General features: G+C 42.5%; 3 protein-coding genes across 5 annotated transcripts; 1 reads left to right on the top strand and 2 right to left on the bottom strand.

The window, feature by feature from the left end:
- Positions 1 to 10,543: 10,543 nt before the first annotated feature.
- LOC121531694 (troponin I, fast skeletal muscle-like) lies at positions 10,544 to 22,674 on the bottom strand. 2 transcript variants are annotated; one of them, XM_041837068.2, is made up of 7 exons: positions 22,571 to 22,674; positions 14,222 to 14,254; positions 14,044 to 14,080; positions 12,615 to 12,743; positions 11,805 to 11,894; positions 11,509 to 11,685; positions 10,544 to 10,819 (listed from the first exon to the last, which is right to left on the bottom strand). In XM_041837068.2, the coding sequence occupies exons 2-7, from the start codon at positions 14,227 to 14,229 to the stop codon at positions 10,724 to 10,726; spliced, it is 537 nt and encodes a 178-aa protein (XP_041693002.1). In that variant the 5' UTR covers positions 14,230 to 14,254; positions 22,571 to 22,674; the 3' UTR covers positions 10,544 to 10,723. The 2 variants fall into 2 exon arrangements, with proteins under 2 accessions (XP_041693002.1, XP_041693003.1); XM_041837069.2 differs by having other exon boundaries at positions 22,537 to 22,611.
- Positions 22,675 to 38,430: 15,756 nt separating this feature from the next.
- syt8 (synaptotagmin VIII) lies at positions 38,431 to 45,833 on the bottom strand. Of its 2 annotated transcripts, XM_041836537.1 has the most exons (8): positions 45,687 to 45,833; positions 44,946 to 45,115; positions 44,626 to 44,712; positions 43,390 to 43,557; positions 43,089 to 43,256; positions 42,750 to 42,867; positions 42,312 to 42,445; positions 38,431 to 39,124 (listed from the first exon to the last, which is right to left on the bottom strand). In XM_041836537.1, the coding sequence occupies exons 1-8, from the start codon at positions 45,808 to 45,810 to the stop codon at positions 38,885 to 38,887; spliced, it is 1,209 nt and encodes a 402-aa protein (XP_041692471.1). In that variant the 5' UTR covers positions 45,811 to 45,833; the 3' UTR covers positions 38,431 to 38,884. The 2 variants fall into 2 exon arrangements, with proteins under 2 accessions (XP_041692471.1, XP_041692472.1); XM_041836538.1 differs by lacking the exon at positions 44,626 to 44,712.
- A 3,347-nt stretch (positions 45,834 to 49,180) lies between these two features.
- On the top strand, positions 49,181 to 51,312 carry LOC121531298 (cytosolic 5'-nucleotidase 1A). Its single transcript, XM_041836536.1, has 6 exons — positions 49,181 to 49,476; positions 49,599 to 49,721; positions 49,886 to 50,015; positions 50,126 to 50,248; positions 50,429 to 50,598; positions 50,841 to 51,312. Exons 1-6 carry the CDS (start codon positions 49,441 to 49,443, stop codon positions 51,111 to 51,113), a joined length of 855 nt encoding a protein of 284 aa, XP_041692470.1. The 5' UTR covers positions 49,181 to 49,440; the 3' UTR covers positions 51,114 to 51,312.
- Positions 51,313 to 72,089: the final 20,777 nt, after the last annotated feature.

The raw sequence follows: 72,089 nt of genomic DNA, 5'->3' as shown, positions 1-72,089 counted from the left end.
GCCTGCCTGAACAAGGAGAGGAGGCAGCTTCAGAGGAAGTCATGACAAATGGAAAGTACCAAAAACAAATGATCTAATGATTCTGTCTCTTCGCAGCAAAATCAATGCACGGGCACAGACCGCCGTCTTTCTTCTTCACAAAAAACAAACTTGAGGAGGCGGGCAAATCGAGTTATTCGGGGGGAATGCGCATGGTGGAGGTACTGTCTGGACTTTCCACCGTGGTTGCACCAACGGAAACACCGAGACATCTACCGTGACACTCTCGCGACCACCCCGTGAGAACCCTCTGCGGCCATGAGAAGGTGGGGATGTGGAGTGCTAACCAAGGAATAACTAATACAACAGGGATAGCAGGAGACTCAATAATGAAAAAAAGTGACTTGCTCGCGATGAGTCTCTTGGGTAACTATAGTGACTGGTGCTGTAACTTCCCTAACAAACCCGGACCCTAATGGTCGACTGTCAAGTGCTCTGATGGGGAGTGGAATGGATAGGGGAACCAATTAAATGCCTAGACTGTGTGAGAATGACCTGTCCATAAAGTTCCCAGCTGCGCCTGAATCGACGAAGCTTAGCTACAGGACTGTTTTGCTAGCAGAGACTGGAATATGTTCCGGGATTCTTCAGATAGCATTGAGGAGTACACCACATCAGTCACTGGCTTCATCAATAAGTGCATCGATGACGTCGCCCCCACATTGACCGTACATACAGTGGGGAGAACAAGTATTTGATACACTGCTGATTTTGCAGGTTTTCCTACTTACAAACCATGTAGAGGTCTGTACTTTTTATTATAGGTACACTTCAACTGTGAGAGACGGAATCTAAAACAAAAATCCAGAAAATCACATTGTATGATTTTTAAGTAATTAATTTGCATTTTATTGCATGACAAAATTATTTGATACATCAGAAAAGCAGAACTTAATATTTGGTACAGAAACCTTTGTTTGCATTTACAGAGATCATACGTTTCCTGTAGGTCTTGACCTGGTTTGCACACACTGCAGCAGGGATTTTGGCCCACTCCTCCATACAGACCTTCTCCAGATCCTTCAGGTTTCGGGGCTGTCGCTGGGCAATACGGACTTTCAGCTCCCTCCAAAGATGTTCTATTGGGTTCAGGTCTGGAGACTGGCTAGGCCACTACAGGACCTTGAGATGCTTCTTACGGAGCCACTCCTTAGTTGCCCTGGCTGTGTGTTTCGGGTCGTTGTCATGCTGGAAGACCCAGCCACGACCCATCTTCAATGCTCTTACTGAGGGAAGGAGGTTGTTGGCCAAGATCTCGATACATGGCCCCATCCATCCTCCCCTCAATACGGTGCAGTCGTCCTGTCCCCTTTGCAGAAAAGCATCCCCAACGAATGATGTTTCCACCTCCATGCTTCACGGTTGCGATGGTGTTCTTGGGGTTGTACTCATCCTTCTTCTTCCTCCAAACACGGCGAGTGGAGCTTTAGACCAAAAAGCTATATTTTTGTCTCATCAGACCACATGACATTCTCCCATTCTTCCTCTGGATCATCCAGATGGTCATTGGCAAACTTCAGACGGGCCTGGACATGCGCTGGCTTGAACAGGGGGACCTTGCGTGCGCTGCAGGATTTTAATCCATGACGGCGTAGTGTGTTACTAATGGTTTTCTTTGAGACTGTGGTCCCAGCTCTCTTCAGGTCATTTACCAGGTCCTGCCGTGTAGTTATGGGCTGATCCCTCACCTTCCTCATGATCATTTATGCCCCACGAGGTGAGATCTTGCATGGAGCCCCAGACCAATGGTGATTGACCGTCATCTTGAACTTCTTCCATTTTCTAATAATTGCGCCAACAGTTGTTGCCTTCTCACCAAGCTGCTTGCCTATTGTCCTGTAGCCCATCCCAGCCTTGTGCAGGTCTACAATTTTATCCCTTATGGCCTTACACAGCTCTCTGGTCTTGGCCATTGTTGAGAGGTTGGAGTCTGTTTGATTGAGTGTGTGGACAGGTGTCTATTATACAGGTAACAAGTTCAAACAGGTGCAGTTAATACAGGTAATGAGTGGAGAAAATGAGGACTTCTTGAAGAAAAACTAACAGGTCTGTGAGAGCCGGAATTCTTACTGGTTGGTAGGTGATCAAATACTTATGTCATGCAATAAAATGCAAATTAATTACTTAAAAATCATACGATGTGATTTTCTGGATTTTTGTTTTAGATTCCGTCTCTCACAGTTGAAGTGTACCTATGATAAAAATAGGTACAGACCTCTACATGCTTTGTAAGTAGGAAAACCTGCAAAATCGGCAGTGTATCAAATACTTGTTCTCCCCACTGTACATACCACAACCAGAAGCCATGGATTACAGGAAACATCCGCACTGAGCTAAAGGGTAGAGCTGCCGCTTTCAAGGAGTGGGACTCTAACCTAGACGCTTATAAGAAATCCCGCTATGCCCTCCGACGAACCATCAAATAGGCAAAGAGTCAATACCGGACTATGATTGAATCGTACTACACCGGCTCTGACGCTCGTCGGATGTGGCAGGGCTTGAAAACTATTACAGACTACAAAGGGAAGCAGAGCCACGAGCTGCCCAATGACACAAGCCTACCAGACGAGCTAAATCACTTCTATGCTCACTTCGAGGCAAGCAACACTGAATCATGCATGAGAGCACCAGCTGTTCCGGATGACTATGTGATCACGCTCTCCGTAGCCAATGTGAGTAAGACTTTTAAGCAGGTCAACATTCAAAAAGCCGCAGGGCCAGACGGATTACCAGGACGTGTACTCCGAGCATGTGCTGACCAACTGGCAAGTGTCTTCACTGACATTTTCAACATGTCCCGACTGAGTCTGTAATATCAACATGTTTCAAGCAGACCACCATAGTCCCTGTGCCCAAGGACACTAAGATAACCTGTCTAAATGACTACCAACCCGTAGCACTCACATCTGTAGCCATGAAGTGCTTTGAAAGGCTGAGCATGGCTCACATCAACACCATTATCCCAGAAACCCTAGACCCACTCCAATTCGCATACCGTCCCAAAAGATCCACAGATGATGCAATCTCTATTGCACCCTTTCCCACCTGGACAAGAGGAACACCTACGTGAGAATGCTATTAATTGACTACAGCTCAGCGTTCAACACCATAATGCCCTCAAAGCTCATCACTAAGCTAAGGATCCTGGGACTAAACACATCCCTCTGCAACTGGATCCTGGACTTCCTGACAGCCCCCCCCAGGTGGTAAGGGTAGGTAACAACACATCTGCCACGCTGATCCTCAACACGGGGGCCCCTCAGGGGTGCGTGCTCAGTCCCCTCCTGTACTCCCTGTTCGCCCATGACTTCATGGCCAGACACGACTCCAACACCATCATTAAGTTTGCTGACGACACAACTGTGGTAGGCCTGATCACCGACAATGATGAGACAGCCTGTAGGGAGGAGGTCAGAGACCTGGCCGTGTGGTGCCAGGATAACAACCTCTCCCTCAACGTGATCAAGACAAAGGAGATGATTGTGGACTACAGGGAAAAAAAGAGGACTGAGCACGCCCTCATTCTCATCGACGTGCTAGAGTGGAACAGGTTGAGAGCTTCAAGTTCCTTGGTGTCCACATCACCAACAAACTATCATGGTCCAAACACACCAAGACAGTCGTGAAGAGGGCACGACAAAGCCTATTCCCCCTCAGGAGACTGAAAAGATTTGGCATGGGTCCTCAGATCCTCAAAAAGTTCTACAGCTGCACCATCGAGAGCATCCTGACTGGTTGCATCACCGCCTGGTATGGCAACTGCTCGGCCTCCGATCGCAAGGCACTACAGAGGGTAGTGCGTACGGCCCAGTACATCACTGGGGCCAAGCTTCCTGCCATCCAGGACCTCTATACCAGGCGGTGTCAGAGGAAGGCCCTCAAAATTGTCAAAGACTCCAGCCACCCTAGTTATAGACTGTTCTCTCTAATACCGCACGGCAAGCGGTACCGGAGCGCCAAGTCTAGGTCCAAAAGGCTTCTCAACAGCTTCTACCCCCAAGCCATAAGACTCTTGAACAGCTAATCATGGCTACCTGGACTATTTGCACTGCCCCCCCACCCCCACCCAATACCCCTCTTTTACGCTGCTGCTACTCTTACTCTTATGCTACTATTATTTATGCATAGACACTTTAACTCTACCCACATGTACATATTACCTCAATTATCTCGACTAGCCGGTGCCCCCGCACATTGACTCTGCACCGGTACCCCCCTGTATATAGCCTCCCTACTGTTATTTTACTGCTGCTCTTTAGTTATTTGCTTTTATTCTTAAAAAAATAAAAAAATGCATTGTTGGTTAAGGGCTTGTAAGTAAGCATTTCACTGTAATGTCTACACCTGTTGTATTCGGCGCATGTGGCAAATGCAATTTGATTTGATTTGATTTGATTTGACTAGCGCCTTACACTGGGGAACTACAATGTAATCAGGAAAGTGGATGGATAGGGGACAGTGCGCAGCAGAGGGCTTTGAACGAGTGTGGGTGTTCAATACCTGGGGTGACGCAATAGTGCCCTGCCTGCCGCCTCCAGACCCAAAAGAACACTGACGACATCGTGCGGTGATATGTCCTCTCGTGCCACCAGAGTGACACTGGCGCTGTCGTCCTCCGTTCTCTCTGATCACCGCTCCACGCAGCTCCATCAGCTCATGATCCGAGTCGGGCGGGGTTGGAACCGGCAGACCCCCTCCAGGACGTCCTCTGGCCGCCAGCAGGTTGTCCAAGCGGATGGCCATGTCCACCAGTTGAGTAACGGACAACATGGTGTCCCGGCAGGCTAGCTCCCTTTGGACGTCCTCCTGCAGATGGCACCGGAAGTGGTCGATAAGGGCCCGCTCGTTCCACCCGGATCCAGCTGCTAGAGTCCGGAACTCCAGGGCGAAGTCCTGTGCAGTCCTCGTCCCCTGCCTCAGGTGGACCAGCCGCTCGCCCGCCTCTCGACCCTCGGCCGGGTGATAATAGACAGCCCGAAAGAGGTGAGCGAACTCCCCATAGTTGTCCAACGCGGCTCCTCCTTCACTCCAGACCGCATTGGCCCACTCCAGGGCTTTCCCCGAGAGGCAGGAGACAATGGCAGACACCTTCTCCCGCTCCGATGGGGCCGGGCTGATGCTGCAACAATAGACCTCCAGTTGGAGGAGGAATCCCTGGCAGAGAGCAGCTGTCCCGTCGAAATCCCTTGGTCGGGATATATGGATCCCTCTGGGTGCTGGGGTGTGGGTGGCTGGATCCGGTCGCCCAGCTGATCTCAATAGATCAGCTCCTCTACTCTCCAGGCGTTGGACGACCTGGAGAACCCCATCCATCGCTTCTCCCAAGCTGGCTAGCATCGTCGAATGCTCCTGGACCCATGCCACGACTCCAGGCATGCGCTCCTCTCCCGCTGACTCCATAGCGGGTGGGTGATTCTGTGATGGGTGATTTGAAGGAGTCAGGCACAGGACGGTAAATCACAGAATACAGAGTTACGCAGGATAGTGTCAAACAGTCCAGCGCGCAAAACAGGCGCACTGGAACAAAACAGGCACAAGGGGAAAACATACCCCGGAAATACAAAATACACCCAGTAGATCAGACGGTCTCCTAACATTAAACAATCACCCACAAGGACAAGGGGGCAGAGGGAACACTTATACACGTACTAATGAGGGGGTATGAACCAGGTGTGTGTAATATGATCCTCAAAAGTCCTCAGATCCTCAAAAAATTCTACAGCTGCACCATCGAGAGCATCCTGACTGGTTGCATCACCGCCTGGTATGGCAACTGCTTGGCCTCCGACCGCAAGGCACTACAGAGGGTAGTGCGTACGGCCCAGTACATCACTGGGGCAAAGCTTCCTGCCATCCAGGACCTCTATACCAGGCGGTGTCAGAGGAAGGCCCTCAAAATTGTCAAAGACTCCAGCCACCCTAGTCATAGACTGTTCTCTCTGCTACCGCACGGCAAGCGGTACCGGAGTGCCAAGTCTAGGTCCAAAAGACTTCTCAACAGCTTCTACCCCCAAGCCATAAGACTCCTGAACAGCTAATCATGGCTACCCGGACTATTTGCACTGCCCCCCACCCCATCCTTTTTACGCTGCTGCTACTCTGTTAAGTATTTATGCATAGTCACTTTAACTCTACCCACATGTACATATTACCTCAACTACCTCAACTAGCTGGTGCCCCCGCACATTGACTCTGCAACGGTACCCCCCTGTATATATAGCCTCCCTACTGTCACTTTATTTTACTTCTGCTCTTTTTTTCTCAACACTTTTTTTGTTGTTGTTTTATTCTTACTTTTTTTGTTTAAAATAAATGCACTGTTGGTTAAGGGCTGTAAATAAGCATTTCACTGTAATGTCTGCACCTGTTGTATTCGGCGCATGTGACCAATAAAATGTGATTTGATTTGATTTGATTTGACAAAACAAATGGAATGATGAGATGTAATGCGGCAGTGGCTAGAAGGCCGTTGACGATGAACACCGAAGCCTGCTCGAAAAACGAGGGAAGACAGCTTCGGAGAAAGTCGTGACAAATGGACAGTACCAAAACAAATGATCTAATGATTCTGTCTCTTCGCAGCAAAATCTGCAGTGCTGGGAAGATTGTATCCCCCATATAAATAACATTCTATTGGTAGCAAGAATTTTGTATATTAATTTAAATAGAAAAATTATACGTTTTGAATCCAGCGTCGTTTTGCATATCAGTTCATAAACACTATGCCATGGAATCGGTACGTCAAAAATGTCTTCCCATCTATTTTGCAATCTATTTTATACATTCGTCCTTAAATGAAACTGGTATACTTTATTATTTATCACAATTTTCTTTAACCAATTATGTTCTTTAATGCAGAGCCGACAGACAAGTTCCTTACTTTTTCCCCCTTCCACTTTCCTCTTCCATGTTTGTGGTAATGCTGCAATTATTTGGTTGTAATTTTGGGTAGCGCAGACATTTCCATATTTTTTTGTTAGCTGACATAACTCCACCAGTCCTACCTATGATATCATTTACGAAGATTATACCTTTTCTTTTTTTTTCTTTTTTTTCTTAATGTTTTTTTAAATCAAATAGTATACTTGAGTTTAAACACAATATTTGTTGCATTATTTGTTCAGTCGTTTCTGGAGGATGAAATTGAAATTGCAACCAACTTTCTATGGCTTGTTTTAGAAATAGTGATATTTGGGTGATTATTTCCTTTTCAAATAACGGAAAGTGAGAGGTTGTAATCTGAATAAAGGGGAAAAGGCCATTCTTCAACAAGGGGTGAGACAATCTTACTAGTTTGCTAGAGAACCAGTATGGATATATGTATAACTTTGTATGACTGAAGCTTTTAGTGATACAGTTGAAGTCGGAAGTTTACATACACTTAGGTTGGAGTCATTAAAACTTGTTTTTCAACCACTCCACACATTTCTTGTTAACAAACTTTAGTTTTGGCAAGTCGGTTAGGACATCTACTTTGTGCATGACACAAGTAATTTTTCCAACAATTGTTTACAGACAGATTATTTAACTTGTAATTCACTGTATCGCAATTCCAGTGGGTCAGAAGTTTACATACACTAAGTTGACTGTGTCTTTAAACAGCTTGGAAAATGCCAGAAAATGATGTAAAGGCTTTAGAAGCTTCTGATAGGCTAATTGACATCATTTGAGTCAATTGGAGGTGTACCTGTGGATGTATTTCAAGGCCTACCTTCAAACTCAGTGCCTCTTCGCTTGACTTCATGGGAAAATCTAAAGAAATCAGCCTAGACCTCAGAAAAACAATTGTAGACCTCCACAAATCTGGTTCATCCTTGGGAGCAATTTCTAAACGCCCGAATGTACTACGTTCATCTGTACAAACAATAGTACGCAAGTATAAACACCATGGGACCACGCAGCCATCATACCGTCAGGAAGGAGACGCGTTCTGTCTCCTAGAGATGAATGTACTTTGGTGCGAAAAGTGCAAATCAATCACAGAACAACAGCAAAGGACCTTGTGAAGATGCTGGAGGAAACAGGTACAAAAGTATCTATATCCACAGTAAACGAGTCCTATATCGACACAACCTGAAAGGCCGCTCAGCAAGGAAGAAGCCACTGCTCCAAAACTGCCATAAAAAAAGCAGACTACGGTTTGCAACTGCACATGGGGACAAAGATCGTACTTTTTGGAGAAATGTCCTCTGGTCTGATAAAACAAAAATATAACTGTTTGGCCATAATGACCATCGTTATGTTTGGAGGAAAAAGGGGGACCTTGGAAGCTGAAGAACACCATCTCAACCGTGAAGCACGGGGGTGGCAGCATCATGCTGTGGGGGTGCTTTGCTGCAGGAGGGACTGGTGCACTTCACAAAATAAATGGCATCATGAGGAAGGAAAATGATGTGGATATATTGAAGCAACATCTCAAGACATCAGTCAGGAAGTTAAAGCTTGGTCACAAATGGGTCTTCCAAATGGACAATGACCCCAAGCATACTTCCAAAGTGTGGCAAAATGGCTTAAGGACAACAAAGTCAAGGTATTGGAGTGGCCATCACAAAGCCCTGACCTCAATCCTATAGAAAATGTGTGGGCAGAACTGAAAAAGCGTGTGCGAGCAAGGAGGCCTACAAACCTGACTCAGTTACACCAGCTCTGTCAGGAGGAATGGGCCAAAATTCACCCAACTTATTGTGGGAAGCTTGTGGAAGGCTTCCCGAAACGTTTGACCCAAGTTAAACAATTTAAAGGCAATGCTACCAAATACTAACTGAGTGTATGTAAACTTCTGACCCACTGGGAATGTGATTAAATAAATAAAAATTGAAATAAATCATTCTCTCTACTATTATTCTGACCTTTCACATTCTTAAAATAAAGTGGTGATCCTAACTGACGTAAAATAGGGAATTTTTACTAGGATTAAATTTCAGGAATTGTGAAAAACTGAGTTTAAATGTATTTGGCTAAGGTGTATGTAAACTTCTGACTTCAACTGTAGGTCTAATGCTTTAATATTTAATAATTTCTGTCCTCCGAATTCATATTCATTATATAAATAGGCCCGTTTAATTTTGTCTGGCTTTCCGTTCACAATAAAATTGAATATGTTTTTCTCATATAATTTAAAAAACTGTTCGCTAGGCGTAGGCAAGAACACAAGCTCCTGAATGGCGCAGTGGTCTAAGGCACTGCATCGCAGTGCTAACTGTGCCACTAGAGATCCTGGTTCGAATCCAGGCTCTGTCGCAGCCGGCCGCGACCGGGAGACTCATGGATGGTGCACAATTGGCACAGCGTCGTCCAGGGTAGGGGAGGGAATGGCCGGCAGAGATGTAGCTCAGTTGATAGAGCATGGTGTTTGCAACGCCAGGGTTGTGGGTTTGATTCCCATGGGGGGCCAGTATAAAAAAATAAAATAAAAAAAACCCTAACTGTAAGTCGCTCTGAATAAGAGCGTCTGCTAAAATGCTAATAGGTAAACTGGGATAATACTAAAGTGTTAATCAGGGTGATTTTTCCACAAATAGACAGGTATTTACCTTTCCCTGGTAGCTAGATCTTATCTATTTTTGCTAATTTTCTATTACATTTTTTTGGAGTGAGATCTTTTATTTCATTTGGGATATGTATTCCGGGTATATCCACATTACCATCAGACCATTGTATTGATCAACTACATGGTAATGTAAACATTTTTAGTGATCCAATTCGTAATATAGTACATTTACCATAATTTGGTTGTAATCCAGAGAGGTTAGAAAATGTATCTAGATCCTCTATGAGGCTGTGGAGGGATTCAAGTTGTGGATTAAAAAGAAAACATGAATCATCAGCATACAATGACACCTTTGTTTTTAAGCCCTGGATTTATAATCCCTCCACTGTACAGTGTTGATTGTAAGTCCAAAAATAATTAGAGAAGGTTATATTGAAATGCCCCTTGTCTCAAGTATCTTGTTTTGTTCTTTTAGTACTTCAAACCAAGTTGGAAAGTTTTGAATGTTCAAATGCAAAAAGGTGGTATACCTTATTATAAACTATTTTAATATTACAGAAGAATGTGTCAAATGCACACAAAAAAAATTAAAAATGTTAGGTGCAGTATGTAAACTTAACATGATGAACAAGAATTGCATTTACTCTCACGGGTGGCCAATAAGATCTGAAAGCCATGCCACTAATAAGCCACGCCTCCTGAAAATAACCTAAGGATTAATATGAAAAAGTCCCAGTTGCTAGGTCAACCCAGCATGGAAGTAAATAATACCCAACTAATGGTTAAATTAACCCATGTTAGGGAAATCCTAGCAACCCAACATGTTGGGTTATTCACGCAACCCAACTGGCTGGATCAAAATAACCCAGCATGTGTTCTGTTCTATATTTACCCAGCGCTGGGTTACCAAATAATCCAAATTGTGTTGTTTTTAACCCAGCATTTTGTGGAGTGTAGACAAGACATAGACAAGTCATTAACAAAACATAGACCTGATCACACAGGGACAAGAAATTGTGGCAATCTGAAAAGCATTTATTCATTAGTTTCTGTTCCACAAAAAAAAAAAAGTAATTATCCTTTTGTTTTACAGAAACATACACTGGTTCAAATGATACCATGGTGATACATTTGACAAACTCTAAGCTCTGTGTTGCTTATCGGGATCTATACAGGGAAATGGCATGGACTAATTTAACCCTCGGACTCAAACATCTTCTTCCTGCCATCCATGCCAGACTTGTCTTCAATGTTCTGACGCCAGTCTCCAACGTTACGCAGTTCCTTTTCCTGCAATAGCAACACAGTCAAAGGTTCAGAGTTTAGAATGTACTAAATGGTGTCCAAGAAACCTTGAGATAATAGAGTGCTGAATGCAAATAACATGGCAGCTTGTTTGTCATATTACATGATCGTTCCAGCAGAACAGTTGTTTGGCAGCAGTTCTATGGCCAATTTTAAGGCTTGCAGTAGAAGTTGGCCCTAACCACAGATCGACTGTAGATTACTCTTGACCTTCTCCCAATCCTACTTAGGAGCATGAAAATATATCTGACCATGTATCAGTGATTTGGGGCAACTCTACATAAAATAAATCGGCCTTATACATTAAGTACCCTCTGCTGAGCTTATCTATGAACTAATTTCAGTATGACCAACCTCTTACAATATAACAAAATAACAAGGCCTCAGGTTTGGCAATAACAAACTCTCCCAATGGGTCATCTCGGACACCCAGAACTACAATCTTGTGTAATTGCGTCAGATGCTCGATTGAGTTCTGGGGGAGATGTGTTAGATATTGTGAAGTCTCCACCCCTCTAAACGGAAACTCTCAGACAGTTTTGGGCAAGTCTATGGGCCAAATGTCCCCCCTTCCGAAATTCGAAAGATGCGAGCGCTTCCGAAATTGTGATTTGTCCAAATGATCAGTGACTAAGAATAAGCGCAACGGAACAAAGTTAGTCGTTGGGACACACCTCTTCTTTCACCTCCTTCTTTACTTGTTTCAGGTTGGCTCTCAGATCCATGGACACCTTATGCTTGGAGCCCAGCAGAGCCTGGAGCATAGCATCAGCAGACATACGCACTTTCCTCAAAGTTGGCTTCTTGAACTTGCCCTTCAAGTCAATAACTTTAATGTTCAAATCTTCAATCTGGTCAATGGAAGAAGAGAACAACAACACTGATCCAACTGTCCAACTGGCACCACATAGTTACTCATGGAATGGATTCCAAGTTTTAGGAGGTGTGAGGAAAAGTGAATTCAATATACCTCCTTAGCGGATTTGTTCACTTTGCTCTCCAGGTCATATCTCTCCTCATCTATCACGTCAATCTTATGGTGCAACTCTTTCAAGAACTCCTGATATAAACAAATATCAGACATTAATAATAGTAATCAGCATCATCACCATAATGATTATACTAATACAACTACTAATATTATTCTTATTATTAATAACAGTAATAATAATGGTGAAAACGTTATTCAACACGTTTGAATAGAGCAACAAATGTTGTAATCATCTTTATACAAAGGCACATCTCCCCCCACCCCCCAAAAAAAACAAAAAAACAACAACAACCCAAAAGCAATTGATTCAGGGTTAGACCAAACTTTGATTGTGGAGTGAAATAACACATTAAAGACACACTCCAGCTATTTTTGAACTTTTCCTGTTGAAAAACAATATCCCAAGTATAATTTTTTACACAACTGCAAACTTCAATGAGTAGGGCATTCAAGGAGTTTGTCTGATGTGATGGCATCGGCCACCCCCCTTGCTTGAGGAACATTAAAAAAACAAAAAAACAACAACAACCCAAAAGCAATTGATTCAGGGTTAGACCAAACTTTGATTGTGGAGTGAAATAACACATTAAAGACACACTCCAGCTATTTTTGAACTTTTCCTGTTGAAAAACAATATCCCAAGTATAATTTTTTACACAACTGCAAACTTCAATGAGTAGGGCATTCAAGGAGTTTGTCTGATGTGATGGCATCGGCCACCCCCCTTGCTTGAGGAACATTAAAGCCCCCCCCAACCCCCCTCCCAAAGTAATACTTTGATTGGTATACCATTAACTGTTGAGTACCCCCTGGTAGGGACAGGGGAGGGCAGTTCTCCTCCATCCATCTTATTCTCTCCTGCTCATTCTCCTTTGCCTCTTCTTCCAGTAAGCCTTTAGCAATGGAGAGCATCAAGCTCTGGGAGACAATGAAAAGTATGCAGGTTACAATTATAAAATGCCCATCCCTACCAGAATCAAGTAGGCTTTTTTGTAAACAGGCTTTCATGTAAAACTTAAGATTTATATACTTACATTTTTAGTCATTTAGCAGACGCTCTTATCTAGAGCGACTTACAGTTAGTGAGTGCATACATTTTTCACAATGGCCCCCTGTGGGAATCGAACCCACAACCCTGGCATTGCAAGCGCCATGCTCTACCAACTAAGCTGTGTTCTCCTGTAGCCCCTTGTATTTATGGTTGCTGACATAGCCGAAGGAAGTAGGGGTGCTGGAGGTGCTGCAGCACCCCCTGATTAAATGAAATAATTTGGGCAAAATTATATAAACAATTTTTTTTAAACATTTAGAATACTCCTGTCTGAACAGACATTAATAAAATAATTAAAAATACTACACCAGTGAGCATAATTTAGCCACAGAGGATCAAAAGCTTCTAAAAATAGCTGTGGATTAAGTTTTATCACAAGCATTTACAGTCGGGAAGGCCGCAATTTAGGCAGCATGCGCCTAATATAGAACAGCTTGTTGCGTTGTGGCCATAGACAAATAATCCGTAGAAGGGTTTTGGAACCTCTAACCCTGGCAATTTGACAGTTAAACTCATAGGTATGCTAGCAATGGTTGCCAGTTCTGACTTGAATGGTAACTGCCATCTATGGATTATATTTCTATGGTTGGTTGCCCCTGTCAGTTTGCCTTTTGCAAATGTCAAACTACAATTGCGAGAAAAACATACAGTTTGGAAAGCAAATGCCTACTGCTGAAAAGAGAAGACTAATCTTACTGTAGAAGAAAAAACAAATCTAAACTACTTTTGAGTGATTCTGAGCTAACTGTTTTTCAAAGTAGCTTATCTTGACATAGACTATTCTCATGAGCACATCAACCATCACCGGTGAGTAGCCTAGGCTTCACCAGTGCCACTGGAAAGTTTATTTAGTAGCCTAGTGTTTCTTCATTGGCCTGGGCTATTGTTTTAATTCAAGACCAGGTCGTTTTTATTGGTCTCAGTTTGTCACGGTCAGAGTAGCCACTCATTTCGGTCATTTGTGTGGTATTAAAAAATATTCTGCTAATGTCTTCTATCATGTAAATGACGTAGAATTGCATGAAATGTGTGGAAATCCGAAAAACGCCTCTGCTCAACTGTATGCCACTATACGTAAATGCACCCCCAACTCAAAGAAGATCTTGCCATGGTTGCTAGTAAAATAAATAAGAAAAAAAGATATTTCAGATATTTGAAAATGTTTACCTTCAGGTAATGCCTCCGACTCGAAGACATCTTTTTCCTGTGGAGATATAATGTATTGTTAGATTTTTTTTTAAGTTAAAGGAAAACCGATTTAATTTTGACTTGGACTAGGTCATTCTTATTTATTACGTCATAATAAATGTTTGATCATAATCAATGTTTGTTCTAAGTTACTCACTCAGACATCTTGGCGTTTCTTTAATTTCGCAACCTGTGAAAAAAGAGAGGTCAATTACTTTTAGTGATGGGCACCGATATGGAAAATCTATATTGATATAAGTTGCAGTTTTGGAAACGATATCATATCAGTTATATAAATAACATTACTTCAGTGACATGCAGTCAGGGTAGGCAGGGCGTACCCTGTGATAATCTAATATCTAAAAAGCTGTTATGAAAAGCCCAAATATATTTTTAAAACTACAATTATATTAAATTATATTACAAATTGTCATTCTTTTTTGCTATCTAATGTTTTTTCTCAATTATTCTGGTGATTTTATGCTCGAAATCTCAAAATTGTCGAAAACTGCATCAAAACCTCAGGAAAGGCACTAGGGAATTTATGAAATTCTATCCATCCATTCAAAGCCATTACAATCCTTGACGCGAGTGACCTTATCTGACTCCAGTCACTGTTAATAGACAGGGTCAGAATAGGCGTCACTGCTTTGCCTAGCTTGAAGTAGCTTCATTCGAGCCGATTTCATATTTTGTGCATGCATCTTGCCTAAACATGTTGTGTGGGTATTGCCCTAAGCTGTCCAGAGGCAACCATTATGACACCATCTCCCTCACTGCTAGCTGTTGGCAGGCGAACAGAGTGAGTACTGGACTGTCCACTTGTCTGAAATGTCATTACCAATTAATACTTGTTACCCAGATTTTTACACATCTTGGACATTTACTTTTACTTTGTGGAAGTAAGGAATGGGAATGACTTTGTGTCAGTGTCGAGAGTGAATCTCATATTTGCATTCACAAAGTGGAGAGAGCATGCTAGCTAGCTAGCTAAGGGATTCAAAACTGACCTGCTGAAAAGGTATCTTGCTAATTAAAGTGATATGTCGTGTTTGCTATTTAGTTGTAAATATGTATGCGAGTGTTATAGCTACTATGGATTACTTGTTTTGATTGTTGTTTTCAAGCTACGTTAGCAGCCAGCTAGCTAGTGTAGCTAGCTTGTTAGCTAGCTGGCTGTGCCATGCATTGGTTTGTTTCATTTGAATATAAACATTTTTGCTTCACTACTTAGTTGAAACTTGCTATAACTACAGTGCATTCAGAAAGTATTCATACCCCTTGACTAATTACAATCTGAATTCAAAATGGATTATATTTTTTACATATGGGTGGTCCTCTGTAGCTCAATTGGTAGAGCTTGGCGCTTGTAACGCCAGGGTAGTGGGTTCAATCCCCGGGACCACCCATATGTAAAAATTTATGCGCACATGACTGTAAGTCACTTTGGATAAAAGCGTCTGCTAAATGGCATTTTATTATATTATATTTTTTTAATTCTCACCCATCTACACACAATACCCCATAATGACAAAGTGATAACATGCTTTTAGAAATGTTTGAAAATGTATTGAAAAGGAAAATGAAATACTTATTGACTCAAGACACTTCAGCTTTTAATTAATTTGTAAAATGTCAAAAAACATAATTCCAGTTTGACATTATGGGGTATTGTGTGTAGGCCAAAACATTTTAAATTCAGGCTGTAACACAACAAAATGTGGAAAAAGTGAAGGGGTCTGAATATTTTCTGAAGGCACTGTATATGTATCCTTGATGTTGTGTTATATTTCTAATGTATGTGATCTTAAAGCCATTTATCTGATTAGCTAGCCAGCTACTCTACTTCACACTAGTGACATGGATAGTCTAATAGTTTTTGGGAGGATCCTGCTTGATTCTGTAAGTAGAATTGTTTTAACTTGTAAACTGTGTTGGTTCTGTCTGTCTGTCTGTCATAGTTAGTAAGCTACCCAGTCTGCTTAAGAAGTGATTGCTACCCATTCACACTGGACACAGGTCCAGCCACTTCTTTTGTTCTCTGCAGATTACAACTCAATGAGAGGGGGAGTGGCTACACTTGTGCTAGGCAATTAGTTTAGTGTTATTAGCACAACCTCTTTGTTCAGTGGCAGCTGTCTGCGGCAGCTGTCCCCAAAACGAAGACTGTCCCTGAAACAAAAACAGTTCTGCCAAGTTGTTCTGCGGGAGTTAGTCGAGGGAGGCCCCGCTCTCTCGCTTCCCCAGTTGTTTAGTTAATTTCATTCCGATCTCTTTTGCATTATTGTAGCCTTTTCTGTAGCCTGTCAACTATGTGTCTGTCTATCCCTGTTCTCTCCTCTCTGCACAGGCCATTCAAATGCTTCACACCGCGTGGCTGCTACCACTCTAATCTGGTGGTCCCTGCGCGCACGACCTACGTGGAGTTCCAGGTCTCCGGCAGCCTCTGGAACTGCCGTTCTGCGGCCAACAAGGCAGAGTTAATCTCAGCCTATGCTACCCTCCAGTCTCTCGACTTCTTGGCGCTGACGGAAACATGGATTGCCACAGAAAACACTGCTACTCCTACTGCTCTTTCCTCGTCTGATCATGTGTTCTCGCATACCCCGAGAGTATCTGGTCAGTGTGGCGGTGGCACAAGAATCCTCATCTCTCCCAAGTGGACATTCTCTCTTTTCCCCCTGACCCATCTGTCTATCTCCTCATCTGAATTCCATGCTGTCACAGTCACTAGCCCATTCAAGCTTAACGTCCTTGTCATTTATCGCCCTCCAGGTTCCCTTGGAGAGTTCATCAATGAGCTTGACGCCTTGATAAGTTCCTTTCCTGAGGATGGCTCACCCCTCACAGTTCTGGGTGATTTTAACCTGCCGACGTCTGCCTTCGACTCATTTCTTTCTGCCTCCTTCTTTCCACTCCTTTCCTCTTTTGACCTCACCCTCTCACCGTCCCCCCCTACTCACAAGGCAGGCAATACGCTTGACCTCATCTTTACTAGATGCTGTTCTTCTACTAATCTCACTGCAACTCCCCTCCAAGTCTCTGACCACTACTTTGTATCCTTTTCTCTCTCGCTCTCTTCCAACACTACTCACTCTGCCCCTAGTCAGATAATGTAATCTGCCATCGCAACCTTCGCTCTCTCTCTCCCGCTACTCTCTCCTCTTCCATCCTATCATCTCTTCCCTCTGCTAAATCCTTCTCCCTCCGGTCTCCTGATTCTGTCTCCTCGACCCTCCTCTCCTCCCTTTCTGCATCTTTTGACTCTCTTTGTCCCCTATCCTCCCGGCCGGCTCGGTCCTCCCCTCCTGCTCCGTGGCTTGACGACTCATTGCGAGCTCACAGAACAGGGCTCCGGGCAGCAGAGCGGAAATGGAGGAAAACTAGACTCCCTGTAGACCTGTCATCTTTTCACTCCCTCCTCTCTACTTTTTCTTCCTCTGTTTCTGCTGCTAAAGCCACTTTCTACCACTCTAAATTTCAAGCCTCTGCCTCTAACCCTAGGAAGCTCTTTGCCACCTTCTCCTCCCTGCTGAATCCTCCTCCTCCTCCCCCTCCCTCCTCCCTCTCTCTGGATGACTTCTTCAACCATTTTGAAAAGAAGGTTGACGACATCCGATCCTCATTTATTAAGTCAAATGACACCGCTGGTCCTGCTCACACTGCCCTACCCTATGCTTTGACTTCTTTCTCCCCTCTCTCTTGTGACTTGTGACGGCCGGCCGCCCAACAACCTGCCCGCTTGACCCTATCCCCTCCTCTCTTCTCCAGACCATTTCCGGAGACCTTCTACCTTACCTCACCTCACTCATCAACTCATCTTTGACCGCTGGCTATGTCCCTTCTGTCTTCAAGAGGGCGAGAGTTGCACCCCTCCTCAAAAAACCTACACTCGATCCCTCCGATGTCAACAACTATAGACCAGTATCCCTTATTTTTTTTCTCTCCAAAACTCTTGAGCATGCCGTCTCTAGCCAACTCTCCTGCTATCTCTCTCAGAATTACCTTCTTGATCCTAACCAGTCAGGTTTTAAGACTGGTCATTCAACTGAGACCGCCCTTCTCTGTGTCACGGAGGCTCTCCGCACTGCCAAAGCTAACTCTCTCTCCTCTGCTCTTATCCTTCAAGACCTATCTGCTGCCTTTGATACTGTGAACCATCAGACCCTCCTCTCCACCCTCTCCGAGTTGGGCATCTCCGGCGCTGCTCACTCTTGGATTGTGTGCTACCTGACAGGTCGCTCCTACTAGGTGGCGTGGCGAGAATCTGTCTCCACACCACGTGCTCTCACCACTGTTGTCCCCCAGGGCTCAGTTCTAGGCCCTCTCCTATTCTCTCTATACACCAAGTCACTTGGCTCTGTCATATCCTCACATTTTCTCTCTTATCATTGCTACGCAGATGACACACAATTAATTTTCTCCTTTCCCCCTTCTGATAACCAGGTGGTGAATCGTATCTCTGCATGTCTGGCAGACATATCAGTGTGGATGTTGGATCACCACCTCAAGCTGAACCTCGGCAAGACGGAGCTGCTCTTTCTCCCGGGGAAGGACTGCCCGCTCCATGATCTTGCCATCACGGTTGACAACTCCATTGTGTCCTCGTCCCAGAGTGCAAAGAACCTTGGCGTGACCCTGGACAACACCCTGTCGTTCTCTGCTAACATCAAAGCGGTGACCCGATCCTGCAGGTTCATGCTCTGCAACATTCGCAGAGTACGACCCTAACTTACACAGAAAGTGGCACAGGTCCTAATCCAAGCACTTGTCATCTTCCGTCTGGATCACTGCAACTCGCTGTTGGCTGGGCTCCCTGCCTGTGCCATTAAACCCCTGCAACTTATCCAGAACGCTGCAGCCCGTCTGGTGTTATTAATAATAATAATATGCCATTTAGCAGACGCTTTTATCCAAAGCGACTTACAGTCATGTGTGCATACATTTTTACGTATGGGTGGTCCCGGGGATTGAACCCACTACCCTGGCGTTACAAGCGCCATGCTCTACCAATTGAGCTACAGAAGACCACAGGTGTTCAACCTTCCCAAGTTCTCTCACGTCACCCCGCTCCCCGCACACTTCAATGGCTTCCAGTTGAAGCTCGCATCTACTACAAAACCATGGTGCTTGCCTACGGAGCTTTGAGGGGAAAGGCACCTCCTTACCTTTAGGCTCTGATCAGACCCTACACCCAAAGAGGGCACTACGTTCATCCACCTCTAGCCTGCTAGCCCCCCTACCTCTACGGAAGCACAGTTCCCGCTCAGCCCAGTCAAAGCTATTCGCTGCTCTGGCACCCCAATGGTGGAACAAGCTCCCCCACGACGCCAGGACAGCGGAGTCACTGACCACCTTCCGGAGACACTTGAAACCCTACCTCTTTAAGGAATACCTGGAATAGTATAATAGTAATCCTTCTACCCCCCCCCCCCTTTACTACCACTGTCTTTTGTCTAAAATAACACCTGACTTATTTCACCTGCTAGCACTGACTTGTTTAAAGAAATGTACTTATTGTGATCAAGATGTGGTTGTCCCACTGGCTATCCTAAGTTGAATGCACCAATTTGTAAGTCGCTCTGGATAAGAATGTCTGCTAAATGACTTAAATGTTAAAAATGTAAAATGAATAGCCATGATCATTGGAAGAAATGTACAGTATATCCATGGTGAAAGGCTATGGAGTTTGCGTTGAATTATTTGGATGAAATGTGTCCATATATTGGTATTTCAGTACCACCTATCAGTTGCAGCTGGATGCTACATCGGTCTATGGCTGAACTGTGTTGAGCAGTGTGTCATTTTGTTGTATGAAACTCAAATATGCCGCCATCGGAGGTTATCTCTTGTGTACCTTAGTTACATTGGTATTTACAGTACATTTGGTGAAAATTGTTTGTCAATTTCGGTTAATAGCCTATGCCACTGCTTGTTGGAGCCATCTGTTGTATGGTGAACTTAGACTTCAAAATTTGTGAGTAAGTCTGTTTTTGATAATAGCCAGTGCTTACCCGACCACCAATCTCACTGAATGTCACTGCATCATCGCAACGGTGTTAATTTTCTGTTCACTTCAAAGGCTTTGTGAAGTCCAGTCAACTGCTTGTTGATTGCCCATTGGGCCAGGTGTAAATGGTTTGGAGGCCTTAACCAACCTAACCAGTTTGAATGCAATGAGAAGCCCATCAGCAAGCAAGTTGATAGCCTGTGAGAAGGTCTGTGAGAGAGTATTGTGCCTACAGGAACAGTCATGTACATAAATTGTAGGTTAATAGCAAGGATAAACCGATATATCACGATATGCCTTTCTCATATCGATATCGAAATTATATTGAATTATCGATATTGGTGCCCACCACTAATTGTTTCACATACATTTCGAACTAATTTAGGACAATTACTTGCCAATGAGAAATTACCTGTTGTTTCAATAAGAGATTTTCCAACACTGCAGAAATATTTCTAATTTTTGTACTTGAAAGTGGGACATTTCAAATCTTGTCTGTATCATGAATTAGTTTTAGATTTACTTGGCAACTTTTTGTTATAAACTGCCTGGTTTTGTTTTACAGTGGCAAAAACAAGAATATAGTTCAATATTATGTCAATGTATGTGACATAACTACAATAGCTAAAGAGCTTAACTTTTTACATGTTCTAATGAGAGTTAGAACTATCTAATTGTTTGTATTTTCAATTCCCGTTCAGATTATTGTTGATGGAACGTGGGAGGAGACCACATACCAAAAATAACTAGACATGACTGTGTTCACCTAACCTAAACAGATTAATCTCTTCCGCAATCTCTTAAGGAGGGTCGTGCAGAAGTCATGCCGAGTTGAGTCACCTTGGAATGTCTCTATACAGTGCATTCTGGCATAATTGTTCCACTGAGGGGAAACACTATAGCCTACCAACACAAGTGAGGGCCATTTGGCCCTGGAAAAAAGCAGCAGGGTCTAAATTAGGCTAAAGATATGAGGGCCAGCTGTTATCCTTGAGAAGCTCCGTAATGGAAGGCTGGGAGATTATCAACAACCTGATACCACCTCTGTTGATGCCCACCTTACCCTCTAGAACATCCCTGGGATGGCAGAGACGTTACACACCACCTGAAATAAGGGCTCCCCTGCAGGCAACAGAACAATGAGACCACTCCAGTGCTTCAAGACTTAACATAACTACTTTGAGTTGGTGTTTAAACACCTATGGTCAGAACTGATGTCAAATACCACAACAAAAGACCCTGGATAAATCTGCTAAACCTAAATCTCCTATAAACATGTATTGTGAATTTGTTAATCCCAGTGCTTTCGTAAAGGATTAGATGAGGCTTTGACTCTTCTTCTTTGGCAGATGGTGCCCTGGACATTGACTATCCTCAGTAAAAATCAAAGAGGCTTATCAGCTGGGGAAATTTGAAAAGGAAACAGCTTTCAAACATGGTCATCTTCAGTGACATTATTATCAGTGAAAAACATATCTAATTCCTCAACAATAGACATAAAATGTAGATCTGCGGTCTCCTGACCAAAAGGGAACACTTCTTGTTGTACTTTCGATATGTACAAATCTTTTGAAAGACATTACTTGAGGGTATTGCATATTAAAAAGTATCAACAGATATGATAAAAAATATTTATGTGACGAGTGTTTGTATCATTACAGATACATAAAACCTTGGACTATCAACATGCAGCCTTGAATGCTTGAAGTTAACTTCACACTTGATTAAACATTGATATAAAAATACACTGACTACTTTCAGCACACAAAGACATGTTTAGAAACCCTGACAATCATTGTATCACATTACAATGGCAGGACAAAAGTGATAACTGATGTCACCTCTGTGATAACGTGGTATAATTCTCTATGATCTCCTTTATTATGCAAACCCAATTCATCAACCTGTGGTAGCTGCTTTACCACGGTACATGCCTTCCCATCACCACCACCATAACCATCCTCAAGTTTGAGATACTCCAGCCGAGCCATCATCTTTAAAGTATTAGTTACATCAAAATAGTTTGTGTTGACACCAAGATAAACACTGGGGGTATCACACTGCAATCCATCAGTTAAAGGTGTCCTGTTTACCTCTTTACCTCAGAAATCGACATGGTGTTGATATCAGCAATGTCAAACGGCCCCCATAAACAATATCTAGGTCTAGAACAACTGAGACACAACTTACTATAATGTAGAAAGTGCTGGATATCTCCTTCACAAATGTTTGCATGGTACTTCCATAAAAACATACTGTAATCATCAACATTTGGGCAATACATCTGCTTGAAACAACCACTCCGACAAAATTCTAGAAAGCAACACCACAAAAACCTCCAGGTCCAAACAAAGCTGCATTAAGTCCAAAACCCCAAATATAATCCTAACATAAACCAGCACAAACGGATTTGAAAACTAGGAAACAAAAAACGATGGAATCAATAAATCCAAGCAATTCACCAGTAGAGCAGGCTGAAAGAAGAGCAGTTCTCACCTAAGAGCTGAGTAGGAAGAGGAGAGCGACAGATTTAGGCAGAGACTGGCTAGTGGGTGAGACTGGCTATGGGTGAGACTGGCTAGTGGCTGCAGCAGCAGATGGAATTATAAGATGGTATATATTGCATTCCCCAATGGCCAAGGAAATCCAATCTTTCTGTTTATGGAAGTAAATTCATCCACAGACCAATAGGCTGGCAAGCGAGAACCTGAAATACTATACCTTACCCCCTTCTTCACACTTTCCTTTAAACAACAGCCTTATTTAGTACAGTAGAAGGTGGTGGTCTGATACTTCCTTTTTGATTCGTTGTGGGTATCTTGCTTTACTACTGCCAGTTAGATGAAGAATTGAGAGACTGGGTTAGAGTTGCTAGTGTGTTTGATAGGGAGATTTAGAAAAACATGTCAACAAAGAAGTGGCAGTGTGATATGGACGTGTACCACCACCAGTTTAAGCAGGGAGAAGAAAAGAGGGAAAGGAGGGTGATGAACGTTAAGGGGACGGCAGGTGTAAGTGTGGCATGATAAAAGGTCCCAGGGAATTTGTTTTGTCTGCACAGTGAAGGAGACTATTCAGGAAGCTGTTAATCAAGTGACCATATACTTTTAATTAACAAGAACTAACAACAGTGTGGCCTACAGTGCAAGCTACTGTAGAGAAACAGTGAGTAGTTAATGGTGATGCAATATATACTGAACAAAAATATAAACGCAACATGTAAAGGTTTGGTTCCATGTTTCATGAGCTGAAATAAAAGATCCCAGAAATCCCCCATTATGCACAAAAAGCTTATTTCTCTCAAATGTTGTGCACAAATTTGTTTACATCCCTGTTAGTGAACATTTCTCCTTTGCCAAAATAATCCATCCACCTGACAGGTGTGACATATCAAGAAGCATGATCACTACACAGGTGCACCTTGTGCTGGGGACAATAAAAGACTGCTCTAAATTGTGCAGTTTTGTCACACAACACAATATCACAGATGTCTCAAGTTTTGAGGGAGCCTGCAATTGGCATACTGACTGCAGGAATGTCCAACAGAGCTGTCACCAATGAATTTAATGTGCTGAGGGGTGCTGAGGAGTATTTCTGTCTGTAATAAAGCCCTTTTGTGGGGGACAAACTCATTCTGATTAGCTGGGCCTGGCTCCCCAGTGGGTGGGCCTACAGTATGCCCTCCCAGGTCCACCCATGGCTGTGCCCCTGCCCAGTCATGTTAAATCAATAGATTAGGGCCTAATGAATTTATTTCAATTGACAGATTTTCTTCTATGAACTGTAACTCTTTGAAATTGTTGCATGTTGCATTTATATTTTTGTTCAGTATCGAACAACATCATGCTTGGGCTTTTCTTCCAGAACTTACCAGGTTGCGGTGGCGCTGAGCAGTGTTCATCCTAAACGGAGAACAGCACTGAGAAAAAAAGTGTTCATCCCAAACAAAAGAAAGTAGTGCCACATACAGTATGGTATGATTTGATAAAGTGTATGATGTTAGCTTAGGAGCTGTTTCTTTCAGACAGCCAGACTACATTGAATCCAACACTGTGTTGCAATGGGCAAAGGGTTGTTTAAAAATATATATATTATTACACTCATATAGCTGTCAATACAAACTGAATTCAATGTGCATACGAAAATAATAATGGATAAGAATAATAAAATAAAAAATAAGAGTAAAAAAAATTTAATCAATAATGTCCTGCGGTCTTAAAGTGACTCATTAATCAATGAGTAGAAATATGGGATTGGTGACCTCATGTACCGTTCAGTTCTAGACTTCGCTATAACTTGACTTATTTCTTTGGACGTTGGGTTGTAATGATATCAAATGCCTAATTGTATGTAAAAAGGGCTCTTTGCAGACGTCACATCACTAATGGGTTGGACAGATGAGTTAGTGAAGACAGCAGCCTCAGCATGCAATCAGGGAATGAGGGAGATGGGAGGGAAGGAGGAGAGGAGAGGCAAACCGCGAGGGAAATGTAGCACCAGTGAGCACCAGTAGGGGAGGACCCCGGGGTGGTGGAATGAAGAAAGGGAGAGGTGAAGTCGTGCCGGTTATAGAAATAGTGGAGGCTGGTGACAGACAGGCCACAGCAGAGGCTGTGTTAGCCCTGAGTGTTTGGGATAAGGCTAATAATACTGTGATGGGGTCAGGGTTAGGAAGCCCTAGGGTTCAAAATTCTGGTAACTCAGTTGAGCTACCCGTACCTTGTATTTCCGGGGCTATTGTTCCCTGTGTGCCTGTATTTTGTTGACACTATCCAGCGTAACTGTTTCCTACGGAATAAACTCTGTATTCTGTGATTTACCCTCCTGCGCCTGACTCACGGTCTATAACAATTTTATTTCCATATTTAGCACCTGTATACAGTAAAAGATTTCATATCTTCCCTCTTCAGGAGAAACATCATCAAGTTATAAATTCACAGGGTTATAAGTGGGCAAAAAATATCAACTTGCATGTTTTGCAAGTAAGTGGCAACATCAATATATCCAGTTGACTATGACAGAAAGTAATGCTGCCTTTAAAAAAAAAATCCATAGAAAAAAATCCATTGAATGCCACAATTAGAGTGGAGAGGAGGGGGAGGGAGTCCGGTCAAGTCCAGGCCACTTTCCTTGAGATGGCATGCTTGAAGCACTCGGGTCCACTTTGATTCCAGGACGCAGAGCTCTCTCCAGGCTCACCAGCACATTCTGGTGACACTCCCTGATGTTGACGGGATACTTGGCCCTCAGCAGCTCATAGGCCGTGATCAGACGCATATTCTGTTTCACCATGAGGTACTGGATGATACAGGTTGGAGCCAGGGAGTACCCGTCACGGCAGTGAACCAGCACGTTTCCTTTTTTCCGTGGACGCCTCGATGCACTCGTTGATGTCCTCGAAGCAGCATTGCTTCAGGGCGAGCTGCCCTTGCCCAGCGCGTCCGGCACGTCGCAGATGTCCACCTTGAGGCGGGACCAGCTGTGGCGGGCGCCCTGGGAGCAGGTGCAGGGGATAAGGCTGAGGCTGGGGCCGGGGTCCCCCGGCAGGCTGCTCATGTCGATGATACTGTCGATGTTGTGCGCCCATTGTATGCCGTGTTCAGGTTGCCCACAAAGATGTAGTCCGTCACTTTGGAGATGACGGGCTCAGAGTACTGAAAGTGTTCCGGGACGTTCTGTTTGGGCGTGTCCTGCGTGTCTGGTGGACCCACCCTGCCCCCAGACCCCACCCCTACCCCGGCCAGACCTGTGACCGCCCTAATGCTGTAGTTACGCAGCTTCTTGGAGCCAGAGTGGGAGTGGGGGTTGGAGTTGGACTCTGAGATGCTGTTCCAGGGAGGGGAGAAGAGGGACAAGCGGCTAGAGAACTTGCTCTTGGTGAGGTTCTCCAAGGGGCCAGAGCTGGAGGCCGTGGTGGAACCAGAGGCACAAGACAATGAGGCCCTCTCCAGAGAGCCTGTGCTGCTGGCTGCTCCTGCAATGTGGGCCTGCTCCATCTGCAGGCAGACGCAAACGGTATCATACACACACACACAGCACACTGATGTAGAGTCCTGCATGGGTCAGTTTTTTGGAGTCGCACCCAACCGGCGCTGGCCACATCAGCTCCGAGCCCCATCCGATACTCGACATCAGGACAGAGTTTTCTCTGCAACCTGACCCACCCACATAGAATTGTTCCGAGAGCATATCCGTTACCCGCCAAATAAGATTTATTTATTTATTCGCAACACAACAAGCTCCTGGCTTTCTAAAATCAATTACTATCTTGATTTAAAACATTTTTAAACCCATAATATAATTGTTCTGAACTGTGAGACGACCCATGGGTTGAGAGAATGTTTTTTCCACCGCTAGCTGATTTTATTGCAGGTCACCGGAGGAGAACCGTGGGAATCCGACCTGATGCAGGACTCTACATTTAAGTACGATACGATACCATATGATACAACAACTGTCAGTTTTTAAGGAAATTCATTTTGGGAGGTCAGCAATACATTAAAATACTACATAAACAAAAACAATAGAATGCAGTTAGCATATATACAGTTACAGCCCTGCTACATTATAGCCATCGGGCGTCCGGCATTGCCATCAGCCATTGAGTAAATGCTTCCTTTGAAATCAATGAAAGCTGCTATACTGCCCGTGTTGCACTCGGGTTGTGTCACGTCCAATAGTAGTGTCCAAGCTCAAGAATTGTAGAGGTTAAATTCTGGATGGCTGACGCACACATTCATTCTATCTTGTGAATTGAAATAATGAGAAATGAAGTTGATTTTGGTTGTATATGGCCTTGACTATACCACTGGTTATTGTATTAAGATGTATGAAGTCAATAAGCTAGTAGCTAGCGTAAACTCTAGCTAGTTAGCTAGCTACATTGACCACGTTCACAATGTAAACAAAGCAACTTGTGTAATTAGAGGATCATTTAGTACAACCACTAGCAACTATTTAATAAGTACTTGCGTAAAACTGGCCCAAAGCTATAATCGATGAATATGGTACATTACAGTAGGGGAAATAAAGATGCTGAATAAAGATGCTCTTCCCCTCTGCTCCTCTCAGCTCTCAAAACAGCACGCTCTGTGTAGCAGGTAGAAGGTCACATTGACACAACTCTGATGGCAAAGCAACACCACGCGCATAGTGGAGCTAAAGTGTTACCAGTGGTGTAAAGTACTTAAGTAAAAATACTTTAAAGTACTACTTAAGTAGTTTTTTCGTTTATCTGTACTTTATTTTACTATTTATATGTTTGACAACTTTTACTCTTACTTCACTACATTCCTAAAGAAAATGATGTACTTTCTACTCCATACATTTTCCCTGACAACCAAAAGTACTCGATACATTTCGAATGCTTAGCAGGAAAGGAAAATGTTCCAATTCACACACTTATGAAGCGAACATCTCTGGTCATCCCTACTGCCTCTGATCTGGCGGACTCACTAAACACAAATGCTTAGTTTGTAAATTATGTCTGAGTGTTGGAGTGTGCCCCTGGCGATCCATAATTTATTTTAATTTTTTATCTTGCCGTCTGGTTTGCTTAATATAAGGAATGTGAAATGATTTATACTTTTACTTTTGATACAAGTATATTTTGGCAATTACGTTTAACTTAAGTATATTTAAAACCAAATACTTTTAGACTTTTACTCAAATAGTATTTTACTGGGTGACTTTCTCTTTTACTTGAGTCATTTTCTATGAAGGTATCTTTACTTTTACTCAAGTATGACAATTGGGTACTTTTTCCTCCACTAACTGTTACAATATAAGTACTACTGCCACCCACATAGCTAACAGCAGTCACTGAGGAGAAAACCCACCAGTATTTTCTTTATTTTATTTTAATTATTTCACCTTTATTTAACCAGGTAAGCCAGTTGAGAACAAGTTCTCATTTACAACTGCGACCTGACCAAGATAAAACAAAGCAGTGCGATAAAAACAACAACACAGAGTTACATATGGTGTAAACAAAACATAAAGTCAAAAATACAACAGAAAATATATACAGTGTGTGCGAATGTAGTAAATTATGGAGGTAAGGCAATAAATAGGCCATAGTGCAAAATAGTTACAATTTCGTAGTAACACTGGGGTGCAAATTAGCTAAATAAATAACAATATGGGGATGAGGTAGTTGGATGGGCTAATTACAGGTGGGCTGTGTACAGGTGCAGTGATCGGTAAGCTGCTCTGACAACTGACGCCTAAAGTTAGTGAGGGAGATAAGAGTCTCCAGCTTCAGAGATTTTTGCAGTTCGTTCCAGTCATTGGCAGCAGAGAACTGGAAGGAATGGCGGCCAAAGGAGGTGTTGGCTTTGGGGATGACCAGTGAGATATACCTGCTGGAGCGCAGACTACGGGTGGGTGTTGCTATGGTGACCAGTGAGCTAAGATAAGACAGGGATTTGCCTAGCAGTGATTTATAGATGACCTGGAGCCAGTGGGTTTGGCGACGAATATGTAGTGAGGGCCAGCCAACAAGAGCGTACAGGTCACAAGCAAGAAGACAACTCAGATTATATCAATAGTTTAACCACTGTGTGAACGTTGCCATTTCTATTCTACTAGATAGTCTGTTATATCAGACCAAACGTTGCTTGCTACGGGGCTAAACATTAACACAGATATCCATGATTGACAAAGGACAAGGGATGTGTCAAATGTGATTAGTTATGATAAGAATGAACCCTCTGGATATGCTGTTGCCTAATAAATCAGACTGATACTCTACCAATTATTTTTATACAGTCTGAAACAACCCTTACAAGAAAATATTGCAGTTTTGAAACTGCAGTAAAAGTGCAGTCGACTGTGGTATTTTGGACACAGTAATTGCAAAATAACTACAGTTAAGGACATACATCTGGTGTATTAGAAGTAATTATTGATACCATGATTGTCTTCAAATTATTTATTACACGAAGATTGACCACGAAAATTGCCACTTTTCCATTCACTATAATGGGGAACCTGTTTTCTGCTAACAATGCCTGCAGTACCGCGGTTGGCCTTGAACACCTTGTCGCTTCAATGAGAGGGAGCAGTCGTTCTTCCCTGGTATGCATGCATCGCATGCATGTACTTCCGTCTTGTGCACGTGCCTTAGGTCATGAGCAAACATCTTGATTGCCACACACAGAGACCCACGTTTTGAAGTAAGTTTATTAACACTTTCCAGTGGATATTTTTTCTCAAATTTCGAAGAGCTGAAGGACCACCCCCACGGACAATCGGCAGAATAATTTCTATGTAGATGTGTGTGGCTATGCTGTACACAATGGAAAGCATCGCCACATTAGACACTAGATGTACTGTAGCTAATGACTAGTGCCAAAAACAGATTGTTATAGGCTAAAACCCAATATTTATGATGCAGTGCTCAAACAGGAGTCAACATTGAAATATTACCAGGATAAGAAAGGGTAAAAGGTCAAATGTTTTCTTACCAGTGGCATTTTCTGAGCAAGTGATGGACTGTATATGCAAACTATTGTCACACCCTGGCTCTGGGACTCTATATGTTGAGCCAGGGTGTGTTCATTCTATGTGTTGTATTTCTTTGTTGGGAGTTCTAGTTTGTTTATTTCTTTGTTGGCCTGAGTGACTCCCAATCAGAGGCAACGAGTGTCAGCTGTGGCTGGTTGTCTCTGATTGGGAGCCATATTTAAACTGTCGGTTTTCCCTTAGTGTTTGTGGGATCTTGTTCCGTGTTTGGTCTATGTTACCTAGGACGTTACGAGTCGTTTTGTTGTGCTTATTATCACTGTAGATAATAAAGTTCAGTATGTTCGTCTGCAACGCTGCGCCTTGGTCTTCATCTGTTCTAGACGATCGTGACAACTATGTTGAAGTCTGAATGTGTTGTGAAGATGCTTAGCAATCATGCCTGTGAATGAAAGAACATTGATCTTTTCAGTTCCATCTGTGTCATTTACCATTCATTCATACACAATGACTAGCTAACCAACATTATCTGTAGTACATTACTGCAAGTGCAACCCTTGATCATGACTCTCAGTTCCATTACATTACACATAAGACTCGTTGGACGAAGGTATCTTCTGTATGGGGGAGTTTTGTTAAGATCCCCGACGCACGGTCTAGAACATTAACACGCATCGCTTGCAGTATGGTTTTGGAAGCATAAGGACCTTATCTATCATATCAGTGAGAAATTATTTTCAAAAAACAAAAGGTTACATTGATACACACCTTTATAGGGTCAGGGTTAGTGTTCCCACACAGCCATATCTCCATGTTACAGCGCTTGTTTACGGAAGTCAAGATAGACGGAAGAGATAGGCCGCTACCTGTGCTAATTAGCTATCTAGCATGCTCCGAACACCTGCGTGTAAGCTAACTGGGAAGGAAGTGCAGTTCGTCAAATGGAGGCACACACGGTATGGATCTGTGCAAAACTGCTACAGTAAGTGTATCTTTCTTATTTGAAATATTTTTTTCTTGCTGACATGAAAGATAAGGGGCATATCAGCATATGTTTTGATAACCGTTTCGAAAGTGATGATTATTGACGTTTCTAAATGTTAAAACAAAGCGTAGGAATTGTAGTTTACACATAGCCAAATGTGGGCGAATGTAATGGCTGAAAACCCTACACACGGAGAAGGGTTTTTGAGAGCTAGTGCCATTCATGAATAATACCTACCTGTCTTTCCATTCTGTTTGGGAAAACTTTTCTATCAATCAACTTAGGTGATATTAAGGACTTTGTTAAATTTTTCCATGGTTTCCATTTTCTGCCTCCTGATGAGAGAGACAGACAGATTAACTAAAGAGGATGCTGAGGATCAACATTGGTCTCAACATTTTCCAGTGCTATCCAATATCAGTGTTGATAATTGCAGCTGACACCCTGTGTCTATCAATCAACATTGTCTAGGTAGCTAGCTAAATTGTCATCATAGAGAATTTCCCTCCCTACTTAAAGCTAAAATGAAAGATGAGCAGCAGCATCAGTTGCCTGGATACCCAATGTCGAATTGCATTTGAATCAGGAAAGTTTCCTCTCACGACCTCTACAAGCCAGAGTGTATAGTAAAATTATATTTTAACGTACTTTACCGGTTGTCCATGTGGTTTGTCCATTTTGGCGGTATGAATGTGAGACAATATATCCACAGGAAAGTATAATTACATAAACTTTTCAAAGCGCTTGTAGTGTGTACAGATTTAACACATGCATGAAACTCATGCATACTTGTCTAGCTCATGCATACTTGTCGAGCAGGTAACAGAAATCTGAACGCACTACCAGTGCTTTGAAAAGTTGATGTCTCACATTCCTACCGCCAATAGGACCAACCACACGGACAACCGGTCAAGTACGTTAAAATTGAATTTGATTCAACATTCTGGCTTGTAGAGCTCGGGAGAGGAAACATAAAAATGCTTAATGTTGGCTGAATTAGACTTATCCAAATGTAATCAATGATTATTTGATAAAATAATCAAACATAAAACATTAAATAGCCTAAAGTAATCCAGCCTTACCAATTGGTTTGGTATAAATCTGCTGGGCTGGGGAAATTAGGCAAACTCAATTTTATAGACGGGGCTATGGATGCAAGAGACTGACAGCCCATGAGATTGACATTATATATGTTTTAAACATATTTTGAAGCTATGTGTTTGTTTTTAAAGCTTCAGATAACAAAAACATGGTGTAAAACAACCTTATATTTTGTGTTATGTGTAACACTCTGGCTCTATGGACGTTTATATTGAGCCAGGGTTGTTCATTTTCTTGTGTTTGGGTGTATTTCATTTGGTGGTGTTGGGGATGGGTGAGTTTCATTTTGTTTGTGTCATGTGGTGATTGGTCGATGACTCCCAATCAGAGGTAACGAGTGTCAGCTGTCGGCTCGTTATCTCTGATTGGGAGCCATATATATTCTGTGTGTTTTCTCCTTTGTGTTGTGGGTTATTGTTTCCGTGTTGCTGTTAGTTTGTATCAGTATTTTGAACTTCACGTATCGTCATTTGTTGTTTTCTTCGTGGTTGCTTTAAATAATAAAGTCATCATGTTCACTCGGCGCTGCGCATTGGTCCGCTCCTTTTGACGATCGTGACAGAATAACCCACCACAAAAGGACCAAGCAGCGTAACAAGCGGCAACAGGACCTACCTACACAGGAGTTATGGACGCCTCCTAAGGTCGGGACATGGGAAGAGTTATTGGACGGAAAGGATCCTTGGGCACAACCGGGAGAATATCGCCTCCCTCGTGAAGAGCTGGAGGCAGCCAAAGCCGAGAGGAGGTGGTACGAGGAGGCAGCGCGAAGGCGAGGCTGGAAGCCCGTGGAAGAGAGGCAACCCCAAGAAATTTTTTGGGGGGCACATGGCTTGGGCAGCTGGGCAGCAGGAGGCTGCCACAGGGAGAAAAGGAGAGAAGGCTAACGGAGTACGGGAGCCATTGGCGAGTGGAAGGAGGGAAGTTGTTGTGGCACGGCATGAGAGACTGAAGTGTGTTCCCAGTCTGGTCCGGTCCGTTCTTGATCCCCAGTTAAGGCCAGTGGTGGGTGTTCCCGGTACGGACCGGTCTGTTCCTACTCACGCACCAGGTCCACGATGTGCGTCGCCAGCCGGCCAGAGTCTGCCCGTCTGCCCTAGGGCGTCTGAACTGCCCGTCTGCCAAGCGCTGCATAAGCCGCCCGTCTGTACTGAGCCTGCAAAGCCGTCCGTCTGCCATGAGCCTTCAGAGCCGTCCGCCAGACAGAATCATACACCTGCTATGGAATCAGCAGGAGCCGACGCAGCCTATGCTGGACTGGAGGCTCGGGTTCGTGACCGGCAGGAGCGGCTCATGCGGATGGGAGCCGTCCTGCTGGAGGTGATGACTGCAATCCGAGGCTGGGGTCCGCCTCCACCGCTAGCCGCCCAGCCAGCACCATCAGCCAGCCATGAGCAGCCAGACCCGTTAGCCAGCCATGAGCAGCCAGATCCGTTAGCCAGCCATGAGCAGCCAGATCCGTCAGCCAGCCATGAGCAGCCAGATCCGTCAGCCAGCCAGGATCCGCCAGAGCCGTCCAGCCAGGGTCCGCCAGAGCCGTCCAGCCAGGGTCCGCCAGAGCCGTCCAGCCTGGATCCGCCAGAGCCGTCCCGCCGGGATCCGCCAGAGCCGTCCAGCCAGGATCCGCCAGAGCCGTCTAGCCAGGATCCGCCAGAGCCGTCCAGCCAGGATCCGCCAGAGCCGTCCAGCCAGGATCCGCCAGAGCCGTCCCGCCAGGATCCGCCAGAGCCGTCCCGCCAGGATCCGCCAGAGCCGTCCCGCCAGGATCCGCCAGAGCCGTCCAGCCAGGATCCGCCAGAGCCGTCCAGCCAGGATCCGCCAGAGCCGTCCAGCCAGGATCCGCCAGAGCCGTCCAGCCAGGATCCGCCAGACCCGTCCAGCCAGGATCCGCCAGAGCCGTCTAGCCAGGATCCGCCAGAGCCGTCTAGCCAGGATCCGCCAGAGCCGTCCAGCCAGGATCCGCCAGAGCCGTCCCCGCCAGGATCCGCCAGAGCCGTCCAGCCAGGATCCGCCAGAGCCGTCCAGCCAGGATCCGCCAGAGCCGTCCAGCCAGGATCCGCCAGAGCCGTCCAGCCAGGATCCGCCAGAGCCGTCCAGCCTGGATCCGCCAGAGCCGTCCCGCCAGGATCCGCCAGAGCCGTCCCGCCAGGATCCGCCAGACCCGTCCCGCCAGGATCCGCCCAGAGCCGTCCAGCCAGGATCCGCCAGAGCCGTCCAGCCAGGATCCGCCAGAGCCGTCCAGCCAGGATCCGCCAGAGCCGTCCAGCCAGGATCCGCCAGAGCCGTCCAGCCAGGATCCGCCAGAGCCGTCCAGCCAGGATCCGCCAGAGCCGTCCAGCCAGGATCCGCCAGAGCCGTCTAGCCAGGATCCGCCAGAGCCGTCCCAGCCAGGATCCGCCAGAGCCGTCCCGCCAGGATCCGCCAGAGCCGTCCAGCCAGGATCCGCCAGAGCCGTCCAGCCAGGATCCGCCAGAGCCGTCCCAGCCAGGATCCGCCAGAGCCGTCCAGCCTGGATCCGCCAGAGCCGTCCCGCCAGGATCCGCCAGAGCCGTCCCGCCAGGATCCGCCAGAGCCGTCCCGCCAGGATCCGCCAGAGCCGTCCCGCCAGGATCCGCCAGAGCCAGCCAGCCAGGATCCGCCATCTAGTCAGGTGATGCCCCTTAGCCCGGTGCTGCCCTTTAGCCCGGTGCTGCCCTTAGTCCGGTGCTGCCCCTGAGTCCGGTGCCGCCCCTTAGCCCAGTGCTGCCCCGTAGTCCGGTACTGCCCCTTAGCCCGGTGCTGCCCCTTAGGCCGATGCTGCCCCTTAGTCCGGGGGTTGCCCCTTAGTCCAGGTGGGGTTAGGTGGAGGGTGGTCATTGGGAGGAGGCTACCGAAGCAGGTTGTGACTGTGGTGGGGTGGGGATCACGACCGGGGCCAGAGCCGCCACCATGGACAGACGCCCACCCAGACCCTCCCTAGTCCTGATGTTGGTGCGCCCGGAGTTCGCACCTTTAGGGGGGTACTGTAACACTCTGGCTCTATGGACGTTTATATTGAGCCAGGGTTGTTCATTTTCTTGTGTTTGGGTGTATTTCATTTGGTGGTGTTGGGGATGGGTGAGTTTCATTTTGTTTGTGTCATGTGGTGATTGGTCGATGACTCCCAATCAGAGGTAACGAGTGTCAGCTGTCGGCTCGTTATCTCTGATTGGGAGCCATATATATTCTGTGTGTTTTCTCCTTTGTGTTGTGGGTTATTGTTTCCGTGTTGCTGTTAGTTTGTATCAGTATTTTGAACTTCACGTATCGTCATTTGTTGTTTTCTTCGTGGTTGCTTTAAATAATAAAGTCATCATGTTCACTCGTAGCGCTGCGCATTGGTCCGCTCCTTTTGACGATCGTGACATTATGATAGAGTAGGCTCATAGCATTATTATATTATTTGAGAATCAGATGGGTATATCATTACATTAAATGGCCATTGAACAGCATATTATCGCAGATTTGTTCCTTTAATCATTTGTATGCCTAATTCACATTCAAAAAAGTTTAAACACTCACCTTGTGTAGTAGTACCCTATGAATTTGTTGGATTTGCTCTCGTCGTCTCTGAAATGACAAATGGTCCTTCTTATCATGCACTGGTTGCAATCTGCAAGAAGCAAACCCTCACTAAGAGCAATCACTTATGAGGCAAGGATTTCAAGGCACGCTTTAATTGGACAGCTTAGCCGCACTCCAGGTATCCTGAAAACGCTAGTCCTACGATGTCACCCTGCTGTATACAGAGGAGCAGAGCACATTTACATTTACATCATTTAGCAGATGCTCTTATCCAGAGCGACTTACAGGAGCAATTAGGGTTAAGTGCCTTGCTTAAGGGCACATCGACAGATTTTTCACCTAGTCGGCTCGGGGATTAGAACCAGCGACCTTTCGGTTACTGGCACAACGCTCTTATCCACTAAGCTACCTGCCGCCCCATCACATAGCCCATAGAGCTATAATAATATGTCATAGCCTATCTGTCTATGGAGGACAGAGGGAACTCACGAGATAGGGTGGTGGATAGGGAGATAGTAAAGGCCAGATGTTGTAATTGTGTCCTTAAAACCAGTGGAGGCTGCTGAGGGGAGGACAGCACATAATAATGGCTGGAACGGAGTGAATGGAATGGCATCAAACACATGGAAACCATGTGTTTGATACCAATAGGTAAAGGTTAATAATTTTAGGTGAATATTTAGTAATGATGACAGAAGAGTCAGTCACTGTGTCACACTGCACATTTACTGACAAACATCATGACTGTGGTGCCATTGTGAAATGTTCATGGCATTTGCGGTGTCGGTGTGAATGAAGTGTTGGTGCAGTGTTGAACACTTATGAATGCATGGAAAACTGCAAAACAGGAACTTGAGAAAGACAGGCGCAAGGGGAAAACCACTGGTAGGCTTGCCGAAAGAAAACGAACTGGCAACAGACAGACAGAAAACACAGGTATAAATACACTGGGGATAATGGGGAAGATGGGCAACACCTGGAGGGGGGTGGAGACAAGCACAAAGACAGGTAAAACAGATGAGGGTGTGACACTACCTATTATTCAACACCAGTTATGAAAACATTGACGCCAGACAGACTTCAAAGACTTTGAGTGTGCAGCGTGGCTTGGGCAGCTAACACCAACATTAGATGGAGCCCCATTGACATATCATCTGCTTGTTTTCTGTCCATTGGCCTCATGCCAAATGGCTCTTGGTGTCATGTGATGTATCTGATATTTTACCAGGGAGAGTGCTTACTTACTTTACCAGGGAGTATGCCATCCATGGTTTATTGATTAGGCCCGTAGTCAGGATCAGAACACGGAGGTTTCATGGTTCTTTGATGTAACTGTGCCCAGCCTTGGGAGGCTTACCACAGGCCAGGTCACCCAGCGGGAGGCCATGAGTCGCAGGACAGTGAACATGGATGGGCCAGAGCGGATCAGAAAAAGGATCAGAGCGGACTGAATAGACAGCAGCGTGAGTCATGAGCTTTGTTTTGGTTCTGCTGCTGGATCACTTAGATACTCAGGTTCTAGGAACACATCTGAAGTTCTGCACTCACACACACTAGTCATCCATTCATCTCTTTCCAGGAAGTAGCAACAATTCACCAGAATCATTCAGAGGATTCAGATATATATTTTTTTGATTTCCAATGAAACATTTTAAATGGAAATGATTGAAAGTCCATTTGATTTCCTATAAAAAACATTTGGAAATTGAGGACATTTTCTTTGAATCCTTATTGAGTTATATTTCCTCTTATAGTCATAGCTTCTTCTTCGAATTCAACTGTCAGACTGACTCTGTGATATCTTGCATGACTACAACCCAGTTCAAGCGAAGTACCATGATTTAAAGTCAAAACATTTCTGAGTTACACACAAAATGTAATGTGTTGCAATATTGCGAAATCTGTTGCAATATTATTGTATTGAGGGTATGTCTGACCAAAAAAATTACTTATTTCCTTCTGTCATACTATTCAATGTGTTACACCTGACGACCTGTGAGAGCTGTAAACAATATCCCAGTAAAACCAGCTCCTTATTAGGAGGTTTTAATGAACCTGTGTACAGTAGGTGCTGATGATGCTGAGACAAAGTCTGTATGAACATTATAAACCATCTCTGGCTGAGACTCCAAGCCCTTGATCTGTTGTTTTCATCCCTCCCATATGGATCCATGTTAATGAGGTATCAAAAGGTCCTATAGGCTGACACTGCTGTGGCTCCCTGATTTCCCACTGTCCCAACCCTGTGTCACTGGGGAGAGAGGAGGCTGCTGAACTCAGGTTAATTGAGCAAAGGTAGGGCATATGATATTATCACCTGAAATTCGATCAGAAACAGTCAATTAGACGCCTTGCGGAAATGAGAAGCCATACATGGATTTATTGCATATTTCCATCAATTAAGAGTATTCGAGTATTTCCATATAGGGGCAGTGTTTGTTGAATAGCTTGAGGCAGGCACTATGACATTTTATTCTACAATTGAGACAAATATACTGAACAAAAATATAAACACAACATGTAAAGTGTTGGTCCCATGTTTCATGAGCTGAAATAAAAGATCCCAGAAATGTTCCATATGCACAAAAAGCTTATTTTTCTCAAATTTTGTGCACACATTTGTTTACATCCCTGTTAGTGATAATTTATCCTTTGCCAAGATAATCCATCCAACTGACAGGTGTGGCATATCAAGAAGCTGATTAAACAGCATGATCATTACACAGGTGCACCTTGTGCTGGGGACAATAAAAGGCCACTATAAAATGTGCAGTTTTGTCACACAACACAATGCCACAGATGTCTCAAGTTTTGAGGGAGTATGCAATTGGCTGCAGGAATGTCCACCAGATCTGTTGCCAGAAAATGGAATGTACATTTCTCTACCGTAATCGTTTTCAAGAATTTGGCAGTACGTTCAACCGGCCTCACAACCACAGACCACGTGTAACCACGCCAGCCTAGGACCTCCACATCCGGCTTCTTCACCTGCAGGATCATCTGACACCAGCCACCCGGACAGCTGATGATACTAGGGAGTGTTTATGTCCGTAATAAAGCCATTTTGTAGGGAAAAACTCATTCTGATTGGCTGGGCCTGGCTTCCCAGTGGGTGTGCCTGGCTCCCAAGTGGGTGGGCCTATGCTCTCCCAGACCCACCCATGGCGGCGCCCCTTCCCAGTCATGTGAAATCCATAGATTAGGGCCTAATGCATTTATTTCAATTGACTGATTTCGTTATATGAACTGTAACTCAGTAAAATTGTTGAAATTGGTGTATGTTGCGTTTATATTTTTGTTCAGTATAGTAATGACATTTGAAATGAACACAATCTTAAAATCAACATGGGGTCTTTTTGTATGCTAGTCATACTGTATGTGCAGCATTCAAGTTTGACTGTAATGCTATATTCAGCTTGATTATAAAACCAATAATCAATGGGCTACATAGAAAATAGTTGGACCTATCACGGATTCATTTCATGAAATGTCTATAAAAATTGCAGCATATACATCAACTATTTAAATCCGAATGTCCAGCATACATATTGGAATATTTTTCAGCGTTTAAAAGTGCAAGAGCCTCCAAGCTGCTATTAGCTTATTGAAGTAGAGGACGGAAGCTGGTTATGTCAGGCCACTGAAGAGGATTTCTTTCTAGCCTCTTCCCACAACCGCTGAAGTGCCATGAGTCTGGCAAGTGAGTCTAAGTTTTCTCAAAAGTTCTTATTAATGAAGGGGATCCTGACTGAGTGTTTGAGGTCGAGGGTGGAGTCCACCTGTTCGCTGGAAAACAGGTTGTGCCACTGGGCCACAGGCTTACGGGGATTGGACAGCATGTCTGCCCAGTGCCTCAGCTGGTTCCCTGCAGCATCACAACCCAGGAAGATCTTCCCAATAGCATCGTTCCTGGTAAACTTGTCATGGTCCCACACGGAAATCACCAGCTGAACCTTCTGGAGGGAGGGAGCAACAGCAGAGAACAGTCACTGCAAACTGTACTTCTACAGAGGAGGTCCCATCACCTTTTTGTTTAAAGGGGCAATCTGCAGTACAAACAATATAGTTTTTTGTAAACAGTTGAGGAATGGGGTTGGAAAAATGTAACCACTCTCAAATGTATAGACAGAGCTATGGATGCAAGGACTGACCATCCATGATATGAAAATGATAGATTAACCATGCTTTGACGCTATACGGTTTTGTTTACAGTTACATTGCTTACAAATTGTGGAGTAAAACAAGCTGATACACTGTGTACAAAACATTAGGAACACCTGGTCTTTCCATGACATAGACTGACCAGGTGAATCCAGGTGAAAGCTATGATCCTGTATTGATGTCACTTAAATCCACTTCAATCAGTGTAGATGAAGGGGAGGAGACAGGTTAAAGAAGGATTTTTAATCCTTGAGACATTTGAGACATGGATTGTGTATGTGTGCCATTCACAGGGTGAATGGGCAAGACTAAATGTTTAAGTGCCTTTGAACAGAGTATGGTATTAGGTGCCAGGTGCACCGACGTAAGTGTGTCAAGAAGTGCAACGCTGCTGGGTGTTTTAAGCTCAACAGTTTCCCGTGTGTATCAAGAATGGTCCACCACCCAAAGGACATCCAGCCAACTTGACAAAAGTGTGGGAAGCATTGGAGTAAACATGGGCCAGCATCCCTGTGGTACGCTTTCAACACCTTGTAGAGTCCATGCCCCGATGAATTGAGGCTGTCCTGAGGGCAAAAGGGGGTGCAACTCAATACTAATGTTTTGTATACTCAGTGTATTTTGGGTTCTGATGGGGCACGACAGTTGAACTCAGCTCATGAGGCATTGCTAAGTTATATTCTTTAAGAATTAATGGGTATACAGTATATCACACTGTAAAGGGGTTGCCGTTAATTTGACAGTAATTTACCGGCAGCTCAATGGCAAGTAAAATTCTGTATTTCATATTACAGTACACCTACTCTACTATAAATACGGTATCAAAGCAAGTACTGTGATAGACACACAGTACAGTACGGTAAAGTTGACTATATTATACTGAGAAGAAAAAAGGACATGTTACCGTAATCTGAAATAATTAATGGATGAATGAAATTCATTGAGGGAGGGGTTTGAATTTCACAGTATTTTACTGTAATTACAAGGGATTGGTGCAAGCAGGTTGGCTGCTAGGTAAAGTGTTACACATTACAGCATATTCATGAATATTTGGTGTTTTATGTCATTTGCACTTCTAGAGGCCTTAAAGGCCCAGTGCAGTCAAAAACTGGATTTCTCTGTGTTTTATATATATTTCCATGCTATGAGGCTGGAATAATACAGTGAAATAGTGAAAAATATGATAATGCCATTTTAGTGTAAGAGCTGTTTGAAAAGACCACCTGAAATTTCAGCTTGTTTTGGTGGGATGGATTTTTGGCTTGCCTAGTGACATCACCAGGTGGTAAATTAGTTGATAGACCAATAGGAAAGAGAGTTCCAAACCTCTCTGCCAATAACAGCTAGTTTTCAGTTTTCACCTCCCTACTCAGACCACTCTCAGACAGTCCTAGCAAAATTCTTGCTTGAGAAGAATTTGCTAAGAAGCTATTTTGTGTATTTTTTTTACCATTTTCATTTAAAACAATCACAGTAAGGTACTTAATTGTTACCCAGAAATGATTTGATATTGACATAAAAACGGATGCATTGGACCTTTATAGACTTCCAAACTGGCAGTGACTACAGGGCAAAACGGACCAAAAGGAAATGGAAAAATGCTCAAACATTTAAAGAGCAACTGAAGCCAATAAACAACTTCTCTGATAGAAAATGGCCTATGTGGCATCGATATTAGTCAGAAAGATGTATTCTAGTGTCAAAATTGACTACAAAATGTAAATAGGATAATTTTGATCATAAAGTCAGTCTCATGGAAACCATGTGTTTGATGAGTTCGATACCATTCCATTGACTCCATTCCAGCCATTACTATGAGCCCGTCCTCCCCAATTAAGGGGCCCCAACCTATTGTGTTAGGGACCATCAGTCAGTTACACAACATACAGGGGACAATATTTTAAAACGTCATTTGCTCCAAATTTCAATGACTTAAAAACCTCAAACCAATTATAAATTGTAGAAATTAATATGCAAATATTTAAAGCATTTAATGAGACAACTAAAAGATGTGCAACATGAAAATATTGTCCCATTTACATTGTGTAATTTATTGACGGTCCCTAACTATACCCACAGATAGGCTATCCAAACACGGGTCGCACACCAGCGGCTGAAGCTAATTGGCGAAAGAAGTTGGCTGGCTTGGTAGCTAGTCTAGGCTACTTCCAAACACAAGACCTGGTTAAACTGTTTGAAGTTATCTAGAAAGGTGAGTTATTGTAACTATATACTGTTTTGCAGAGTGAAAGTACAAACGCTTCTCACGAGATACCCACATCAGAGATATCCATATCAAAGCACGCCTCCAAGACACAAATCCCGTTCTCAGTCGCATTTCCGAATTAGGAGAATTGAAACTGAGGCTAAATCAGGAAGTTCAGCCCCCCTTTAAGGTTTAAGACTTGCTGCCACTCCAATCTGACCCCTATACATTTTCAATTGATAGGGCACTATAACCACATTCTCACTTATGGGTGCATCAAATTATAGCCTCTTACAAGGGACGACTCAAAATATAATAATGAGCCAGAAACAACAATAGAATGCACCCACTAGTGATAAAAAGGTTTTTGCCGCTCCAAAGGCATGGTACGGTATGGTACTGTATTCTATGGGATGGAATGGAATACCATTCGAAATACAGCAATTATTTCCCCGCTCACAACATTTTCGCACAATGCACCATAATTTATAGTATGCTGCGGTAAAAAGTTTCAAAGTATTTTACTGTTGATAATAACATAAATTACCGAATAAATTGCAGTTTTCCGTTACAGTGCATTTATTAAAAAGTCCAAAAATTTATATACAAATCGCAGATTGACGCTTTAAATTTTTTTAGCCAAAATATAACAATGGATTGTAAAGGGATGGCCTCTTTCTTGGAGCTCCATAACATGCAGGCAGCTGAGTTTGTAACTGGCTGGAGAGCCAAAAAGGCCTAATCTTAGCCATATTCTGAGATACGATCATACTTACTTGAATTTGTTCAAAAGACACCACGAATGTAAAAGATTCGTTGAAGTAGGGATTTTGTGTGCACTTTTTAACAGACGTCTTCTTTCTCTTCCACTTCTTCTTGTCCAGAGCTAGCTGCACTTTTACATAGGGATCTACAGTGTACATGAATGACAGTAGAATGTAGTTTGAGCATCCAGTATTATTTGTAATAATCAAAACTGGCCACAATAATAATGTAGTATTATTTGTCATATTCATAACTTAGCCTGGAATCCAGACCTGTTTTGTAACAGTCCACTCCTTGTTACTCCATGTCATATGTTTGGCATATGACACTGAGTACAAGGAGTGGAATTTCAGCACAAATCCGGTCTGGATTCCAGGCTAATCCTAACTAGCCTCTTCACAAAATCAACCATTCAGTCTTCCTCTCAGAGAGCCAGGGCTTGGACCTACCTGATGAGCCCCCTACATCCATACTCTTTAGGTTCTTGGCTTCCAGGATGACAACAGTCAGTTTGCTGGTGGTGGGGACGTAACGCAACGAGAAGCAGATCTCCCCCAGAATTATATCCTGTAATCACAGAAGGTAACCAGAAACGACATTAACAACCAGGTGGAAATACAGTATGTAGGCATATAGTATTTCAAGGAAAATTAGGCCTACTGCTGGATTTTAGAACTTTGTGATATTCAAATTCCAGAGGTAGACTACAATTACACATTTTGCTTCCTGTTCTTGTATCAGCATTATGACCGGTCCATTTAGGTCCAAAAATCAAGTCACATCCTAACCTCAGACTTGGAGGGTTCACTAAGGTCTTTCCACTCCTCGATCACATGGTTCCAGTCGATGGTTCCGAGCTGCAGCCTCAGCTCCCCAATGATGTCGTGTTTAGAGAACCTATCGAAGTCGAACACCTTCATGACTATGGTGGACTCATTGAGCTCAGCTTTGTCAATCTGGACACAAGATAGTCAGACAAGAGTCAAGAGTGGTGCAGAAACAGACTCAGTTACACTGTTTATAATACAGTAGCCTGGCTAAAAAGCTCTTAAACATATAAAACATACAGTAGGAATATCCCTCTAATACCTCAAATTTGAAGTGTTCATTGAAAACGGGGTTAAGGGTTTTCCTGTAGACCTTAGTCTCTAATGTCTTTGACTTTTTGGGGGTAATGTAGACTTTAATATAGGGGTCAGAGGTGCCACCCAGGTCCATAGCTGGCAGCGCTGCAGCCTGTTTAATCCCCACGGTCAGCTGCAGGGGATGAGAGATGGCAGGATAGTCAAAGACAGTAGAGGAAGATAAAGGGCCACATACACATGCAAGATTACTGTAATTCCAACTGCTGTATGGTAGAAAAATTAAGACACACTGAAGTAAACTTAAGTGACATTTTGAAAAATCTGACATTTCTCTCTTCATTTGTGTGATAATTCATACACTATACAGTATATAAAAAAGTATGTGGACACCCCTTCAAATTAGATGATTCAGATATTTCAGCCAGGTGTATAAAATCGAGCACCGCCATGCAATCTCCATAGATAAACATTGGCAGTAAAATGGCCTTATTGTAGAGCTCAGTGACTTTCAACGTGGCACCGTCATAGGATGCTACCTTTCCAACAAATTTCTGCCCTGCTAGAGCTGCCCCGGTCAACTGTAAGTGCTGTTATTGTGAAGTGGAAACCTCTAGGAGCAACAACGGCTCAGCCGCAAAGTGGTAGGCCACACAAGCTCATAGAACGGGACCGCCTAGTGCTGAAGCGCGTAGCGCTTACAAATCGTCTGTCCTCGGTTGCAACACTCACTACCGAGTTCCAAACTGCCTCTGAATGCAACGTCAGCACAAGAACTGTTCATCAGGAGCTTCATGAAATGGGTTTCCATGGCTGAGCAGCCACACACAAGCCTAAGATCACCATGCGCAATGCCAAGCGGCAGCTGGAGTGGTGTAGAGCTCGCCGCCATTGGACTCTGGAGCAGTGAAAATGCGTTCTCTGCCAGGCCTAATCGCCCAATATCAGTGCCGACCTCACTAATGCGCTTGTGGCTGAATGGAAGCAAGTCCCCGCAGCAATGTTCCAACATCTAATGGAAAGCCTTCCCATAAGAGTGGAGGCTGTTATAGCAGCAAAGTGGAGACCAACTCCATATTAATGCCCATGATTTTGGAATGAGACGTTCAACGGGCAGGTGTCCACATACTTTTGGTCCTGTAGTGTATCTTGTTTAATCTGTGATCAAATGGGAACTCTGGTTCTATGGCTTGTGGTGGCTACAGTGTTTTGATAAAGTTACAAGTTCAAAAGACTAACTAACCTCTTGTGCCTTGTATTCCAGAGAGTAGAGTAGTCTTCCCCGGTTTTTAGCTGAGCCATAGTCTGCATCATCCGAGCCAGGTTGGACCTGCCCATCAAGAACACTGTCATAGCTTGAACCAGCCGATCTCATTCCCCGGCTAGACAACCAATCCCTCAAGCAATGGCCCATCCTAGCATACATAAGGAGCTAAGGCTACACCTCTACTTCACTCCTCCACAACGGCGACCAATCCAAGCAAGAAGAAATTGATAGAATGGGGCAGATGCTCTGCGTTATCCCACCAAGACCAAGCTACTGCTACTTCTACCTTTACTTACTAGCGATGTAGTCGTGGAACCAGTCACCCCTTGTAGATTGATCTGATGGTCCGGCTTGTTCTTTCTCTCTTTCTTGCTCTTGCAACAGCATTTCACACAGACCCAAATAATACACACCAAAATCAGCAAGACGATGACGGTAAAGATGATGTAAATAGCCCATCTTGGCACTGCGTGAGACAAAAAAAGACAGCAGTTTGTCTCATTATGACACACTTCTGAAGCATGAGGCAAGAGCACAGCCAGCAAGATTAAGGAGAGAGAAACTTGTAACAAGTAGAAATGGAGAGCTATTTGAACACATTTGCCTTGCATTTATTTGACAGCAGCAGCCCCTAGCTGCAGAGTCCTGAGAGTCAGTGTAGTCAAGTTGTCTCACACATCTGAATCATGCAGCAAGAGCACAGCCAGCCGGATGAAGGAGATATAAACGTATATAACAAGTGAAAATGGAGAGCTAAGAAATGTGCGCTTGGAGTGTAATTAGATATGACACATGGAAGCAGGTGCCCGGGCAGGCAGGCCGCTCTACCCGGCCATGTCTGTTGAAAGTGGGACAGATGGGGGGCAGCGTAGGGGTGCCCACTCAGGAGAGTATGGGGGGGTGGAGGAGGAAGAGGGAGGTGGAAGAGGGAGGTGGAGGGGGTGGAAAGGGAGGTGGAGGGAGAGGTGGGAGAGGTGTGGTGGGGGTGGGGGAGAATGAGTGGTGGGAGAGGTGTGTGCGGTTACAGGTTTACTCACAGGGAATCTTGTTCAGCAGCTGGTCTATGAACCCGAGTGCGGCGTTAGTGGGGCTGGCAGTAGTTTTTTTATTAGTAGTGGTAGGGCTTATGTTGCTGTTTGCTAATGGGGTTTTAGGAAACATGATGTATGTATAGGGTGAATAGCTGAGACCTAGAATCGAGAGGAAACAGCAAAAACAGGCAATGAGGAAAAGCAATTTGGGTAATTCATAGCTCAGGTCTGCTGACAGCAACTGCTACTTTAACACAGCTACTGTAGTGTTGCTCCACAGCAGCCTCTTCTGGTTAGATAAAGCACTAATCATTTTCATTGCCTTATACCATTTTTTTAAAGGTTTAAAGATAATTGTTGTGAGATCATAGCTTTGATGTTGATACTATTTTCAAACTAAAGTTACACCCCCCACCCATTCTTTCTTAACATCCATTCTTTAAAAGCATTGTGCCTCTGCTTGCAAAAACGTGGTTGCCATTACAAAGGAGAGTGGATACTTAGCCATAACCATTGTTAAACAACTGCAGAGTGGAGTGATGACAGCTCCACACAGGCAGTAGCCCATTAAAAGAGGGTGTGCTGCACACCCTGATAACATTATTTTAGACAAAATGGCCATAGCACAGGGGATTACATTTCTTTACTTTACATGTACACAGCAAATTGGCCAGTGTTACCTAGTGTTGATTTTTCAGTGTAATGGTTGATTCAGGAGTTAATTTAACTATGTAAGTGTTAAATTTACACTCATTGGTGTTAAAGAACCCCAGTGTTGGCATTAATAACCAGTGTTGAACCAAAACCACACCCATCAGTATCATATTTCCCAGCATGCTCTTTTGCAGGTTGATTTTTGAATTGTTTGTTTCAATATCTGTGTTTTTGCATGTACACAGATTGATTAATACTAATCCAATGTGTTACTTCATTTATTGCACCATTACTAAAATGGTTGTTCCAGTTTAGATGCTTTAGGTAGTCTCATATCTTAGTCTTCCTGACCCTGGCAGTCGTTCTGAATGCAGGTTGCGGTGGGAAGAAACATCTAAATGTTGGATATCCCCACACTGGCAAGCATAATGTGACTTGCAGGCCTGATGTGGCCTGTAAACCATGAGTTTCAGGCCACTGTATTAGATTAAAACTAGGCCCTCAAAATAAGGCCTTATGAAATACGTATTATATTGTCTTAAAGAATTGCATTTTAATGATAATATATTCACTTAGGATCTCACTTGGTGAAGGCCAAACAACTGAAAATGAATGAATGCAACAACCATGTCTCTGTCACTAGCAAATACAGTCACGGACGGTAACTCTACAATTGATTGAAAGGCACTTTGGGAAATCTGCAAATAAGGCTTTAAACTAAGCAGTGTGTTAATTTAACACTGAAAAGTGTGGACCTGTATAGACACTGGAACAGTGTTCAATTTAACACTCTCAGTGTTGATTTAACCCTGGAGCATTTGCTGTGTAGTAAATACAGTTCACATTATTTGAATGTTAGAACAAAAGTGGAAAGACAAAGTACCACAAGAACTTGTATCACAAGAGCTTGAGTCTTTATCCACATGAACACAACCAACAACCATACAACAGCCCAAAAAAACGGAATCAATAGATACCTATATTCTGACAGAATACAGTTTTACAATATAGGAAAACATATACGTAAACACAGAGTTAACACTCACTGTTTCAGTACCAATGTAGTTTGTATCCTTATTAATGTAGCCTACTTGAAGACTGTATTACTCTATCCGTCATCCATGCAGTTCTCCAGCAAGAGGGAGTTACAGGATAACAACAAATGAGGGGAAGGAAGTCACTTCGCCCTGAAAGTCTGAAAGTTGCTGGATCAGTCCATAAACGTTCTGTATGAAGTGTTTGATCAGTGAGAAGAAGACGTGATCGCATGGGAAAGATACATAGTTATTCTTCTGCTTATACCAATATGCATTTTGCATAGTTCATTACTAAATAGATTAAGGCCAACTTAGTCAGGCTGTAGTCTTTAATATTGTTCCAACTGCAGTATCACAGTTTCATTTAGAATACAATTTTTGAGTGACCTATGTTACAGATACTTGTTACTAGTATTAAACAACACAATAAGCTGTGTATTCTGTTTTAAACACATCATTCTGTAGTGTTCAAGTACTCAATCTTCAGCCATACAGTGTTTACACTTTACAAACACACACATTTAGGTAATCTATTCACAGAGTTGATGCATGTGTCAGTATACTTAATGAGTAACACAACAAAGACATTTCCAGAATGACACACCCATGGTTTTACCTATATTACAACAACAAAAAAAAAGTATATTAGACAGTCACGTGATAAGCGATTTTTGGAGAGGCTTGAGTGGGTTTCTTGTAAATGTGTAAATATTGCACTGGTATATTGCTTGACTTTTTGTGCAATGATAACAGATACGTTTTTTTCCCAGAACTTTTTATTCCAATGATGTGTGTTGATCCCAATCATCCCTTCCCCACATTTTGTTACAACTTGTAGATAGGTATGGTAGGAAGCCAGAGGAGGCTAGTGGGATGAGCTATAGGAGGATGGGCTCATTGTAATGACTGGAATGGAATCAATGGAACGGTATCAAACACATCAAACATATGGAAACCCATGTTCGACTCTGTTCGATTTATTCCATTCCAGCCATTACAATGAGCCCGCCCTCCTATAGCTCCTCCCACCAGCCTCCACTGTGGGAAACTTTGATGTATTTCCCTAACACATGTAACAGAGGCAGTGACTACCACACGTCATGTACACACAGTGACACCACACAGTGTGTGTGTGTGTGTGTGTGTGTGTGTGTGTGCGTGTCAGGGAACACGTACAACATTGGAATGCTTGGCTCCATCTCAGGATTAGAAGAGGAGAGACATTCGATTGAATAGGAAATAGCATAGTAGTCTGGATATGTTTTATACACATGGGGTAATAGCCTTCTACAGTAGAGTATCAAATAACATCTTGGAGGGAAAGCAAGAGTAAACACAACCAATTTTTACATTGACATAATATTTGCATAAAAAATGGTTCTGTTACACCACTGTGCAAAGTGACAACCGTCCTTCCATGAGTCAATGGTCACCCCTCCTATCATCTCATTAACTATTTATATTTATCTCATTACTTTCCAGTATTCAAATTACAAATGTGCTCTATTGATGGACTCATCAAGTTTTTATGTCCTCTTGGTTTTATAAATATGCAATTTACAAATATGTTTTCCATGACAAATAAACAACACAGTTGATGGTTGATTACATCAACACAAATACATCCAATCAATATCAAATATGGTTTAGCTGAAATATTGTTTGGAGTACAAATATCACATTTTTAGGGGATAATCTCATACTTTGTGTAGTTTTGCTAGTCCTACTACTCCTGTACAGCGGGTGGCAGTATTGGATAAGTATCTGGGGGATTTTGTACGGAAAAACACTCTATAGAAAGGTAGGGCAATCTGACGGAACTCGCTCAGACAAAAGGGAACTGGTTGAAATGGTTCTTTATTCTGCATAATTTGTTCAACATATGTTGAAGTTTGTCATTATAGCCTATCCAAATAGACCATTTTGCAAGAACAAATGCCTTCTAAAGAATTCCTGAAAGTCAATTCGCATTGTACTTTCGTTTTCAAGGTTAAACAACTTTAGAGAGTTTGGAGATTTTTTGCGTTATTATTTTTCAAACTTTTCTCTCTTCCGCTTTATCAAGCAGGATGGTTGCGATGGTGCGCAACCCCGATGTCAAGCAGGTGAGACAACGTCATGCCACATATCCTGCGGCAAAACGGTCTTTTCATAATAATCAACAGAAAAACGACTTGTATACGTCCATGTTTGAGCAATGTTATTGGATGTTTATTTCTGTCTCTAGAGAGACACAGCTCAGGCTGTGGTTGTTGCAGTGTCATCAAACGCAATATTTTACCCAGAAGCTGAGCAAGTCCATGGAGCAACAGAACCTTTGAGAAAGGGAGATGCTTTTTCTTTCATCAAGGTGAACATTCATTGTTTTAAGCACACATAATGTATGCACGGGTAGCAATATTACAAAGTTACATTTAAAATGGTTATGCACATATAAATGGAATTACAGTCTTTACAGAAATATAGTTGGCCTAACTATATTTCTATGGCTTTGCATGCTTTCATCCTCCTCAGGCCATCCAGGTAGTGAATGAAAGACTGCTGACCATGAATTCTGATGAGACATTGCTGTTTGATGTGATTCTGCTGTCCAATGACCATGAAGAAAAACACTCAAGGATCATTGCCAGTGCAAAACATTATGGTATGGCATACACTCTGAATTAGGCCTACAATAGGGGTATGGGTGAGTACACAACAAGATACTGTATGTAAGATGAATCACTATTTTGTATTTCTTGTATTCCCCAAAAGGTCTTGATATTGGCAGATTTTGCTTCTGCAACAAGGAGGATTCCATTGAGACCCTGCAATCATACAATGTGAAACTGTTCCTGTCAACGGATACTAATGATGTGTGCAAGGCCTTACAAAAAGGTATGGTGTTTCGAAGTCTTACATGAACTCAGAAACAAACCTTAATTTGAACATTTGTTATCGTAAATGTTTTAATTAAGTACCCCTCTCTCACTCTCTCACACACACACACACACACAATCTCTATCTCCCTCTCAATCCAACAGTTAAATTCCCCTGTTTCTTTGGCCATTGTGTCAGGTGTTCCAGCAGCCCTACTGTACTGTCAGACAGACCCACATCATCAGACAGTGGATCAGCTCAAAATGGTGTTCTCAGGAGACGTGATTGGATCCTCAGAGGAGATGCTGCATGACCTAAGAGAACAGGGCTTCACCGAGACCCAGCTCCAGGGTTTTAAAACTGCAAAGGTACAGTAGTTATAGTATAACAACATACCTGTCCTACCCTTCTAGAAGACATGGCTATATAGAACCAAAACGGGTTCAATGGCTTACCTTCAAAAAGGTTCAATATAGAACCGCAAAGCCTTTTCTTTTTAGCAGTGTATACAATGCTGTATGGGTTTCCATTGATAATGCACTTACTATATGTGAGTTGTATTAATTACTTGCTCTCTCACTAAATTAAAGTATTGCTGTCTGTACTCAAGGGTTCAATGAAAGAGTTTACCGTGTTGCTGGGAGAGATGAGGAGGAGATTTGGGTTGGAGGGCAGCCCCCTCTGCACCGGCCTGATGACAGTGTGGAGCTCCAGGGATGTGTGTGCCAGTGCCCTGAAGACTCTACGAGGCTGGGGACTGCTTGTGGATGAGGCCTTTTGCCTGGCCGGAGCCCCTCGTAGCCCCATCCTTAACTTGGTACGGCCTCACATACTCTGCCTCGATGGCCTGTATCATATGGAGGGGTTCACTGCAATGTCATGATGGATGGCAGACGGATAGGAAGAAGATGTATATTTGGGTATTTTTCCTGTTAGATTTTTGGATGAAAGCTTTTTTTGCATGCTTTTTGGCTCGAGTTTTATTGTACCTCATTCATACAACAGCTGCCAGCTTCAATATATCATTGAACCAACTGCTTAAACAGATTGTTGTGTAAATAAATATAGCAATATTCCTTTAATCTTGATTATTTAATCTTTACAAAGTAAAAACATTTTTAATAAACTCCAAGAGCAGCACATAATGCATTCTGATTGACACACAGTTTTCCTCAGGTGGTGTGATGCATATAGCCTGCATTAATAAGAATTACCATAGCTCCAATATCTGAACCTGTGAATTAGCCTCAGGTAAGTCATGTGATGCATGACAGGTAAATAGCAAGTAACCAATGATGTGTATAAACACCTCTCAGGAGAAACTGTATCCAGTGTATGGATCCTTACTCTACAGTCAAACACCACAGAAGTGGTAGAGAAGCCATCAGAACTTGCATAAACAACAAACAAATAAATACAAAAACAAAAATAAAGATTTTAAATCTGTGATTTAGCAGCTTGTGCATTGACGTCCGAGTCACTCATACGGTAAGATACAAAGTAGATATGTTTTTAACAAATGCTAGCTCATTCATGAAACATCAGTGGAGTGTATTATTAACTGCATTAGTCATGTGTGGTTTGCAACTGGACATTGCCTACATTATGCAGTATTTATATATGAATTATGTAGTGACAAAGATAGATTGCTGCAGGTCATGGTAAAATGATACTGCTTGAACCATAATTACTAGACTAGGGACCTTTTTGTTCGTAAGGCTCGACAGAGGTCCTAGGGGCACTGAGGAGATCCTTATAACATCCTGTGTACCTTTTCTGTTTGTTTTGCTATCCAGTATGCCCCTCAAAGTTCAAGACCTTGAGGCAATCTATGTTTGACTCAGAAAGGGATTTCTGTAATATATTCCTTGATTCCTACTGCAACACCTTTGACGACGATGAAGGTGAGACCAGCAAAGGAACTATACAGAAAAAAATATAAATGCAACAATTTCAATGATTTTACTGAGTTACAGTTCATAGAAGGAAATCAGTCAATTGAAATAAATGTATTAGGCCCTAATCTATGGATTTCTCATGACTGGGCAGGGGCGCAGTCAATCAGAATGAGTTCTTCCCCACAAAATAGCTTTATTACAGACATAAATACTCCTCAGTTTCATCAGCTGTCCGGGTGGTTGGTCTCAGACGATCCCGCAGGTGAAGAAGTCAGATATGGAGGTCCTGGGCTGGCGTGGTTACATGAGGTCTGCGGTTGTGAGGCCGGTTGGACGCACTGCCAAATTCCCTAAAACGACATTGGAGGCAGCTTATGGTAGAGAAATTAACATTAGATTCTCTGGCAACAACTCTGGTGGACATTCCTGCAGTCAGCATGCCAATTGCAAGCTCCCTCAAAACTTGAGACATCTGTGGCATTGTGTTCTGTGACGAAACTGCACATTTTAGAGTGGCCTTTTACTGTCCCCAGCACAAGGTGCACTTGTGTAATGACCATGCTGGTTAATCAGATTCTTGACATGCCACACCTGTCAGGTGGATGGATTAACTTTACAAAGGAGAAATGCTCACTAACAGGGATGTAAACAAATTTGTGCACAACATTTGAGAGAAATACGCTTTTTGAGCGTATCTAAAATTTCTGGGATCTTTTATTTCAGCTCATGAAACTTGGGACCAACACTTTACATGTTGTGTTTATATTTCTGTTCAGTATATATTGATGTAAGGGTCTGGCCCGCCTTATGGACAGTAAAGGTCATATAAAAGTTATACTTTGCACAGTAACTGCCTTATGCACAGTAACTCAAGTCATACTTCATCCATTATGCATAGGTTTTGATATTGGGAAGGTAAGAAGAGTTCTACATAGAACCCTTCTGAATCTGAATAAGCTTTTTTATCGTATTTTTTCCTTTATTTTAAATAGTGACCGAGCATTAGTGTTTACCTCAGTGTTTAAACTTTAACATCAGGAGTTTGAGTAATCTGATAAGTGTAAAAAGATAGGTGTGAGAATGTTTTAAACTGTACCTAAATGGGAATATTTGTGCATGTATCTGGTATTCCCTTAATCATTTTACATAAACAGTAGACATAGTGGATATTTTTGCCATGATTTGTCTTTCAAATTATTATTCTCTGTGATTTAATTAAGCAGAGAGTAGGAGAATAAAAGGAAATAAGTGAACCAGCTGTGTCTCTCACCTGAGCCACCACTGTCCTTTACAGTCCATTATGTCTTGTCCATTTTCCTACCAGTACACCAGCAGCATGAAAGAAGTTTGGATGGGATCTCTCCATGCTCACTCCACGTGGACTCATGTCGCACTCCTGAGAGAAAAGGCATGAGAGAAATGGCAGTTGATAGCTTCGACTGGTTGCTGGCTCGGACTCAGGTCTCAAGGTAGAAGTGGTGAAGGACCATATTGAACGCCATTTTCGCCATTGCTGCATTAGGTTAGGGGGAGGTTCTTGGTGAAATGATCCCTTCCATGCATCTAGACACCATCTGTGGTCACTTTCGACATAACCTCGAGAGAGGACAGACCAGACCAGTTTAGTTTAGGGCATTTCTGATTCAGGAAATCCAGACAAATTATTTACTGTATGACAAATTATTACTACTACCTGATTCAGGAAATCCAGACAGATGATTTACTGTATGACAAATTATTACTACTACCAATATTCTTAATACAGATTTCTAAACAAATAACAACACACAGTTGAAACCATTTTCTTTCCCCCAAATTGGCTTGTACTCCCCTATCATCTTGGCGATCTCACTGCAGAGTTACAGGTCAGGAAGTTAGAGGGCTAATCCTTAGGGAGAAATCCCAACCATTCAGCAGACCCAATCTGGTGAGATTTGTTATTGAAGCAAAACAAAAACTAAGAAAACAACAACAGCAATACACATATATCACTCGATGTGGGGAACACTTCAATCCATTTGGAGTAACTGTCAACCATTACCAACATATATTTCTTATTTTATAGGCAGGCATGTGAACAAAATCAATGAGCTTGTTTACCAAAGGGCACCAGGGGACTGGTAATTATTGTATGGTACACAGCAAATTGGCCAGTTTTACCTAGTGTTGATTTTTCCCTGTAACATGTATAGTGTTGATTCAGGAGTTAAATTAACTTAACACTCAGAGGTGTAAAATAACCATAGTGTTGGTGTTAATAACCAGAGTTGAGTGTGATTGTGTCATTTTTACTCTGTGTAAAGTAAAACACTCAAAACTACGCCCATCATTATTATATTTCCCAGCATGCTCTATTGCAGGTTGAGTTTCAGAATTGTTTGTTTCAATATCTGTCTTATTGCATGTACATTGATTTGTTGATTACTATTATTCTACACACGAAGATAAATAACATACATTTTTCAAAACTAATCCAATCTGTTAGTAGTTGGATTTATTGCACCAGTTACTGAGATGGTTTTTCCAGTTTAGATGATTTAGGTAGTCTCCTTATTCAATCTTCCTTACACTGATAGTCATTCTGAATGCAGGTTGCAGGTGATCAATTCCAATTGTTGGATATCCTCACTCTGGCTGGATTCCAATAGGAATTACACCACTTGCAAGCCAGCATAATGTGACTTGCAGGCCTGATGTAGCCTGCAAACCAGGAATTTCCTAACATCACTGTGTTAGGGTATAACTAGGCCCTCAAATAAATGTCTTATGATATATGTAATGTATTGTCATAAAATGTTTAATTATAAAGGCTAATAAGGCTGGTGGAACCATTCATAGAGGGTTCTACGAAGAACCCTTCTAAGATAAATGGGTTCTCGGTAGAACCGTTTATAGGGGGTTCTAGGCAGAACCCTTCATAGAGGGTTCTAGATAGAATCATTTACAGGGGGTTCTATGAAGAAACCAAAATAGAGAAACCAAAATAGAAACCAAAGGGTTCTACCTGCCACCAAAATGTGTTTCCCTATGGCACGTGTCAAACTCATTCCATGGAGGGCCGAGTGTCTGCAGGTTTTTGCTCCTCCCTTGAACTTGATTGATGAATTAAGGTCACTGATTAGTAAGGAACTCCCCTCACCTGGTGGTCTAGGTCTTAATCAAAAGGAAAAAACAAAAACCAGCAGACACTAGGCCCTCCATGGAATGAGTTTGACACCCCTGCCCTATGGGGACAAACCGAAGAACCCTGTATGGTTCTACTTAGCACCTTTTTTCTAAGAGTGTAGGAATAAACATGAGAATTGTGACTTCATGTCTTAGCTAGTTTGTTCAGAAAACACCATATCAAACTGATGGGACGTTTAATGTTGTACAATGAATACAATGAAACCAAGTCAAGCACATACAGTGGGGAAAAAAAGTATTTAGTCAGCCACCAATTGTGCAAGTTCCCCACTTAAAAATATGAGAGAGGCCTGTAATTTTCATCATAGGTACACGTCAACTATGACAGACAAAATTAGATAAAAAATTCCAGAAAATCACATTGTAGGATTTTTTATGAATTTATTTATAAATTATGGTGAAAAATAAGTATTTGGTCAATAACAAAAGTTTCTCAATACTTTGTTATATACCCTTTGTTGGCAATGACACAGGTCAAACGTTTTCTGTAAGTCTTCACAAGGTTTTCACACACTGTTGCTGGTATTTTGGCCCATTCCTCCATGCAGATCTCATCTAGAGCAGTGATGTTGTGGGGCTGTCGCTGGGCAACACAGACTTTCAACTCCCTCCAAAGATTTTCTATGGCGTTGAGATCTGGAGACTGGCTAGGCCACTCCAGGACCTTGAAATGCTTCTTATGAAGCCACTCCTTCGTTGCCCGGGCGGTGTGTTTGGGATCATTGTCATGCTGAAAGACCCAGCCACGTTTCATCTTCAATGCCCTTGCTGATGGAAGGAGGTTTTCACTCAAAATCTCACGATACATGGCCCCATTCATTCTTTCCTTTACACGGATCAGTCGTCCTGGTCCCTTTGCAGAAAAACAGCCCCAAAGCATGATGTTTCCACCCCCATGCTTCACAGTAGGTATGGTGTTCTTTGGATGCAACTCAGCATTCTTTGTCCTCCAAACGCGACGAGTTGAGTTTTTACCAAAAAGTTCTATTTTGGTTTCATCTGACCATATGACATTTTCCCAATCCTCTTCTGGATCATCCAAATGCACTCTAGCACACTTCAGACGGGCCTGGACATGTACTGGCTTAAGCAGGGGGACATGTCTGGCACTGCAAGATTTGAGTCCCTGGCGGCGTAGTGTGTTACTGATGGTAGGCTTTGTTACTTTGGTCCCAGCTCTCTGCAGGTCATTCACTAGGTCCCCCCGTGTGGTTCTGGGATTTTTGCTCACCGTTCTTGTGATCATTTTGACCCTACGGGGTAAAGATCTTGCGTGGAGCCCCAGATCGAGGGAGATTATCAGTGGTCTTGTATGTCTTCCATTTCCTAATAATTGATCCCACAGTTGATTTCTTCAAACCAAGCTGCTTACCTATTGCAGATTCAGTCTTCCCAGCCTAGTGCAGGTCTACAATTTTGTTTCTGGTGTCCTTTGACAGCTCTTTGGTCTTGGCCATAGTGGAGTTTGGAGTGTGACTGTTTGAGGTTGTGGACAGGTGTCTTTTATACTGATAACAAGTTCAAACAGGTGCCATTAATACAGGTAACGAGTGGAGGACAGAGGAGCCTCTTAAGGAAGAAGTTACAGGTCTGTGAGAGCCAGAAATCTTGCTTGTTTGTAGGTGACCAAATACTTATTTTCCACCATAATTTGCAAATAAATTCATAAAAAATCCTACAATGTGATTTTCTGGATTTTTTTTCTCAATTTGTCTGTCGTAGTTGTCGTGTACCTATGATGAAATTTACAGGCCTCTCTCATCTTTTTAAGTGGGAGAACTTGCACAATTGGTGGCTGACTAAATACTTTTTTCCCCCACTGTATGTCAAGGATGGAAGAGACTATTCAATGTATTGTGGACTGGGAAGTGTAACTTGGTATCTCAGCCAGGATACATGCACAGTAACTTTGAAAAGGAGGATACATTAATTGTTGCCACTGATAGATTATATAGTTTTAAATAATCTTCTTTGCTGATCACTTTAGGTCTAGCCTATATCACAATATGATCTCTCTTCTGTTCCATTGACGTCAGAAGACCTCTTTCCCAATGGAGACCTCAGTATCTGTGGCCCACAAAGTGCAATTTGTCTCTCTAGCTTCCTTTATATAAATGACAGTGGATTTTAATCTAAGATTGAGCCACAACTAAAGGCTTCTGTTTTTACCCCCCATCCCACACCCACTTGAGCGATCAACTTTATGTATATGATCAAACTTTTGTTAAAATGACTGCTCCACTACATACTGTTTCCCTAACTAAATAGTTGAGTGTCATTGGCAGAATTAGCGTTGGGGACATCACACTGTGTAAAGGTGGCTGTGAGGTCGTGGTGGGCACTAGCACCTCCCTGATCCTCAGCCCCTATGATGAGATCAGCGCTCTGCAGAAGGCTGTTGGAGCTGTGCCCTGGAACCGTGGAAAAGTAGGACATAACAGATGACATATTAGATGTCTAGAATCACCTAATTGCCATTCATGCGTGTAAACTGTGAGAGGGAGTTTAGCTGGTTACTGTTGTTAAACGCTAGCTGTCATTTCCCTGTTGTTTCACAGTACACGGTTGACTGTGAGAAACTGCCTCCCCACTGTCTCTTTCACTATCAGTTGAAAGGTCTAACCTCTGACTGGAGAACAACAGTACATTACAAGTCCCTTCATGAACATATCAGGCTTTTTGTAGAACAAACTAAATGTACTACTCACTTTGACCAGTTGAGGACAGCATACCATCACTATACAACCTTGCAAGTATATCCAGAGAGGAAGAGGACTAGAGAGGCACAACTCGGCGGAAAATCTGTCTCCCTCCAGTAGGTGGTGTTTCTTTGTTGTTTTGCCCACCAATCAAGGAGTTTTTGTATGGAGGTCAATGAGAGTGTCGAATTTGTTCAACAAAAAAATATATGGTTTATTTGCTACATGAGGTTTATTTCATTGAATATGCTTAAGTTGTTATGAGGGTACTGATATAAGTAGGGCAGGTGACATCCCGGCAACTTTGAGAAAAAACACTTTATATCGGAGTTGTCTCGAGATGGCAATATATATTCATGGTATGAAGCTAGTAGCGTAGCATCTCTCTCCATTGAATACAGGCAGTTGACATTAACAACCCTCATCGAATATTCAAAACAGGATTACAATAATGAGATGTATCCACCAATCCAAAGAAAGGATAGGCGGGAGCTAGACAGCCCACTGTGTCGCTTGTGGACAACAACTCTCATTGTTAGGGCGGAGAGACTATTTTGTCAGTATATCCTTAATTTTTGGTATATCTTTAGATGTCACTGATGCTCTTACTTACCTTCTTAATTGTGAGTGTGTGTGCGTGCGTGCGCTAAAGCACCTGTACAAATCTCATTGTACTCTAAATTAGCTGCTGAATTTAATTGCACTGTGCTTTCATAGATTTAGAAGTATTATTTTATAATAACACACTTTGTAAAATTACCAAGACCGAGTCAAGACCGAAACCAGGAGGGGGACAAGGGGTCCGAGACCGAGACCAGAAAAATGTGAGTCCAATTCAAGAACATGATTGTAATTTTGTCAACTCACCACCATAATAAGAGTTCAAAATGTCCAGTATTTCTGTGTTCATATTTCAGAACAATATATGGATTCTTTAGACATTCAGAATAGTGAAGAAAAATGCATGCTGAGGGAAAATAGAGCCACTCTGCAAATCATTACTAACCCAAACACAGTGGGGAACAATGGGCCTTCTACGCCTTCAGAGGTCTAAGGATTTATAAAAATAATGATTATAGTAATATAATAAGAATGAAAATTATATTATTATTTTCAATGATGTTCTGATTTAGTCTCTTCAGTTTTTGTTGGAAAGGAACACTGAAGAAAAAAAAAGATCCAATCAGGATTTTTCTTTGCTGTTCTCTGGGGAGATAAATCTAGCTAGGTAAGTCAGCCATTGGCTAGGCCATCAGAAGCTAGATAAAGGCATCTACCGTTCAACTGTATTAGGGCAACATTTTGTAGTGACAGTGGAATCAACCAATCATATTTTGACTTGATGGGTGGGACCGTTTTTACAAAAACCTGTGGAAATGTCTGCCTTCTTGAAGGCCAACAGGTCACTGTGTAATAGCGAGCAATAGTTTTCCCACGGTCTAGCTAGCTAGCTTTTGTTGTCGGCTAGTTTGCAGCGGCTGCAGCAGGTGTTATCAAAGAGGATGAGCAGCACCGCCCCCTCAAGATTCTGAGCCTGCCTGGCAGGGTTGGTCCTACAAAGCCAGAGCCCCCTGATGGGAGAGCATAATATACAAGGAAATTCTCAAAGCTGCTAATGAGAACCTTGACGACCTTTTACCTAGCCGGTGGGGATTCCGGTGGGGTACGCCCACCCAGGTAGTGGCAGTGCTGGCAACACTGGCTGCAGTAACCCATGGGGAGGGGGTCACACTCGGACAATCAGAGAGGGGGTTTATCATTGTGGCCCAGGTGGCACAAAATAATCAAAGGTCTGACCGCATGGAGATGCTTGGGAAAATGGTTACAACAGAGGATCAGAGTGTTTGTGTCTCAGGTGAAGAGGGTGGATCTGATCTCCATCACCTAGGACTTGACATAGATTAAGTAGATTAATCAAATCTCACATTGTTGTCAATTTCTGCTCAATTTGCATGCTTTCTCAATCAGCTTTAACTGTATGTGCACTCGTAGATCAAATTATTTCTCGGGTTGGGCTCTGGGATATAACAGCCGTTGAGTATTGGATTTTATGGTGGATTGTGGAGGAGGGGGGTTGAGTGTGTTGGAGTATGTGAGTATGTGCGTGTGTGCTGGTCTGGCATCTGTTGTGGGGGTGGGGATGTTGGGGGGGTATGGGATGGACCGTGGGAATTATTTGCTAGGATAATAATTGCTTGTCAATGAATTAAATGTAATACAATGGCAATCCTGGTTATATGTTAGAATCCTATGCGTGAACTGCCGACATTATTACGCATATTAATTGATAATGATGGAAAATAGGATATGCATAATAAAATAAATAAATAATAGTTATATAGATATATATATATATAGAGGTGAAAGCATTGGAAATGCTTTTGGCGGTTAACCTGCTTCTGTTTTGTGGGTGGCACTGTGTGCTGTTTTCGATGGATGGGTCCTGGCCTCTCAGGGCCTTAGGGATACGGAGGGACGTGGGGGGATGCTGATCACTGGGATGACGGCTCAACTTGGGATGGGGAGGGGCTTTAGCGGGGGAATTAGTGGAGAACAATTGAAGGGTTACTCCGTAGCAATGCAAATATCACGGTACAGCTATATGGACACTCAATCATTACGCTATTTTTTATTGGTAAATTTACAAACATATATAATGATAAATAGACTTGAAACTTGTATCTCATTATGGTGTATGGTGAAATAAGTATAGCCAGTTATAATTGTAATGGCTTAGCTGATAATAACAAAAGAAGAACAATATTTACATGGCTCAAAGAGAAGGAATATAATATCTATTGTATACAGGAAACTCATTCAACAATTCGAGATGAAGTAGCGTGGAAAAAAGAATGGGGGAAATATACTTCTCCCATGGGCAAAGAAATTCAAAAGGGGTGATGATATTAATTAATAGTAATTTCGATCCGAATGTGCAAATTGTCCAAATAGATACGCAAGGTAGATGGATTATTTTAAATATGGTATTGGACAAACAGATATGGCTCATTAACCTTTACGGACCAAATAATGATGATCCACAATTCTTTGACAATATATATAATAAATTATCAAGCCTGCAAGCAACTCAAGACAATATTATTATGGTGGGGGATTATAATACTGTTTTAAATAGCTCAATGGACCGAAAAGGAAATCACACCACAAACAATCACCCACATGCTCTTAAGGAAATTGTGAATGTCATGGATACATTAGAACTAGTAGATATATGGAGGCTTAAATATGCTGATCTAGTGAGATATACATGGTGGAGACTGAATCAAGCTAGTCGTCTTGACTTCTTTCTTATCTCATTCTCGTTGGCACCAAAAGTAAAAAAAGTGTTGATAGGGGACAGAATGCGGTCGGACCATCATATAATAGGCATATACATTACTCTGACTGAATTTCCACGTGGGCGAGGATATTGGAAATTTAATCAAAGCCTATTAGATGATAATTTATTTATAATTAGAACAAAGGAATTTATAACTGACTTTTTCCAACATAACTTAGGTACAGCGAATCCCCTTATTGTATGGGACACCTTTAAATGTGCCTTTAGAGGCCATGCAATTCAGTACTCATCTCGAAAACAAAAGCAATTTAGGTCAAAAGAGTTTATACTAAGAAAGGAAATAGAAAGTCTAACAGAACAGATAGATGGCAATAAAAACTGTAACATAGAGGCTCAGAATAAATTAGAGGAAAAACAAAAAGAAATGGAAAAACTTATTCAAGAAAGATCAAGTGTAATATATTATAAAAATAAAGCAAACTGGATGGAATATGGGGAAAAATGCACAAAATTCTTTTTTAATCTTCAACATAGGAATGCTACCAAAAAGAACTTAATGAAACTGGTTACAATTGACGGAGTCACCCATAATTCACCTAATGATATTTTGAAGGAAGAAACAAAGTATTTTAAGCATATGTTTTCTTTTCAGTCGCCTCCATCTCCTCTAACTGAAGCTAATTGTAGAGATTTTTTTCCTATTGATAATGTCAAATTAACAGCCACACAGAAAGACTCATGTGAAGGTGAAATTACAGAGGAGGAACTTGGATGCAATTAAAGACTTTAAGTCCGGGAAAACTCCAGGTTGGATGGCATACCAATCGAGGTATACCAAACCTTTTTTGAAATACTAAGAGGACCGTTATTAGCATGTTTTAACCACTCCTATGTAAATGGTAGATTATCTGACACTCAAGAAGAAGGTCTGATCTCATTATTACTGAAACAGGATACAAGTGGAAAATATAAAGATCCAGTCCATTTACAAAATTGGAGGGCCCTTACACTTCAGTGTTGTGATGCAAAAATCCTAGCAAAATGTATAGCGCATAGAATTAAAAAGGTATTGTCGGATATTATTCATTCTAATCAGACAGGTTTTTTACATGGAAGATACATTGGAGACAATATAAGGCAAGTATTGGAAACAATAGAACACTATGGAAAATATGGGGAAACCAGGCCTGCTATTCATAGCAGACTTCGAAAAGGCATTTGATAAAGTTCGACTGGAATTCATATATAAATGCCTGGAGCATTTCAATTTTGGAGAATCTCTTATAAAATGGGTCAAAATCATGTATAGTAACCCTAGGTGTAAAATAGTAAATAATGGCTATTTCTCAGAAAGTTTCAAACTGTCAAGAGGAGTGAAACAAGGTTGTCCACTATCGGCATATCTATTTATTGTGGCCATCGAGATGTTAGCTATTAAAATCAGATCCAATAATAATATCAGAGGATTAGAAATACAGGGCTTAAAAACAAAGGTGTCATTGTACGCAGATGATTCATGTTTTCTTTTAGATCCACAACTAGAATCCCTCCACAGCCTCATAGAGGATCTAGATACATTTTCTAACCTCTCTGGATTAAAACCAAATTATGACAAATGTACTATATTACGTATTGGATCACTAAAAATGATGGTAATGTGGATATACTCGGAATACATATCCCAAAGGAAATAAATGATCTCACTTCAATAAATTTTAATAGAAAGTTAGCAAAAATAGATAAGATCTTACTACCATGGAAAGGAAAATACTTGTCAATTTGTGGAAAAATCACCCTGATTAACTCTTTAGTATTATCCCAGTTTACCTATTTGCTTATGGTCTTGCCTACGCCTAGCAAACCGTTTTTTAAATTATATGAGAAAAAAAGATTCAATTTTATTTGGAACGGCAAGCCAGACAAAAATTAAAAGAGCATATTTATATAATGAATATGAATTCGGAGGACAGAAATTATTAAATATTAAAGCATTAGACCTATCACTAAAATCTTCAGTCATCCAAAAGTTATACTTAAATCCGAACTGGTTCTCAAGCAAATTAGTAAGATTGTCTCACCCACTGTTCAAGAAAGGCCTTTTTCCCTTTATTCAGATTACAACCTCTCACTTTCAGTTATTTGAAAAGGAAATAATCTCCCAAATGTCACTATTTCTAAAACAAGCCATAGAAAGTTGGTTGCAATTTCAATTTAATCCTCCAGAAACGACAGAACAAATAATGCAACAAATATTGTGGTTAAATTCAAATATACTAATTGACAAAAAACCTATATTTATTGACAGAATGTTTAAAAAAGGTATAATCTTCGTAAATGATATCATCGGTAGGACTGGTGGAGTTATGTCGCACATGCAGCTAATAAAAACATATGGAAATGTCTGCTCTACCCAAAATTACAACCAAATAATTGCAGCCTTACCGCAAAAGTGGAAGAGGAAAGTTGAAGGGGGAGAAAGTAAGGAACTTGTCTGTCGGCCTTGCATTAAAGAACATAATTGGTTAAGGAAAACTGTGATAAATAAAAAAGTATATCAGTTTCACTTAAGGACCAAAGGATTGACAGCAGTCCCATATAGATTGCAAAATAGTTGGGAAGAGATCTTTGACGTACCCGATCCCATGGCATAGTGTTTATGAACTGACACGCAAAACGACACCGGATTCAAAAATTAGAATCTTTCAATTTAAATTATTATATAAAATTCTTGCTACCAATAGAATGTTATTTATATGGGGGGATACAATCTTCCCAGCTCTGCAGATTTTGCTGTGAAGAGATAGAATCATTAGATCATTTGTTTTGGTTCTGTCCATTTGTAGCTTGTTTTTGGACACAGGTCCAGGAATGGCTAAAGGATTGCAATATTTACCTGGAACTAACCTTGCAGATAGCATTACTGGGTGATCTGAAAAGTCATAGTCAATCAATCAATAATATAATAATACTTTTAGCAAAAATGTTTATTTTAATTCACAATCTGTAGAAGCAATGAGAATAGAAAGGTTCAGAACTTTTGTAAAACATCACAGTATGGTTGAAATATATATGGCAAATAGAAATCCTATATGGATGGTGTTAAGAGATAGATGGGAGGTATTGAATAGAGTTGAAGGATGGGACTAATAACAAATAACAACAAATAATAACAAAGAAAGCTAATAATGTAAGCATACTGTGTCCATAATAAGTATATAGGTTGTATGTTGGGAGCTTTTGGGAAAGAGCACAGTTAGAAAGATATGGCATTTAGAAGCAAACCGGATGGACATCATGAAAATGATCGGAGAGGTTGAGAGTAGAAGAAGTTCAGGAGCAAAAAAATAAATAGATATGTATATGTATGTATATATATATATATATATATGTATATATATATATATATATATATATATATATATATGTATATGTGTGTGTATGTGTATGTATATATATATATATAGATAGATATAGAATTATTGTAAAATTAACTCTGTCCATAAGGTGTAGATAGTAAGTATAGACCGGAAGTAGAGGCCTGGGCGTTGTTGTTCACTAATTTACTCCAAGTAGGGAAAGGATGGTGGGGTTGAAAAGTAATAAAGGGGAATATATATATATAAAAATAAAAAAAAACATGGGGGATTGGAAGTGATGCAGACAATTACATTGATAGAAGATACAATCTATCTGCAATATTAAGCTGATCCATCCCCCCGAAAGAGAAAAAATAAAAAAAAATAAAAATAAAAAAAAAGATAGGAAAAAGGAAAAAATAAAATAAAAAAGAGGATGTTGCTGCTAATTTGTTAGCTTTTCCCTTTTCAAGAATAACTTTCAACAAGAAGCTAAATTTCAAATGATCATCATCTTTTATTGCAGCATGCGTGCTGTTGTTAGCCATCTCTTTGAAAATAACTTATGTGTGTGAAACTTTGTTGCATTTAAAGTGGAACTGAAAGCATTTTAGCAACATTAAATCCTGTTACAAAATCTGTTCATATACACCCCCTGGAAGAATATGACGTTTTTAAAAACATTTTCTGACAAGCAACCACTTAGATTTCATTTTCACGTTTTCATAAATTCTTAGAATGTTTGGGAATTATGTATACTAAGGCATTTGTGAAAATTCTATAGTAATATAGAGTGGGAAAGCGGCTGTGCGTTTGGACAATGAATAGACACAGCAGTAAATAAAACGGAATAAAAACATCTGTCTTGTCCAGGACCGGTGTCTACACAGACCGGTGCGCTATAGCCAATCAGAGCAACAGTAGGCCTTTATACAAACAAGCCATTTGCCACACGGGCCTGCCATCATTCACTTTGAACTAGACTGTGTGTTTACAGGCAGTTGCAACAGCGCACCTTTAGATCATTAGAACATATTCACCAAAAGCCACAAAATACATCTGAATGGATTTCTGCAAATATGTAAACACCACAGGAGTCCTCTTACATTTGGGAACTTTACACACCTTTTGATTAAACAACCATGAAAAGGTAGGCTCTCTCTCCCTCAGTTATGAACATCTACAACAAGATCAACAACTAATGCTAGCCAGAGCAAGATGAGCGAAAGTCTAACGAAGGAACATTACATAAACCTTCTCAAACTTTTTCAGCTCATTGGCCATCAAAATTGTACTGAAAAACAATGGGGAAATGTAGCCTCCTCGTCCTTCTGCAGCTTGCCTGCCAATGCAGGCAAAAAGGTCAGTCACCCACCCACTCCTCCAATGGCATGACATGACATCCTCCTAGCAGCTAGCTAGCTATCTAGCTAACGTTAGGGTCCGTGTTTTTAGCTTGCTACATAAATAGATATGCTAGCCTATAAGCCAAGTAATGACTGACTTGTGATCATTGCCTTAGTTACATTCGTCCAATGTACCAGGCCAGCTGTGATTTACAACCTATTAGCAATATGTTTTGGACTACCAGGAAATATATTGGTGAATTATATTAATCATGCATTGAACTGCATCCATCTATTCTGCCAACAATGCCTTAGTGTGCGTCACTGAACATTGAGTCAAATATAACCTATTTTTAAAACCGCTTATAAAGTTGGTTTTGTAGCATAAACTGGGAATTTGATATTTTTGACTGATATTATGATTGTCTGTTTGTTTAATATCTGCAAAGTAGGTCGCCGGTTACTTTGTGTGCTAAACGTGTTGTTGTTTTTTCAATGGGAAGTAATAGTTGTACATTTCGATTGGGAAATGTTGAATGTTTTTTTTTTTTTGTATTCTTATGATTGTCACCTACTGGCTTATTAAGTCCAGGTGAATGGACTGCTTATCCTTTAACATCATGCTGTGTGTGACTGCTGTCTTTCCATCAGCCCTATGCAGTGGTGTAGTGGTGTCTGGAGAAGTGGGTATACTCTAACTTTGTCAAAAAGTTCCCAAACGGCCCGCCCAGCGAAGGAAAGCACCCTGTGTGAAAAATCCTATGTTTTCCTATGTTTTTTTTAAATATAAAAAATACAAAAATGTGAAGGTCTAAGTCTACAACAATGCTTAAACCACATCAATCTGATTGGGTGGGCCTGTCAGGGCCTGGCTCCCCAGTGGGTGGGCCTCTGTCCACCCAGGCCCATCCATGTCTATGCCCCTGATGCAAACAGCCCATGATGACAATTGCCATGACAAATAGCCTACTAACCAACACTTCGGACTAAACTTTTTCAATACCTAGTTTGCATACCCATTGTTGCCTTAGTTAGCATTTACTAGCAGATATCGTAAGTTGAAATGTCTTTCCTACCCTACTGGCTACCGATGTCATTCTTCAGTGAGCTGCTCCATGCCAAAACCAGTTGAGAGCTGCACACTCTTGCTGCCTTCAGATTATATCTGTTGAAACTAGGCTATGTGTGCAGCGTGCATAATACTGCATAATACCTCCACTACACTACATTGATACCTATCAGTAGGGATTAAGAAGTGAGTATAAGCAATGCCCACTGAAAAATAAGTGGGTATATGGCTTACAGGGTACTAGGGGGTAACTGCCCCCCCGTAATTCACATTAAGACCACAAGATGTCACCAAATTATTTTCCCAACACTTTTCCTGGCTGCCACTGCTCTTGCTCAACCAAAAATGTCCTCTGTGTCATCACAACTTTTGGAGATATTTCAACAAATGATTTTGTGGTAAGTTGATCTAATTTATTAAATTTTTGAAAAGGTTGTAGCTATATTCCAATGAAGTTAGATCTATAGATTTTTTTTTAAATATACAAGTAGGAAAGCCTTAAGATAAATAATCCACTTGTTTAGAGAGAAAAATTTAGATCATTTTTGAGTAAAGTAGTAAAATGTTGGATCAGTGTTTTGGGGGCAACTTGCTACTACTAGGGGGTAGGTGGCACCTGGGTGCTAGTTACCCCTTTATGGTTATGAATGTGTTTCTACCTGTCATTTAGACATTTACTTAGTGCTAGTTTATGCTAACCTGCTAGCTAGCATAAGCTGCTAGCAGTGCTATCTAGTGACCTTACTACAAGATCGTCTGAGGTAAAATACATTAAAAAAGATAACATAACTTAATTGTAGTTGTAAATGTTTCCACTAGTGACTGATAGCTTTACAGTTAATCTTACTTTATAGCCTTTTAGCTATTTTACACTGCATTTTATGTCATATACAGTCATGTGAAAAAGTAAGTACACCCCCTGGAAAGCCATCGAACATGACACAGTTGAAGCAGTACTGTAAAGATGAGTGGGCATAAATTCCTTCCAGTCGATGTAAGAGACTGATAGACACAAGCTATTGAAGCTGAGGGTGTACTTATTATTTCCGCACTATGGAATTGCATTTCTGTTGATTTTTGATTCATAAATTATTGCTAAGTATAATTTTTCAGTGTCATTTGTTAAATTAGGTTACCTTTATCTGTCAATAGTGTTGAAGTGAAGATTACATATCCATCTGTCCAAATATGTAAAAAACTTTCCAGGGGTGTACTTACTTTTTCACGACTGTAGCAAGATAGCTAGCTACGTTTTTTAAGAGAGAGCTTTTAAAACGGCACCTCTCCCCCCTGCAGGTTAATAATAATGCTTTGAGTCAGGTGGTTTGAAAGAAACTGGCTTGTCTTAAGGTACACAGTCCTGTGTGGGGTAGTTAGGGTTAGGGGCCATCTGTTAGATTAGGGGTTAGGGTTAGGGAGGGTTTTGGGTAAGGGTTAGGGGACATCTGTTAGATTAGGCATCAGGGCTTAGGTTAAGGGTCAGTTCCTTACAGTTGCTAATATAATTTCATGTTTTTATTTTCAGATGAGAACATACAAGAAGAAAACAGACTGTGGAAGCTATGGCTCTGAGGTGATACAGCATGCCCTGAAGGCAATAGAAAATGGGCAGACCATAAAGGGGGCTGCCAGGGTGTTCAACATTCCACCAAGAACCCTACGGCACCACAGAGGAAAGGAGGTGAAAAACCCACGCTTCAGCCAGTCTTCTCTTCCACGTATGAAAGTGACCTCATCAACCACATTCAACAAATGGAAAGAGCCCTATTTGGCCTAACATGATGGGATGTGAGAAGACTCGCCTTCGATCTGACAGAGAGGATGGGACTCAAGCACAGGTTCAACAAAGGAAAGGGGTATGCAGGGATGGATTGGTTCAGTGGCTTCATGAAGTGCAACCCTCAACTGTCAGTTTGAGTACTGCAAGCAACCAGTCTTGCGAGGGCCATGGGCTTTAATAAGCTTAAGGTTGACCAGTTTTTTACAGCCTATGAGGACGTTTTAAACAGCTTCAGGGACATCGGGCCAACAAATATTTGGAACATGGATGAGACGGGAATACAAAACGTCCAGAAACCGATGCCTGTGGTGGCCACCAAGGGAGCAAAACAGGTTGCACAGATGACCAGCGCAGAGAGGGGCTTCACAGTCACAATAATTTGTGCTATCAGTACAGCGGGGCAGTACGTACCACCCCTCTTCATCTTCCCCCGGAAGAGGATGAATGAACAGCTGCTGGTTGGAGCACCTCCAGGGTCCGTTGGAAGGGTGAGTGACTCAGGCTGGGTCGACGGTCCCATCTTTGTCGACTGGCTCCACCACTTCGCCCACAGTGTTGGTTGCACCCCTGAGTAACCCCACATCCTCATCCTCGATGGGCACCACTCCCATAAATCCCTGGAGGCTGTTCTGACAGCAAGAGGCAAGGGAGTGATTAATATCACTCTGCCACCCCGCTGCAGCCATTAGACTGTACCGTCTTTAAGGGTCTGAAGGCCTTTTACAACAGGGTAGCAGATCAGTGGATGACAATGCATCCTGGGAAAAGGATAGGTATATACCAAATGGCTGGCCTCTTTGCAAAGGCCTATAACAAGTTGGCCAGTGTGGAGAGAGGAGTGGAGGGCTTCCGGGCCACTAGGCTGTGGCCTTTGAAGAAGGACATTTTCACAGAGGCGGACTTCGTGGCCGCTGAGGTTATAGAGGGGCCTGAGCCCATTGCCGGTAAGAAAAAGTAATCTAAATTAACGAAAGTAGTAGAAGCAGCATGTACTTGGTAGAAAGTGTTTATTGTACTAACACCGATGTATTGTTTTTGTCGTTTATTTTCAATGCAAAGAATCCATTCAACCACAGTGCTCTACCGTTTATCCAGTTTTTCATTGTGGACTCTCCGGAGTGTCCCCTCATCCTCGGGCACCCCTGGCTGGTCGCCCACAACCCCCGGATAGACTGGTCCACGGGGTGGCTCATCCTGGAGGGAGGCTCCGCCCCCATCCTGTTCCGGTCGCCACCGACCACTCATCAGCCCAAACCACCATCCCAGACCACCTACCAGTTCTCACCTCTTCCCCAGGTCCCGCACTCCGTCACCGGCCCAGACCTGGCAGGCGTTCCCCGGGAGTATTGGGATCTGGGGGAGGTTTTTTAGTAGGAGGCGTGCCAAGGGCCTACCTCCTCACAGGCATTATGACTGCGCTATCGATCTCCTGCCGGGTGCCATGCCCAGACGAGGGCGATTGCTTTCCTTGTCCCGGCCGGAGACGCTGGCCAAGAGGGACGACCCCATTGTCCCCAACGCCCTGATGGCTGCCCCGGCTTTGTGGGGAATTGATAGGCTGGTCAGAGCAGCGCTACGGTGGGAGCCCGATCCGGGGTGGAGGCCCATCGGGGAGGATGTATGTACCCAAGGCTGCGCGCTCACGACTGCTTCAGTGGGCGCACGCGTCCGACTTCACCAGCCGTCCAGGGGGCGCAAGGATGTTGGAGTTCCTGCGTAGGGAGGTTCTGGTGGCCATCTGCTGAGGGGGGATACGCACGAAGAGCTGTCACAGGAGTGGGTCGCAGTTCCAGAGCGACCCACTAGGTGTCATCCTCTCTGACAACCATAGGCACCTCCTCACTCACAGTCGGGACTAATTATCTGCCTATTGATGTCACCTGTGTCTATCTGATTCACTTGTGTATTTATGCCCTCACGTCCCAGTGTTCCCTTGCTCAGTTTTCTCTGCTAGTTCCTTGATGTCAAGCAGTACGTATCAGTGTCGGATCACGTGATGGAGTTACAGGTACTCGAGAAGTGTTCTCCCTGTGTCATTGTGTTTTTCCAGTCAGAGTTAGCATTTAGTATTGTTTGATGTAAGTCTGTTTTTTGGAGACCTGTGTGCTCCTCATTTGTTTTCGTGAAAAGTCTGTTGTTTTTTATCCTGGCTTTTTGGACCACCAGTAAAGATCCTTGTTTCACCATCCTTGCCTACTGTCTATCCTGCACCGCAGCTGGGTCACACCTCACACCAACCCTTACAGGATCCCATATACAGTTGAAGTCGGAAGTTTACATACACTTAGGTTGGAGTCATTAAAACTCGTTTTTCAACCACTCCACAAATTTCTTGTTAACCAACTATATTTTTGGCAAGTCGGATAGGACATCTACTTTGTGCATGACACAAGTAATTTTTCCAACTATTGTTTACAGACAGATTATTTAACTTATAATTCACTGTATCACAATTCCAGCGGGTCAGACGTTTACATACACTAAGTTGACTGTGCCTTTAAACAGCTTGGGAAATTCCAGAAAATGATGTCATGGCTTTAGAAGCTTCTGATAGGCTAATTTATATAATTTGAGTCAATTGGAGGTGTACCTGTGGATGTATTCCAAGGCCTACTTTCAAACTCAGTGCCTCTTTGCTTGACATCATGGGAAAATCAAAAGAAATCAGCCAAGACCTCAGAAAAACAATTGTAGACCTCCACAAGTCTGGTACATCCTTGGGGCAATTTCCAAATGCCTGAAGGTACCACGTTCATCTGTACAAAAAATAGTATGCAAGTATAAACACCATGGGACCACGCAGCCGTCATACCGCTCAGGAAGGAGATGTGTTCTGTCTCCTAGAGATGAACATACTTTGGTGCGAAAAGTGCAAATCAATTCCAGAACAACAGCAAAGGACCTTGTGAAGATGCTGGATGAAATAGGTACAAAAGTATCTATATCCACAGTAAAACGAGACCTATATTGACATAACCTGAAAGGCCGCTCAGCAAGGAAGAAGCCACTGCTCCAAAACCGCCATAAAAAAGCCAGACTACGGTTTGCAACTGCACATGGGGACACAGATCGTACTTTTTGGAGAAATGTCCTCTGGTCTGATGAAAGAAAAATAGGACTGTTTGGCCATAATGACCATCGTTATGTTTGGAAGAAAAAGGTGGTGGCTTGCAAAGCCAAGAACACTCATCCCAACCGTGAAGCACGGGGTGGCAGCATCATGC

This window comes from Coregonus clupeaformis, chromosome 19 (genome assembly GCF_020615455.1).
Source record: "Coregonus clupeaformis isolate EN_2021a chromosome 19, ASM2061545v1, whole genome shotgun sequence".
Lineage (NCBI taxonomy): Eukaryota > Metazoa > Chordata > Actinopteri > Salmoniformes > Salmonidae > Coregonus > Coregonus clupeaformis.
The sequence above is the reverse complement of the archived record's forward strand: the minus strand, read 5'-3'. Positions and strand labels throughout refer to the sequence as shown.

Bases quoted from the DNA above. Each gene is read 5' to 3' on its own strand.
- LOC121531694 (XM_041837068.2), bottom strand. The intron at 12,744-14,043 runs GTAAACATTTTC...ATTGTCTCCCAG, and splicing joins GTCGGAGGCATTACCTGAAG to AGCTTGATGCTCTCCATTGC. The intron at 10,820-11,508 runs GTGTGTCCCAAC...TTGCTATTGCAG, and splicing joins AGAAGGAGGTGAAAGAAGAG to GAAAAGGAACTGCGTAACGT.
- syt8 (XM_041836537.1), bottom strand. From the start codon at position 45,810: ATGTTTCCTAAAACCCCATTAGCAAACAGCAACATAAGCCCTACCACT. The intron at 45,116-45,686 runs GTGAGTAAACCT...TGTCTCACGCAG, and splicing joins GCTGCTGAACAAGATTCCCT to TGCCAAGATGGGCTATTTAC. The intron at 39,125-42,311 runs GTAAGTATGATC...CCCTCCCTCCAG, and splicing joins TGTCTTTTGAACAAATTCAA to AAGGTTCAGCTGGTGATTTC.
- LOC121531298 (XM_041836536.1), top strand. From the start codon at position 49,441: ATGGTTGCGATGGTGCGCAACCCCGATGTCAAGCAG. The intron at 49,477-49,598 runs GTGAGACAACGT...TTCTGTCTCTAG, and splicing joins GCAACCCCGATGTCAAGCAG to AGAGACACAGCTCAGGCTGT. The intron at 49,722-49,885 runs GTGAACATTCAT...CATCCTCCTCAG, and splicing joins ATGCTTTTTCTTTCATCAAG to GCCATCCAGGTAGTGAATGA.